General features: G+C 33.8%; 5 protein-coding genes across 12 annotated transcripts in view; 2 read left to right on the top strand and 3 right to left on the bottom strand.

The window, feature by feature from the left end:
* The window catches only part of LOC109014282, a 3,982-nt gene extending 3,903 nt beyond the window's left edge, over positions 1–79 (bottom strand). Inside the window, exon 1 of the mRNA XM_018996690.2 lies at positions 1–79. This exon is cut by the window's left edge and continues 74 nt beyond it. Within this exon, the coding sequence (XP_018852235.1) occupies position 1 (1 nt within the window). The 5' untranslated portion in view covers positions 2–79.
* A 6,183-nt stretch (positions 80–6,262) lies between these two features.
* LOC109014283 (inactive poly [ADP-ribose] polymerase RCD1-like) lies at positions 6,263–16,234 on the top strand. Of its 3 annotated transcripts, XR_004802420.1 has the most exons (9): positions 6,263–6,394; positions 7,041–7,156; positions 7,693–8,931; positions 9,411–9,655; positions 9,878–9,981; positions 12,142–12,327; positions 12,413–12,508; positions 13,685–14,729; positions 15,755–16,234. XR_004802420.1 is itself a non-coding variant. In XM_035694091.1 (8 exons), the coding sequence occupies exons 3-8, from the start codon at positions 7,817–7,819 to the stop codon at positions 15,803–15,805; spliced, it is 1,797 nt and encodes a 598-aa protein (XP_035549984.1). In that variant the 5' UTR covers positions 6,263–6,394; positions 7,041–7,156; positions 7,693–7,816; the 3' UTR covers positions 15,806–16,234. The 3 variants fall into 3 exon arrangements, 2 of the variants coding, with proteins under 2 accessions (XP_035549984.1, XP_035549985.1); XM_035694091.1 differs by lacking the exon at positions 13,685–14,729; XM_035694092.1 differs by lacking the exons at positions 7,041–7,156; positions 13,685–14,729.
* Positions 16,235–27,322: 11,088 nt separating this feature from the next.
* LOC109014284 (inactive poly [ADP-ribose] polymerase RCD1-like) lies at positions 27,323–37,147 on the top strand. 3 transcript variants are annotated; one of them, XM_018996693.2, is made up of 8 exons: positions 27,323–27,580; positions 28,715–28,826; positions 30,403–31,680; positions 33,175–33,416; positions 34,090–34,190; positions 34,351–34,536; positions 34,681–34,776; positions 36,647–37,147. In XM_018996693.2, the coding sequence occupies exons 3-8, from the start codon at positions 30,518–30,520 to the stop codon at positions 36,719–36,721; spliced, it is 1,863 nt and encodes a 620-aa protein (XP_018852238.1). In that variant the 5' UTR covers positions 27,323–27,580; positions 28,715–28,826; positions 30,403–30,517; the 3' UTR covers positions 36,722–37,147. The 3 variants fall into 3 exon arrangements, with proteins under 3 accessions (XP_018852238.1, XP_018852239.1, XP_018852237.1); XM_018996694.2 differs by lacking the exon at positions 36,647–37,147 and adding an exon at positions 35,018–36,640 and having other exon boundaries at positions 27,356–27,580; positions 34,129–34,190; XM_018996692.2 differs by lacking the exon at positions 36,647–37,147 and adding an exon at positions 35,018–36,640 and having other exon boundaries at positions 27,357–27,580.
* A 12,011-nt stretch (positions 37,148–49,158) lies between these two features.
* Positions 49,159–54,180, bottom strand: LOC109014286 (probable transcription factor KAN2). Of its 4 annotated transcripts, none has more exons than XM_018996697.2 (6): positions 53,249–54,180; positions 52,933–53,009; positions 51,653–51,698; positions 51,372–51,534; positions 50,606–50,675; positions 49,159–49,769 (listed from the first exon to the last, which is right to left on the bottom strand). In XM_018996697.2, the coding sequence occupies exons 1-6, from the start codon at positions 53,868–53,870 to the stop codon at positions 49,635–49,637; spliced, it is 1,113 nt and encodes a 370-aa protein (XP_018852242.1). In that variant the 5' UTR covers positions 53,871–54,180; the 3' UTR covers positions 49,159–49,634. The 4 variants fall into 4 exon arrangements, with proteins under 4 accessions (XP_018852242.1, XP_018852240.1, XP_018852241.1 ...); XM_018996695.2 differs by having other exon boundaries at positions 49,159–49,772; positions 53,249–54,179; XM_018996696.2 differs by having other exon boundaries at positions 49,159–49,772; positions 50,606–50,672; positions 53,249–54,179.
* Positions 54,181–61,465: 7,285 nt separating this feature from the next.
* On the bottom strand, positions 61,466–69,603 carry LOC109014287 (lysine-specific demethylase JMJ706-like). The gene is made up of 11 exons (XM_018996700.2): positions 69,166–69,603; positions 67,970–68,315; positions 66,216–66,372; positions 65,919–66,138; positions 65,482–65,535; positions 65,318–65,397; positions 64,928–65,205; positions 64,397–64,792; positions 63,501–63,916; positions 63,125–63,406; positions 61,466–62,321 (listed from the first exon to the last, which is right to left on the bottom strand). Exons 1-11 carry the CDS (start codon positions 69,166–69,168, stop codon positions 61,947–61,949), a joined length of 2,607 nt encoding a protein of 868 aa, XP_018852245.1. The 5' UTR covers positions 69,169–69,603; the 3' UTR covers positions 61,466–61,946.
* Positions 69,604–72,089: the final 2,486 nt, after the last annotated feature.

Here is a 72,089-nt window from a genome sequence, read left to right as displayed (position 1 = left end):
TGTTTGTTAATCGTTCTTCTCCGAGTGACTTGCAGAGGCGCGCTCTCTCCAGCCAAAACCCTTCCCCTCTTCCTTTACATCCCTGAAACAGGGCCCGGGCCCAGGCCCAGCAAAAGAAACAACACGAAATTGCATTTTAGTCCCGTGGTTTGTGAAAATTCCCTTCAGAACCTTGTTAAAGGACAAATAATATTTCTCTCTCGTAGCCATTAAAGTTTTGAGTAATTCTACTCTCAAGCCCTTTATTTTTCCAACACCACACACCTGGCTGAGGTGGAATTTTTTTTTTTTTTTTTTTTTCAAGACTTACGTTTTACTTGTTGAAATTTCTCCTACACTTTACTCGGGCCCCAACTCCCAAATTCCGAATCATCCTAGGTGAAGAATTGCATTAAAAAATGTGAAGACGTGCGTTTTACCCATTCAAAATTGTAAAAGTTCATCGCCAAAACAAGGGCAAGATTCGCATCAAAAGAAAGAATCACATCTTAACATTATACTTGGAGATTTTTTTTTAATGAAAAATGAACTCTTTTTTTTCGGAGAAGAACCTATTGGTGGCCGTTTATCTCCATTTTTCTTGTTCTGAAGGGAGCAAAACTAATTGTAAATTTTTTTTTATATCATTGAGAATCTGTAGACGAAAGAACGAGAGAGAGATATAGAGAGAGAAAGCTAGAGAAAGAGAGCTGGTGTGTTTGTAAAACTAGAGAGGAAACACGAGAAAAGAGAACTCAAAAGGAGAAGGATAAAAGAGGGAAGTGGGTTGGACAAGACTAGACTGTTTTCATTTAAATCCAGTTTGCTACGTCAGCTGGTGTGTGGAGTAGGAGAAGAAACCGGCTTTGGAGTAGACTTTTTCTAAAGTTTTAAGTTGAGACTTGAGAAGTAAGTTTATAATTTGATCACAACTTACAAGAATGCGATTGAGGAGCACTGGGCCCCCGAGGCTCTCTGCATCATATTCGGTCCAAAGCGACAAATCCAGTACTGGTCAATGGAATCATTGAATGATTTAAGCAGCGTTTAGCCTTAATTAAGGCGGTGCTTGGTTGTTAAGAGTGAGCCTTTATCTTAAGTTAATTATTAATATAATTAATTATTTTTAAAATTTTTTATAAAAAAATTAAACTCATTTCCTAATACATTTCATATATTCAATTAATATCTCAATTTATTTATATTTAAATATATTTTAATAAAATTTATAAAATATTATTATTTATATATCAATTCAAATGATTTATCACTTCAGATTTTGATACCTAAACGCAACTTAAAATTTTCCTTAAATTCTATGAAATTGTTGAGAAAAAAAAAAAGCTGATGTGATTGTTTGTCTTTTATGAAAGAGATGGGCCCATAAGAAATATTTTTGCGGAGAAATTGGGATTTGTAAAAGAGAACTTCTACACTCACAGAAGATTTCCACCGAAATCTTCTACCGAAAGGCAAATGTTTTTTTTTTTTTTTTTTTGCTTTTTTTTCAATCATTTTTTTAAACACTTTAAATATTTTTAAAAAATATAAAAAAATTATAAATTCATTTAAAAATATTCTTTAATCACTAAATAAAAATAAAAAAATAAAAATAAAATAAAATATATTTTCGGTAGAAATTTTCGATGGAAATCTTCTCGAGGAATAGCATTTTCCTTTGCAAAATTAGTGAAGCTTACCAAAGAATATGCTTTAGAATGATATTTCCTTTAAATAAGTTTTCTTTTTTTTTTTTTTTTTTAGAATTTATAAAAGTTATTGTCTGGGTTGTTGGGTCATAATTGGAATTTAAGTATGGGAGAAAGGCTCAAATTTTCAACCCCTTAAACAGTAATAATTAATAGTATAATAACTATCACAAGCTCTGTGTGGGCAATTAGTTTAGATATTATATCTGAATATTTATAAATAATAATAAAATAATTAAAATTAAAATTTTTTATTGAGTTTTAAAAAATAAGAGATATAAATTAAATAAAAATATTATAAAATTAACAAATTGTTTGAATATAATTTTTGTTTTAAAAATAAAAATGTAAATTTTTTTTATACTTTATTTGAGAGTTTGAAAAATATGTAATAATTAGGTCGTGATTAAATAAAAAAATTTAAAATTTAAAATTAAAAGTATTTTATGTTTAAGTGATATTTGAAAGAAAAAACCTGAAGACCAGATGGTTTGGTCTCCGGCCATAACCAGCTCTCCAATCTCATTTCACCACGTCAACATGTTATGTGACTAACTATATACTTTGCCTATACCAAATCTCATCCCTTACCCAAAATTTCCATTTATCCGCATCTGTGCATTAGGCTTTATAGACTTTAATTTTAAATTTTAAAATATTTATGTGTCAAAAATGAGCTCCACCCACTTTTTAAAATTTTTAAATAAAACTTTATCTTTTTTTGCAATTGTCTAAGATAATCTTTTAAAATTTTCAAAACTTTATCATTCACTTGTCAAAATTTTCAAACCTAATATTTTACTTTTTGTATATGACAAAAGTAACAATATTTACTTTTCAAAATTTTCAAATAAATCATTTAACTTTTGCATGTGTCAAAAATATCATCAATTACTTTTCAAGATTTTCAAACAAAACATATACATGTGAAAGATGATTTTTTCAAAAAATTAAAATTTAAACTTTTACTCATATCATGTGTATGTGAAAAATAATAATTAATCATTTTTCAAAAATTCAAGTTTAAAATTTTTAAATTTCAAATATTTAATGCACATGTAGAAAATGCAATTTAATATTTTATGAAAAAAGATTAAGAGTGATTTGAATTCAAAACTCATTTCAACTTATCTCATCTCATATCATCATTCTCACACAAAATATAATAAACAATATAACTTTTTCAAATTTTAAAATAATAATAATATTAAAAAATAATATTCTCACAATATTTTATTCTACTATTAGATGAATTAATTAGTTACTTTCCATACTATTGTGTTACAAAATCTTTATCTTACGTGTAGCCAGCCTAGCCAGCTCATAGGTAGGCTGTTATTAAAGCGTTTCTGTATTCGAAAAGAAAATATATGAGAATATATATGAATATTTGGAAACAGTTGTATTGTCAAATAGACTCTTAGTAGTTTTTTTTATAAAGAAAATGATAGACATGCTTATTTTTTACAACTTTTTATATAATCATATTTTAAATAAGGGGTATTTTGATAAAATAATTTATAAAAATAATATCATTTTATTAAAACAAACTCATTTTAAAATATGGTTATATAAAAAGTTGTACGTGTACAATTTTTATTTTTAATTAGAACAATGAATTATATATATATATATATATATTTCCTTTTAACTCAATTGCGATGGTTTGGATCGGTTGGTGAGGTTCTACCTAATGTATCGAATTAAACTAAATGTTCCATTATTTGTGTAAGCTTCTGCCAAGGCCTCGTTTGTTTTCGTCTTTTTTATTCTCAATGAATAAAAGTGGGTTAATAAGATTCTGTCAAACAGTGTTGCATAGTGTTTTAGGCATTACTTGGGATCCTAATCCGTGCGATTCAATTACTTCTCTCAATCTTTGCTAAATTCTTATTCACCAATTATCACTCAACTTTTTGAACGAAAAGTTTGATTTTCAATTCGATACAAAGAACACACTTTTCAAATCAATATTTACTTAATTGTTTATTTGAAACTTATACTTAACATTACTCTTTTATAAATTTTCAAGATCTTACTTTTTCTCTTTTTACATGGATGAAAATGGGAGATGGAGGAGGGGTGGTCTCTTAGTGACTAAGGATGAAGAGATCTATCTCCCACAAGTAAAGAAAATCCATCTTTTTTTCTCTGTTTGCTTGCTTAAGCCAAGCGTCTTGTCCGATGTTTTAAATATCATGCTGTATCAATTGGTGCGATCGGTATTTATTGTATTAGATTAGTAACCGATATAGAAAGTATATATGTTTCGTATCAGATTAAATATTGGTCACTTCGATGTGTTTTGATCAATACTAGCCGATTTTTAATATTCCAGTTAATTTTCAATATATCGGTCGAAATTTTATATTTTTAGCATATTTTCATAATTTTAACTCAAATTCTTACATCTGAATACTATTTTATTAATTTTTTTTAATTTCTATTTTTTGAGAATTGAAAATCAAATTTTTACTCTCGTTTTCTTGATGAAGATGAATAATTATTTTTTTAATAGTTAGATTAAGAACTTATAAGTATTATTGAATTTTATAAATATGTGTTTTAATTTTTTAAGCCTTATATTAATATTATTTTAAAATATAATTTATATATATATATAATTAATTAATTTATATATATAGATTATTTCAAATCAGTACCTGAATGATAGCAATACTAAAATATTTGCTTTTAGTGCCTTAATCGAAACCACATTCAAAACTTTGGTCTCGACCCTTCCTTTATGTCCACAGTCCTTCCCACCTTTTTCTTTCCAGCTGCATCCGGTCACTTTTATCGAGACTTATCGGTCGGCTCTCTTTTGTCTATTTTATTATCTTTATTCACTTTTGGCTTTTGATACACGAATGGGGTTTGAAACTTTGAACTTTGAGAAATTTTATTTGTAATTTCAAATTCTATTTGAAGATTATATGTATAAATTTTTCATTAAATAAAAAAAAGTATTATTTTAATAAGAATATTATCGTAATTTTGAAAAATTTTAAAGATAAAATTAACTAAATTTACAATACAATCCCTATTTAAAAACTATACGTAACATTACTCTTTAAACTTTTGGGTCACTTTTGCATTCTAATATTGCAAATATTCAATATGACAATTTTTTATTTAAAATAACATAAATTTAAATTTAAATATTACAAATCAAATTATACCATTTAAAATAAAAATTTATATTAAAAAGTCTTATTCCATGTCTTACGTAATTAATATGCAATTTTTCATTTTTATCACTCATTAATACTTAAATATGCGTATTTAAATAAAATAATAAAAATATGAGTTTATTGTTGTCGGTATTTCAACCATTGGAAAATGATTAATTTTGACCGCTTATATATTTATTTATTTTTATTTAATAATTAAAGAAGTGATTTTTAATATATTAATATATTTTTTTATTTTTTAAAAATATTTAAAAAATATAAAAAATGAAAAATAAAATAAAATATACAATTTATACTAGGGGCACGCCCAACGTTTAAAGCTGGATGACACACTAGTAGATTAGTAGCAGCACCCTTTAACGTGCTTCGTTTGATACGAATTTAGATGAGATGAGACGAGATGCTTTATTAAAAGTTGAATAAAATATTATTATAATATTATTTTTATTTTAAAATTTTAAAAAATTAAATTATTTATTATATTTTATATAAAAATTTTAAAAAATTATAATAATTATATGAGACGAAAAGAGGAGAGATAGTTTACTCTTTTATTTTTTTTTCTCTCTTTCAATTCTTTATGGGTTCCTTTTCATATTTTTACAAACTTATTTAGTTACACAAGTTATTTCATTTCATCTCATATAATTATTATAAAATTTTAAAATTTTTGTATAAAGTATAATAAATAATCTAATTTTTTAAAATTTAAAATTTAAAAATAAAAATAAAAAATAATATTTTATTTAATCTCATCTTATGTTCTGTATAATTTAAACCAAGCCTTGGATAAGTTTTAAAGAGTAAGACCATGGGAGACTGACCAATACATCCCCTGTACTCATCATCTTCGCGACCAACTCCTCGATCGGAGGTTTTCCTTTGTCACTTTCCCTCACGTGTGTGGGTTGTTGTCGTCATTCGACATTTTTTTCCAATAACTCCATTAATAAGAGTATTTTTTTATAGAAAATAATTATAATATTTTCTAGAGTTATTACTGATTTTTTATTAGAAATTAAAATTTTATACGGACAATACTGGAGACATCAGGTGAAAATGAAAAAAAAAAACTTATAATTGAAGGACCTCATCCTCAATTAACTTTTAACATAAGAATTATTCTTAAAATAATACTAAAAAAAAAATCTATTTAAAAATATAATTTAAGTAAATATTGATTTTTTTTTAATAAATCCGAAGTGCAAGAAAATGTTGAATAAAAAAAATGATCTTAAAAAGAATAAATAAATAGTTTGGTAGATGCTAGATTTTCAATTTCGCGCAAGCCTCCAAGAAGATAAGGCCGGTCCGGTCGGCCACGTTCTGCCTTCCTGCCCAAGCAATAAAAATGTGGACCCCACCCACGAGTATCATTTCTCATCAATTATTTATGTACATCTCCCTGCGCTCCTCTTTCTAGTTTCTACTTTCTAGGTCTCATCGAGTCAAAACAACTTCGATTGTCCGGGCTGGCATCAACTATCAAGATCCGCGTTTACGCGTTTTGAGGTAATCTCTTGGATCATCGATGGCAGATTTTCATATTTGGTGGTCTACTTTCCTGACCGACCTGTTTATTTACTTTTTATTTTAGTTGTTTGAAAGGGATTTGTAATTAATTTCACGAATATATATAATTTTTTAATTCAACCTGATTGATATTCTTTCTAATTTCCATGGCATCTTCGGTGCGTCTGGGATTAGGTGGTTATTTCTCTATGGTTGCTTAGAAACTTGAAGAAAGTGCTGATAAAACCTAAAGAAAGTTTAAGAAAACTTCATCTCGAGTACCGTTTATTTTTATTTTTTCTAGATTAAGAAAAAAAAAAAAACGAAAGCAACGACATCAGCAATAACAAGAATATTCTCTAATCGAAATTTCTTATATTCAAAAGTATACGGGTTTTTCATTTCCCTCATGTTCACTTCATATTTTGCGCAGAGGTCGTTGATTGAACTGAGGTTGTTATTGATTTTTTAAAATTGAGATTGATCTTGAAACTGGAGATATTTTATGATTGAAAAGGTTTTTGGTATTTTAATTTCATTATTAAAGGGGTTGTCTCCTTATTAAAACTCACAGTGGCCTGTATCACGTACAAGGAGGTCTTTATAAGGCTTTATTTATTGATTTTGTTTGTTTGCATTGTATTAGTATCCCAGCCGATTGGGAGCTTTTAGAGTGAAGAAAATTGTTCTTTAGTTAGTGACTTGCAATGATGTTGGGGAGAAGAGGGGCTTGCACAAAATGGCCATTAATCACAGGATATGGTACGTTTCATGCTTGCAATTTCGTGTTCTAGAATTAGTCTTTAATCATCTCTTCGAGTTTTTATTGCAATGATCGGTCAAGTTATGGGCCTTTTTCTCTTCCCCATTTTTTTTTGTGGATAACAGGATTTAGACTTCCCAATTTTGTCAATATAAGTTTCCTAATAAACTCTTTGATTACCTTTGAATATAAATTATCAAGTTATTAGGTTTTTCATCGGATTAGTTGTGAGGAACTGTATTGGCTTTACTCTTTTTGAGTGCTTATAATGAAACGATGAGACCAATTGTGTTGGTTATCATCTTTTTTTTATTAATTTTTTGAAAATGTAAGCATGTAACTGGTAATATTATATTATTGAACTCGAGGTTTTATAATGGATGACATATGATTTTTGCTGATCAATTCTTGATTGTAAGCCATATCTGAATGGTTTTCTTTTATACAATTACTGTGTGATAAGTTTGCAAATTTTTGCAAGAAATTAATGACAGATATTAACATGTTTGAAATGTTGAACAATTTTTTTTTTCAGGTTTTGCAAAATTTATTTTCTGTGCATTGGGTTCTCCTTCCGGGTATTCAAGAGAAGACTTGGACATCAATCTCATAGCTAGTCTGTAGAATCTACTTTGTCAATACTATAGTTTTTGTAGACAATGGAAGGAAAGTGGGCTAGAGTACCGAATGATGGGAAGAAAACTATTGTTGATTTGAAAAGGAAAAGGAAAGTTCGGTGCGCATCAAATATAGTTGGAGCTAGCCAACCACTGTTCTTGCAAGAGTCCAGCTTGAACTCATCTTTAAGCAAGATTGTTAAGCGTAAGAGATCTGATACATGTAGAACCAACTATGAATCATGGTTGAATAGATATACTCTTATTAACTATAGGAATTTCAGTAGAAGTGGGCTTCCTCAACGACTTATGTATCATCAAAATGGGGATTGGATCGATCATCCTCGACAAATTGTGGAGTTGGTTAGGAGAGATTTTCAGTTGAAAAATGCAGCTGTGCAAGTGGAGTTCAATGGCTGCCATTTATTGCTAGATGTTATGTATATGATTCAATGGGAGTTGAAAACAGGTTTACAGAAGCACTTTGCTTGGATTGACGAAGCAGGTCACTGCTTCTTTCCACAGCTTCTCTCTTCTACTAGTGAAATGCGTGAATGCTGCCAATCTAGGTCCACAGATGATCCACACACCAATGGGACCTGTGAGGTCGAATTGCAGCTTGAGATTGGAATAATTGGATCGACTAGCTATGATTCAGAAGAATGTGTAGAAGAGTCAAATATTCGTGCTAAGAGGACTAAACTTAAATTAAAATCTATTAGTGACTGTGCGGGTCTCAATATCAAAGACAATGACAATCAAACATCAGATGCTAAAATGCATGAGGCTAGTGGGGAAAATCTACCTATTGCTGTAAATACAACATCTAAGTCCCATATTGTGCATGGATTTCTGGAGTGTGATACAGTGAAAAACATGTTTATGAAGAGCATGGGATCATCTACAAGTGCAAATGTACTAGAGGTTAAGCGTTGCTCTAGTTATTTGACACAAACTCGGATGGAGCTATTTCAAAAGCAGATTGAAATAATTGAGAGGGGTCGTGGCGATCCAAATGTACAATATGGTTGGCTAGCGGTCAATAAAGATGCTCTAATGGGCATGATGACATATGGGCTTGGGCACGGTGGACCCAAAATTATGTCCTCGTATGGCAATGGAGTTCACCTTACACCATTAAACTATGCCCATATAAGGTTTGCATATCTTTTTTAGTTTTTCATTTCCTATATGTGTCTCGTTTTTGGGGATTCTCGTTTACTGGCTTATGCCTACTGTATGAGGGACTACATGGGGAATTATAGTTTTCATTAGAGGATCCCCCCATTTAATTATGCGTTGAATAATCCCTTGGCCGATTGCATTTTTTTGAATTTGGCTTTTCAAAGAAAAAAATAAAGTCTTGTGGTTGGCTCAAGCGGTAAAGGCCTTGGTCTTGGTAGTGTGCTCCCTCCAAGTCTAAGGTTCGAATCCTCTTGAGCGCAAACAATTCCTAGGGGACATCGGGCTGGGAAAATTTCCCGTTGAATTACCCGGGAAAACTCCTTGTTGAGGGCCTATACACTCTCGGGATTAGTTGGGACGTTGTTCTCGGACACCTAGTGCCAATAAAAAAATTCTTTGAATTTGGCTTATTTTTCCTTTTGCAAAGACTGAACTTTTGTTTTCTCTACAGTGCAAATTATTGTGATGATGACGAAAATGGGATGAGATACATAGCGTTCTGTTGTGTCATATTGGGAAATATGGAGGTTGTCAGTCCTGGATCTGTACAATGCCATCCCAGTAGTGAAGACTTCGATAGTGGAGTCGATGACCTTCAAAGTCCGCATCATTATATAGTTTGGAATATGAATATGAATACCCATATTTTTCCAGAATATGTTTTCTGTTTCAAGATGGTTTCCAGTGCTGATTGTGGTATGTATCTTCCATTTTCCTTCCTTTTAATGAAAAACACATTATTGTAGCAGCCCATCAATATTTTTCAAACAGTTCTGATGGAACACGGTCAACATGGTTAAACATACATAATTTTTGTACCGAGTCAATAGACCTTAACCTTTTCATCTTTACTTTAGTATATTTTGTTATTCTTAACTCCTTTGAGTACTGGACCACTAGATCTCTTTGATGTTACAGGAGGGGCTTTTGTTGCTAAAGAAAGTAGAATTGATGTGTCAGGAAGTATTACTAGTGAAGGGCCTCACGTCCAGAGGCAGTTGTATCACTCTCCAATTCAATCAGTAAGCCTTCTCACGCTCTTTAAGAATTTCATTTATTGTGGGTTTTTTGCTGATGTTGTAGCATTAATGGCAAAACATGCTAGGAGCATATAAATATGGATTTTGAACTGAAAGATAGTTTTACCCTGTCCCACCATTCTGAGATGATGCAAGCAGTAATTTCAGCTTTTAAGCCCAGCTGGCAGATGGGTTTATGACCTATTATTTGTTTTTGATCGGTAAACAAGTGCATCAAAGAGCATATGGGATACGTACAAGAGCATCATCTATGCATGGTAACCATGCGCCCAATCGTCTCGAGGTCACAACATAGTATTTCTTTTCTGTAATCCTTTTTTTTCTCACATAGCTTGGATTTTTTTTATAAGCCTTGGATTTTTTTATAAGCCCCAAAGCCTGGATTTAAGTGTGAAAAGAAAATGAAAATGATGGCAGGCTGCGACCCCTAGGGGTTGGCTCAAGTGGTAAAGGCCTTGGGCTTGGGGTTATGCTCCCCCTAGATCTAATGTTCAAATTCCCTTGGGTACAAACAATCTCTAAGGGCCATCGGACTGAGGGATTTCTCTCTTGAATTACCTGAGGTGCACTTGCAGAAAATTCATTTCCGAGGGCCTATGCACCCCCGGGATTAGTCAGATGTTGTTTCCAAACACCCGATGCCAATCTAAAAAAGATGGCAAGCTGTGATACCCTCATATTGAGTGAGTATGGGTGGCAAATGGAATCTCACATGGCTTGAGAATGAAAAGTTATTGCTCTTTATAATGTATATCAAGGGTTCCAATTGTACCATTAATTGTAGCCCAAATGAAAAGTTATTGCCTAGGGGTGTCAAATCGTGTTAACGGGTCGTGTTCGTGTCGTGTTAATGTATGTACATTACACTTAATGGGTCGACATGAACACGACCTGTTAAGGATTTCGTGTCAAAATTTCAAACCCGAACGCGACATGGTAAGATAACGGGTTGACACGACACGACACGACCCGTTATGACCCGTTAATGAATAAGAAATAAATTGACACAATGCGACACGACACGATCTGTTCTGTTCCAACCCGTTTACGTTAATGGGTTGAACAGACACGATACGACACGACACGATCCGTTTGACTTAATTGATTTTATATAAATATTTAAATATAAATAATATCTATAAAAAATGAAAAACTAACTACAAGTCTAAAATTACAATCCAAACAAATATGATCCACACAATTTATAATAATATTCATTATTAAAATTACATTTCAAATATAATAAACAAAACATACAATGTAAATATATTAATGTTACAATCCCAAATATAATAAAAAATTAAAAACACAGATTTAAACAAATTTAGAACTTGAAGAAGGAAGTAGAGTGTCCTCCTTATCCTTTAGGTCCAAGGGTATAAAGGTAAATTTAATTTTCTTAGTCATAACGGGTTATAACGGGTTGACCCGTTAGTGACCCGTTAAGCAATCGTGTCTTAACGGGTCAACCCGTTTTGGCCCGAACCCGTTAAGGCTAAACCCTAACCCGCTTTTATCGTGTCGTGTTCGTATTGGGTTAACAGGTCGTGTCACATATTGCCACTCCTAGCTGGGCCCTTCTTTGGAGCATTACGTACTACTTCTATTCAGTGGGAATGTGATAATCAAGCCACATCGCCTCCAATCTTGTTTTTCTTAAGAGGACCAAACATATTGAAGTTAACTGTCAAGATAAGATTCTTACTGGAAATATATCTGCACCATTTTTAAAATCTGAAGGCCAACTTGCAGATATACTTGTTCTTTGGGTATTAATCAATTGATTTTTCTTTTGGAGCTGGGTTATGTAATATTTATGTACTTTTAAAAAAAATGTAATATTTATATGCCAGCTTGAGGGAGAGTACCAAGGTAATAATCATTTGTGTACATCCCGTATACGTGTATTGCGGCTTTTGCGCTTTTAATGATAGTTCTCTTATTAAAAAAACAGGTATTAAGGTAATAATACTGTCACTGAAAGGATATTATGGTAGGAATGTTGTCTTAATAATTGCATAGAAGTCAACTGTAATTCTCTGAGTGTATTACAGTGTATATTGAGAGGGTGGATAAATTCTCTCTTATTCTTGTGTTAACCTTAATCTTGACATATGACCTTTTTAAGTCATTTTCCTGTAGGAGAATTGTTGGCAATCTCCAGAATTTGACAAGAGATGTCTGGAAAAAGCTGTTGCCCTCTGCCCAAGCTCTTCAAAGACTCCAAAATCACCATGGATGCCTTTTGCCATGTTGTTTGAAGCTATCTCAAAAGATGTTTCTCCTAAAGATATGAAGTTGGTGAACGATCATTATGACCAATTCAAGGTTTGCAATGATTATTTTGTTAATTTTTTTTTCCCTTGGAAGTTATTATTATTTTTTAAGGCTTCCTTGTTGGGTATTTCATTAGAGCAAGAAGATTAGTCGCGATGATTTTGTCAAACAGTTGAGATTGATAGTTGGGGATGCACTATTGAGGTCTACCCTAATGGGTCTTCAGTGCAAGGTATGATTCAAACTACTGTGATTTATTGAGGACAAGCCATTGTAGCTTGATTAAAGCTACCTAGCTGGAACTCTGGGATTTGGTTCAAATGGATTTGCCTATTTGTAGGTCATTTATGGCATACATAGAATACTTGCATAGTTGAATAGAAACATTTATGTGCATACACATACTGGTATTATGTACATTAGTTACTGGATTTGCATGTGGTTACGGGCTATACTCTTGTTAGGTTTAAATTACTCTTTATGTTGTGCCATGTAGAATTGAAATTAGGAATTGGAGTGTATTAAGAGGCATGCTTATTTCCTACATATTTGAGTATATAAATTGTGATATATCTATATACGCACATATCATGGGGGGTTTGGCACCTATTTATGGCTGGTCATTTGGGGGAACATAGTCATCATCTTGATTCTTGTGTACTAAATACCAACCTTTTCATGTCCTTTTTCTCCCACTTTAAACATGCAATTGGTTTTCTAAATAGTATTTTTGAAAAGAACAAATCATTGCTTTTGTAAAAGGTGACAATTGTTGGAAAAAAAAGGAAGCTTATTCTATTATATTTTTTGGGAACACCATGATAAACGAGCTTGGTTTCCAAACAGATTTGTCAATCAATGGGGTTTCATGCTTTAGCACTTGGATGTCACCTGTCATGAGCTTACGTCAAATTACTTTTGTATCAAGTCTTTGACCTTAAAGTCATAAGTGGCACATCCTGGCTCTCCTCTATATATTTTGATCAGGGCCCCTTTTAGAGCCTGTCTTACACCTTTTATTTTCCAGTAAAAACTGAAAAGGAAGTTGTGATTGACTTTAGTGACACATTTGCTGTTTTGAAATGATGGGATTGTTTTTATTCATCCTATCGAAGTGAGACTGTGAGAGGGTGGGGTTTTTTTGGGGACTTGCATTTGGACAGCGATTCCTTCTTCCAAAACAGAGCAGGTCATTTTCATTACTATTTTTGCTTTAAATTCATCATTTTTGTTTTTAAAAAGAAAAAAAGATTCTGGCTAGAAATTATTTTGTGTTTTTCATCATCAGCCCCCGCACCCACCACCCAGGGTTTGTGTGGAAGGAAAAGAAAAAAAAGAAGACAAACATTTGGTACTGTTACAGAATTTTGAGCATAAAACAATTGGTTCAACTGCTGAATGCTTGCAGCTATGATGTTCCTCATAATGTTCATATGGTGAAAGATTTAATAGAGGGGGATACCAGAACATGGTAAGCTGATTTGATCTCAATATTTTTGATGCGGAATCCAGACATGCCATCCTAAACATAATCTGCTACAGAATGAAGAGGAGGTATATAAGAATTGAAAACTTTCTTCAGTCTGCATATCCCATTGATCAGAAGGAACCTTACTTTCCAATCACTCGAAGCAGTTGTGGAATATAAAAATGCAGGACAGGCGGAGGTTATTTTTGTGGAAATCCTTACCTGTAAGAGGTCAAGTGGGTCAATTCCTATCTTCTATAAATGATGAATTGCTGCTGTGCCCTCTATGTGAAGCTGGGGTAGAAACAGTAAAACCCAACTTTCTGGCATGTCATGTCATGAGGGCTATGTGACAGGAGTCACCTTGGCCATTAGACACTTGCAGATTTGCGTGAATAACAATGGGGGAATGGATCCAAATTTTTTTACATCCCCAGGACAGGTTTGATCTTGGCCAGGATAGTGGGCACGGCCTCCAGCTATTTGCAGTAATTATTATGGTTACTGTTTAATTTGATAGAAATGAGGTGGTTCATATTGGGGAAGCCAGATGTTCTTGTTATGGACCTATGGTGGTGAAGGGAAAACGCCTATAGTTTGAACACAGAAATATGTACCAGAAAGAAATGGTGGTTGTGTAGAAAATTAATGTTGATTTAAAAAAAAAAAACAAAATCTTGATGGCTGCTTTTTGCCAAAATTCTTCTGGTATTATCACAAAGGCTATGGACATCTATCTAGATTGGAGTCTATAAATTCAACTATTGGGGAAGCCAGTGGTACTCAATTTGCTCAACATGAGTCTGCACAACATAATCTACAAGAACTGATGATGTTGATTGGCCTAGGAGATATCTGGATTCTCAGCCAGGCTGGTTGGTCCAGTGTAATGCAGTGGCTCTAGAAGACATTCTTTATCATTATTAGCTTGGAGGAAAATTCTTATAAAACCTAATTTGGTGGAGATGTGATCAATTTTCCCAGTGTAGGTTAAGCTGAACAATCTCTTCCCTAAATGATAAGGATGGCTAGGGAGTTATTGTTTTTGGGAAAATGATAAAAGATACAACCAATTTTTACAACTATTTTACAACTCTGTTGTAAATGGAGGACATTTTTGTAATTAGAGTTTAAAGAGTATCATTATTTTATAAAAATAATGATATCCTTACACCTCCTTTATTATGGTTTTATTATCCAATTGTTTTTTTTTTTTTTTTCCTTTTGCTCTTTGAATCTAGATTAAAAATTTTAGAACATGATTTTCTTGTATAATCTAGAAGAAAATAAATTTAATCAACTAATGTAATCATGAAATTTAATTAAAAATAAATTCAATTTTATAAAACTTGACCTTTTGCTCAAGTTAATTTTTATAAAATTGAATTTATTTTGAATAAATTTATTTGATTATGTTGGTTAGTTGGATTTATTTTCTTCTAGATTATGTAAATTTTTAATCCAGATTCAAATAGCAAAAAGAAAAAAAAAAAGAGTAGTAAAGTAATAGTAAATAAGGTGTAAGGGTATCCTTACCCATTTTATAAAAAGGTCATAATTTTAAAACATAATTGTAAAATAGTTATAAAAGAGTTGCATCTCTATCACTAGTTTTGTTTCTTGGATTACGGTCCTTTGTTAACAATGGTTTGTTTCCTTCGCCATTTTTTGCTTTCTTTTGCTAATACAGGTCCTCTCCAATTGGTTAACCGAATTGGATGGTCCAATTTAGGAGAGAGATAGAGATACATCTTGTGGGCCTTAACAACATTTATTGTTGTTAATATAGAATTTCTGTATAGCATAGACCTCACATGCATATTTAATATTTGTGCCTATCTCGCTCTGTATTGGACTATCTAACTCGGTCAAGCAATTGAAAAGGATCTTAGTTGTTCTTTTGCCGCATCAATGCCATCCAAAGACCACTTCTTTATTGACCACATAGTTTCATTTGTCATTTGTGGGTAAATGAAAATTAGTCACCTTGTGCCTTTATTGTGTTTGCAGCAACCATCCACATGTGCCTTGAAAGTTCCAAAGCAGGAGCAAGACCTTTGAGTCTCTCATTGAAGCTGTGGTGTTTACGAGTGTTATCGGTATTTGTTATATGCCTGATGATTACTTGTTTGCTACTTTGCCCTTTAATGTGTCGACATGATGTGGAGAACAGTCGTAACAGTCTTCAAAATTTTCTGTAAGTGGTTCTTCACCACTCCTTTTCCGCCTTGAGGTTTTGCGTATTGTGAATGCGTGCCCTAGTTTCTATATGATCAAATTGTCAACATAGAACCTAAAACTCGTAGAACTGCTCAAGTTATTGGCTGGATTAGGAAAACCAAACCTTGGGTCTGAAATTCCAAAATATCTGCGGTTCCAACATAAGTGGTGCTTAGTGCTAGTGCTAGTGCTGTCAGTTTGGTACAGTGAGAATTTTTTGTATTGTATAATTTGGCATTTGACAAATACAATGTGTTATTTTTGCATTCCCTTTTTTTGGATTTTTTTTAATGGATTGGCAACTTTTGTTGGAATTTCTCTAATCTCTATGGTTTGTTTCCTTTTGTTTTTGGGCGGGGAGGAGATAACTTTTTCTAATGTGTGGTGTTTGTATCCTTATATTTTCAAGTTTTTTATTTGTTTAATTTATTTTTGAAGGATTGATCTATTTTATTTTTATCATCTGTCGTTTTTCTTCTTTTTTTTTTTTTACAAGGTGAAATTGAAATAGATTTGTGGTGTGTTTTGATGGTTGGATTTGAATCTTTATATTTTGATCATATTTGAATAGTACTAAATTCAAACCAAATTATATATATTCTTTCAAAATCTTAGATTTCAAATAATTAAAAAGATGGGAATTTGAACTTATGCATTTCAAATCTATTTATTTAAAAATTTAAGTTCAAATCTTAATCTTAATTTCAATTTTATTTTGTATTGGGGAAGTGATTTTCTTCTGATTGGGTTTGAAATTGATTTGGGCTTATAAGTTTGAAGGGAACATTCATAGAAAAGTTTCAAAACAAAAGAAACGGGCCTTCTTTAAGAAGAAAAGTCGTAATTTAAGTTGCCTCCGGGTCAGTCCAAATACTTGGCCCAAACCACTTTATAAGGATTAACTTGTTAATCGACCGTTGCTGTTGGCTTTGGACAGAGAATTCCAGGAGATCTCAATCCATAAAGAAACAATCAAATTGGATCAATCGTGAGTGATTTGATATGTTTCATTTTTCATTTACTTTTTATTTCTTAGCTTTCTTTTAGATAGGGAGGGACACTTGACTTGAGGGGATATTCGATAACACAGAGGTGAGATACAAATTTTTTAAAATTTCTTATAATTTTATTTTCAAACATTATTATAAAACACTTTTCAATTCTAAATAATCAAATTTTCTTTCATCTAATTATTATCAAAGCACAAAAATCAATATAACTTTTTATGAACTTTGGAACAAAACAAAAAAATTAGTACGACTTTTACAAACTTATAAATAAAAATTATATTCAAATAAAAATTTAATTTTATAATATTTGCATTCAATTTATTCTCTTCTATTTCTTAAAATTCAATAAAATAATTTAATTCAAACAATTTTACTACTATTAGAAAAACAATTTTTAGATACTTCTTACTTTAGTTCTTTTCATTTAGGTTGTGTTTGGTTGTTGGACCCAGTTCAACTCATCTCAAACCAATCATTGATTGGATTTAGGGGTGTAACCTCAAACTGGACCGGACCGGACTGGTTTTACCGGTTTTGAACCGGTCCGGTCCGGAACCGGTTTTTAAAATGTAAAAACTGGCCGGTTCCGGGATTTTTTGAACTGGATCGAACCGGACCAGACCGGTTGATTAAAAAAAAAAATAATATTTTTATATATAAGTTTTATACAAAATATTATATATATATATATATTAAATATTAATATATATAAGTTTTATATATAATGTATAATTATAAATTTTTATATGAAATTTTTATATATAATATATATAATTATATATATTCATATATGAAATAATATTTTATTATAATTTATTAATTATTACATAAAATGTTAATACTAAATCACTAAAAGTTTATAACTAATACTAATATATAACTTATAACTATACCAATAGTCTAATATTAATACTATTATATAGTCTAATATATTAATAAAAGTATAAAACAATTTTTTCTAAATCAGTTTTTTTTTTTTTTTAATATATATATAAACAAATTTTTAATGACAAATTGTGAAACTTACATTTTAATAAAACCGGACCAGACCAGACCGGAAATCGGTAAAACTGGAAGTACCGATTTAGGGGGGTAATTTGTGCGTAATCGGTTTTGAAAAATACAAAATCGGTACATACTGGTTCGGTCCTAGATTTTATTCAAAACCGGACCGAACCGGACCGGTTACACCCCTAATTGGATCTACTATTTTTTCAATTTTTCGTAAAAAGTTAAATCCATCTCAATCTAAAAAAATTAAATCTTAATAGGATTTACAAAATATTACTATTCACAATTCAACTCATTTCAACATCTAAATGCAGCCTTAATACCCCATTCTCATCGCATTTGTTTTATTTAGCCAATTCCTTGCTGCTTGCTTCTTCCCGTCTTGTCTGGTCATCGGTCGTACCCTATCTTGTGGATCTGGAACTGAATTTGTGTCGGCATATGTCCCGTTGACTGTCGAAGGAGCTGGCTGATGAGGTTAGGGAGCATGGCAAAGCCTTAGGTACTTACTCCTAACTCGAGTGTGAGTTAAGATGTGCATGTGAAGTATTGAATTTGGACATCCTAGTGGAGTTTTTGTTTGAACTCTAGAAGATAAAGTAAGTGCCTATAATTTAGCTTAGAATTAATTCACGACAATTCACATGCAAATCAAATGAGTGTAATGTTAAAGCTTACTGCTCTCTAATGGTTCAAAATTAAGACAATCAAAGTATATTTGCCAATCACCCTTTGTCATAAACATGCTTTTCCCTTTAAGTGGTTGTCCTTATTAGTGTGAAGGTTTACACCACCAAATAATAATATAACACGTACTCTTATTGTTTTTGAACAAGGAAATAAGAGCACCAAATCATTACCCTAAAATTCAAGCAATTCATTCGAAATAACAAAAGGTGTATTTTGATGCTGCATAACTCTACCTCTGGCGGTCAACTATGAACACCATCTTTGATTTCAAAGTGGGATTAGTACTAACATCAATGATCTAGTGGAGTGAATTCTTGCAAAATACAAAATTTGAAATAGCCATAAAGGAATCTCTCGTTAAAGAACATTCACAAGAGCTACAAAGAATTTTAATGAAAAGATTAAAGACCCACAAATAGACTGAGTAACTAAGACTGTTCAACTGGGCCGGAACCCGAGAAACTGGGTTTTTCGGGTTTCGGCCCGGATAAAATCCAGGCCGGAACCCGGGTTGAAAAATTTGGACATTTCCGGCCCAGATACATGTTAAAAACCCGGGTACCGGATTTTAAACTCGGTATCCGAGTCTTTTTTCGCCTCATAAGGAAAACACCCCCTCCGGAATCTCTCTCTCTCTCTCTCTCTCTCTCTCTCTCATTACGCTTGCAAGAAAGTAAAACCTTAAGTCTGTGCCTCCTTGCCGCGACCCCATTGCCATCGTCGCATCTTCGTCGTCGCATTGGATTTCTATCTCTATCTATCCGTGAGTAAAACTCTAAATCCGTGAGTCTTCTCTCTCTCTCTCTCTCTCTTTCTATCTCCCTCTCTCTCTCTCTCCATTGGATTTCTTGGTTTGGCTTTCCAAGTGAGAAAAATATCGAACATATCTGGGTTTGGGTTTGGATTTATGGGTTTTTTCGTGAGTCTAATCTGGATTTGGGTTGAAAATTATTTGATCTGATCTGATCTAGGTTTAAATTGTTCAAAAGGTTCTCAAATATAATTCAAAGCTTCAGATTAGGCAATTTTGTAAGTGACAATACCTCCTCAGCATGCAGTTTCCTCAGTTGAAGAATCCATTCACAGGCTTCATTCTTTCTTTTGCGTGCAAGTGTCAATTGCTTCTGCAAGTATTTCACATTTTTTTCTATTTTCTTCAATTCTTTCTCAATAGGCTTTGCACTAGCCTTTAGTGGCAATACTATTTCTTTCCTTATTCCATCTAATTATGTAGCAATAAGCTGTAATTAGGAAAAAATGGCTTGTAATCATTTATGGATCTATTAATCCTTGTTATCATTTAACTTCTGAAATTAGTGCTCAACTTCATAACATTATTTTTTTTCCTAAAAAAAATTAGATACTTTAGGCTTTTATTAAAAAAAAGAAGAAAAATGTTGAATCCAGAACCCGGATTTTCGGGTTGCAAACCCGCCCGGGTCATAACTCGGGTGTACTCGGCCCGATTTTGAAGCTCAGGTTCCGGGCTGGGTATACCCAGAAATCCGGTCTGAAACCCGGTTGAACACTCTTACTAGTAATAAATATATGATTCTATTTGGGTGAAAGTTAAATAACAATACAAAACTTCAAAAGCTTACCACTTTCATAGTTTCAACTCACATGTTTAATACCATTTGTTTCGGTGGTGTAGAACAGAGCTTAATAGATCGAAAATGCTTAACATAGGGAGGGAGGGAGGGAACTAGTGAAGCATGAAGGTTATTGGAGTGGACAATGCTAAGGGGACGAGAAATGTGCCCCGATACAATAAGTGCAAATGCATTTTTCTTTTCTTTTTATTTTTTCAATCAATTTTAAACATCTTTAAATATTAAAAAAATTACCAACTCACTAAAAAATAATTCATTAACCATTAAGTAAAAAAAAATATCGGTTAATTTAGTGGCACAACCATTCTCGATCTCCCAAGCATTTTTCTATTAGAGTGGGGTGGTGACTGAAGCGAGCCTTGAGATGGAGCTTAGCTATTGTAGTAGCAAAATGTACTACTTAGATATTTTGTCAACACCCTTATGGCCGAATGACACCGCCCATGACCCTTAGGAACCATCGAGTCCATGGTTGGTTCAAGCCCTTAAACTAGGCTGATGTTCATACAAAAATTATGAATTCTGTTACATGTAGTCACTTTTACATATTCATTGCGCACTCCACTGATGTGATTGGCTAAAACAGTTATTTTATATCAAAGAAACGATGCAACCAATTATATCAGTGGAGTGGGCAAGTGACTGCACATAAAATTTTTAAAAATTATTTAAAACAAAATATGTGACACGGCGGCTGGAATTGAAGTGGAACATGAGGAAGATATCTGAAGCAAATGAGATCAAACACTAAGTATATTATGATGTTATGGGTTAGGTGCTGTCGTGGGCCATTGAAGGGAGACAAACTTGTCGTGGGCTTCTGTTTAGAGAAAAAGCGAAGTATACGGATTCAAGGGAAGAGGCGTTGGGCTCATGCCGTGGGCCAGACTATGTTATCTTTTTGTTGTTAGTTGAATTACTTTTGTAAAGGGCTTGTGGACCAGTTATGTAGGGACTTTACAATAAATTGCTTGTTAGGGTATATTAGTGTCCTGAACTGACTTGACCTATCATCTGGAATATTCTACTGTTCATTACTCATGTGGAGATACTTTCCCTCAAAGAAAGTGTAGCTAATGTCACTGTGAGGAACTACAGATTATTGCTACTATTTATCTCATAATATACTATATTTTACTATAATCTATTACAAGTGGTATCACATTGCCCAAGGTCCTGCAACTTTGCAAGCCATGGCAGAAGGTACTCGTTTGAAAGATCTTCACGATGGCTTCACCTCCTTCAAGGGATCCACGAAATCGCACATAAAGAACACTGAGCCACAGTTTAGCACCATTGGCGTCGAGCTCCTCGTAGTCCGTAGGCAGATGGACTCAATGATGCAACAGTTCTCTGCGTTGGCATCAGATCTGCAAAAGGGAAATGCAAATAAGTCAGGTAATAATAGCAACAATGGAGAAAATAGTGATCAACAGGTGGTACCTCATTCTAGCGACATCCAACCTAGATCTGTGAGGCTTGAGTTTCCTTTATTTGGTGGGGATGATCCACATGGCTGGCTTTACAAGGTGAACCAGTTTTTTACATTTCACAATATATTACCACAGTATCATTTGGAATTAGTTTCTTTTCACATGATTGGGAAGACTTTGGTATGGTTTCAAGATCTCGATGAATCAGGGGTGTTAAAGGGGTGAGATGAGTTTGTAAATGCCCTCCTAGTATGTTTTGGCCCTAGTAATTATGACGATTCTATGGAGCAGCTCACTAGGCTCCGACAAGTGGGCATTGTGGAAGAATACAAATATGCCTTCGAAGCTCTTTCTAATAGATTGAGGGGTTTGTCTGAGACTTACAAACTGAGTTACTGTTATAATGTTTAACCCTACCACTTTGATTACAACCTATGGACTTGCCAAAATCTAAAAGGAAAATGTAGCCCTCCATAAAAAGCCAAACACATGACCTGTTTATTCCCACTACACTGAACCAGTAACCATTAAATCCCCGCCACCATAGAACCATTCCAACTTAGAACCAAACCAACCTCATAACAAAACTATAGTACCAATCCATAAAATCAGTCAAAACCAAATGAAAATGGGTTGTTATACTTATTGATTCAAGAAGTATCCGCAACTTCCTAAATCCAGCTGTAATGTCTCAGGTTCCTCTCACTGTGATAGATGATGACAAGGTTCGAGTTAAAGTTGCAAATTGGGAGTTAGTAGACAGTGAGGGTAAAGTGAATGGAGTGCATGTTGGCATTCAAGGGGCAGTGTTTGTAATGGATATGTATGTCCTAGTGCTTGCTGGATGTGACATGGTCCTTAGAGTGCACTGGTTGCAGGGCTTGGGGCCAATTATTTAGAACTTTAAAGAGTTAACCATGCAATTTAATTACCATCAAACTGCAGTGAAGTTAAAGGGGCTCACGGGCCAAACATGGATTGAAGAGGATACATAAGTGTAACAACATGGAAAAAAAGGAGATAATGTTACAATTTATTGAAAACTCAACCAATCACCAAACCAGCCAAATTCTCGAAAACATGCAACACCTCCTCAACAACTACTTAGATATTTTTGCCACCCCAAAAGGCCTACCTCCCACCCGTTCCAATGACCACACCATTACCTTACAACTAGACACTAATCCCATTTCTGGTTGACCTTATCGTTATCCCTATTTTCAGAAAGATGAAATTGAGAAAATTGTAAATGAGTTGCTGGATTCAGGGGTGATTCGCCCTAACCAAACCTCCTATTCCTCTTCGATTTTGTTAGTAAGGAAGACAGATGGCACATGGCGGCTGTGCGTGGATTATAGGGCTTTAAATAGTGCTACGGTTAAGGATAAATATCCTATACCAGTGGTAGAGGAACTGCTGAACGAGTTACATGGAGCCAAGGTTTTCTCTAAGCTTGACTTGAGGTCGGGTTATCATCAAATAAGAGTAAAACTAGATGACATTCCCAAGACTGCCTTTTGGACTCACGAGGGACACTACGAGTTCTTGGTTATGCCATTTGGCTTAACCAATGCACCGTCAACTTTTAAGAGTCTAATGAACATGTTTTTAAGCCTTTTTTCAGAAAATTCATTCTAGTTTTTTTTTTTTTTAATGACATATTGGTTTACAGTCGCGATGCAGAAACTCATTTGAACCACTTAAAGGTTACATTTGACACTTTAAGACAACACAAGTTGTTCGCTAAGCTGAACAAGTGCAGTTTTGGATGTGAGGAGGTATCCTACTTGGGCCACTTAATTTCTGGTCATGGAGTAAGGGCTGACCCCGAGAAGCTTAAGGCTATGTTGAATTAGCCTAAACCACGGTTTGTTAAGGATCTCAGAGGTTTTCTAGACCTCACGGGATATTATAGAAGGTTTATAAAGGGGTACGGTGCCATAGCTGCCAAGTTGACTGACCTTTAAAAGAAAGAAAAGTTTAAGTCGGAAGATGACGCACAGACTGCGTTTGATAAATTGAAAATAGCAGTGACACAGCCTTTTGTTTTAGCATTACCAGATTTTCAATCCCCCTTTGTGATCGAGTGTGATGCCTCGGCTGAGGCCATTGGTGTTGTTTTAATGCAAGGTGGGGAGACCCTTAGCCTTTTTCAGCAAGGCCTTGAAGGGACGGGCAGTGGGAATGTCGACATACGAGAAAGAACTTTTTGCACTAGTTTTAGCAGTGCAAAAATTGAGACCTTACCTATTGGGCCATGCCTTTGTGGTCAAAACTGATCATCAAAGCCTCAAATTCTTACTTGATCAAAGGATTGGGACCATAATGCAACAGAAATGGATTTTAAAATTGTTGGGCTATGACTTTGTGGTAGAATTTAAAAGGGGAAGGGAGAATGTTGTAGCGGATGCCTTGTCTAGGCAGGGAGGAGATACTGAGATTACATTATCAGTTATTTCCTTACCCAGTTGGGACTGGATGAATGAGATCAAGGGGTTATATGGGGAGGACTTGAAGCTGTAAAAGTTATAGAGTAAGCACCAAGCTAATGAGTTGATGAGTCCAGATGCAGTAAAAAATGGATTAATGCTCTACAAAAACATGTTGTAGATCTTTGCTAATCAGGATTTTATTAAGAAGTTGCTAGAATTAATTCACAGTAGTCTTATGGGGGGACATATGGGGTTTGACAAAACCCTACACAGGCTAAAAAGGGGCTTTTATTGGCTTGGATAGAATGCATATGTGAAGGCATTTCTTAAGAAGTGTGATACGTGTCAAGTGATGAGAGTAGATAACACTCTTCCTAGTGGCCTTTTATAACCACTATCCATTCCCTCAAGGCCGTGGACAGACATTACAATGGATTTTATTGATGGTTGGGTGGAGAACTACCTAAGATGTTATGTGGGGAACAAACCTAAGGATTGGGCTAAGTGGATTGAGTTAGCAGAGTGGTGTTACAACTCGAGTATGCATGCATCCACAAGTGTACTCCCTTTGAGGCATTATATGGGTATATACCACCTAAGCTAACAAGCTATGTGTTGGAAACGGCTAAATTAGAGGAGGTAGAAGTTACCTTGAAGACCCGTGAGCAATTATGGAACCTGTTGAGGCAAAACCTTGTTAGGGCATAGGAAAGGATGTGAAAATATGCGGATAGGAAAATAAAGGAGCAAACTTACCAAATCGGGGACTGGGTATTCTTGAAGTTGCAGCCTTACAGACAATCCACCATCAGTCGCCGGCAAAGCTTTAAGCTTTCTCCTTGGTTCTATGGGCTGTATCAGGTTGAGCAAAGGATCGGCGAGGTTGTATATCGGTTGAAGCTAAACTCAGTCAAGGGGTGATTCCCTTAGCAACATTACCCCTGTAGACAACCACGTAATCATCAAGGCTGAACCTGAATAAGTATTGAACTGAAGACTTAAAAAGGTAAAGAACAAACTTGTGGTTGAAATCTTGGTTCGTTGGCATAGCCAAACTGTGGAAGAAGCAATGTGGGAGATGCACCGTCATCTCTATTAAGATTTTTCCCACCTTGTGGGCAAGGTTTTTTGAAGGGAATGGGAGTTGTGACATAGCGGCTGGAACTGAAATAGAACACGAGGAAGACATCTGAAGCAAATGAGATCAAACCCTAAGTGTATTATGATGTCATGGGCTAGGTATTGTCGTGGGCCATTGAAGGGAGACTGACTTGTTGTAGGCTTCCGTTTAGAGGAAAGGCGAAGTATACGGATTCAAGGGAAGAGGCATTGGGCTCATGACGTGGGTCAGACTATGTTATCTTTTATGTTGTTAGTTGAATTACTTTTGTAAGGCTTGTGGCCCAGTTATGTAGGGACTTTACAGTAAATTGCTTGTTAGGGTATATTAGTGTCTTGAACGGACTTGTCCTATAATCTGGAATATTCTATTGTTCATTGCTTCTGTGAAGGTATTTTCCCTCGATGAAAGTGTAGCTAATGTCACTATGAATAAATACAGATTATTCATCTCATAATCTACTATATTTTACTATAATCTATTACAAAATACCACCGGGATCTTTTTTATTTCTCGAATAAATCACGTGCTTTTAAGAATATGATTCGGTGTTATGTATTCTTTTAACAAAACAATAAGAACTGACGTGTCAACTTCATATTAGGTGGTGTAAAGCTCATCCTTACTGAAAATAACATCTTTTCCTTTTATTAAGTTGCGTGAAAATTTCTTTGATTTATCTCAGTTTTATTCATGATTTTTTTCGATGCTTGCTGATCAGAAAATTCACAGAACTGAGCCTAAAGCTGACAATTTGTGCGCTGTGATTTAAAGTTATATATGAATAAATAATAAGCTCAAGCATTTGATTAAAATTTAAACCATTTAAGAGTCCGTAAAAGTCAATCCTAGTATGTTAATTATTTTGTTAGTTCATATTGATAAACCATCATGGTTTGTAACAAAAATCGTCAATTATACATGTCGCTGTCGGGGGGGTTGTTAAGTCAATTTTCGGGTTTCATGCCACTTGACTAATGCTAGCGTAGGAGGGATTTGAACGGTAAATTGAGATAAAATGAATTAAGATAAAAGTTAAAAGTTAAATAAAATATTATTTTTTAATATTATTATTATTTTAAAATTTAAAAAAGTTAAATTTTTTATTATATTTTATGTGAGAATTTAAAAAATTTATAATGATTATATGATATGAGAAGAAATGAGTTGAGATCAACTCTAAATTCAAATGAGACCGTACTTTTTTTAAGGAAGTTTTGAGATTCATAATTTGAAGGGGAAAGTAAATTAATTAATTTCTTCCCTTCAATATCAAATTTATTGTCATATATAACTCAGAATTTATATTTTACTAAATGAGATAAAATAATTTTTTTTTTAAAAAAAATAATTTGTACAAGTGCAAATATCAAATCTTTTAAAAAAAGTGTAATTCATTTAAAAGAATTCATATTATTTTTTTTAAATCAAGTGTCACATTTTGTAGGTACTAAATTTGTATCTAATATTATTCAAATTTATATTTTTGCTCTTTTACTCAATAATTAATCAAACATATTTATAAAAAGTAATTAATCAAATTTGTAAATTAATAAAATATATATGTGATTATGTTAAAAAAATATATCTTGAACATTGATTTTTTTTAGACCTAGTTTGTTTTCACAATTCATCTTATTTAATAATTATAACTTTATCAAATTCACATATAAAATAAAATAAATAATTCAACTTTTTTAAATTTTAAAATAAAAATAATATTAAAAAAATATTTTATAATAATATTTTATTTAATTTTAATCTTAATTCATCTAATTTTTTATTTGAATAGTAAGAAGTTATGTAAATAGTAAGAGGTTGAGCAGATTTTTTATTTGGGAGAAGGATGTTTCCCACAAGTTAAAACAAAGAAAGTAGTTCAAAAAAAAAAAAAAAAAAGAAAGAAGTAGACAAAGTGGACCGCACGCGCATCGTAAGTTCCTAACACAACCTAACGATTACCGAAGAGTCAATCAAGGCCTGCGGCCAATCGTATTCAGTCACGACAACAAATCAAAACCTGCGGGTAATTGTATCTTTGCCCACTTTCCTTTGCTTCTCCTCCAAGCAAAATATTAAAGAGTAGACAGAGATAGGGATACAGACTATGGAGGACAAACAAGCTTATGAGGCGAAGACCGCCGACTTGAGGGATCCAGAGTCAGCTCCATATTTATTAACGGCGTCGCATCCATACTGTTGCCTTCTGTTATCTGGACGGGTTTAGGTTTTAAATTCTCGTCGTCGGAAGCTTTTTATCCTGGATGTCAAATCCCTGATCCCCCTAAATCTTTTTATTTATCGCAGGTAACTCTCTCTCTCTCTCTGTTCTGACGTTGTCTGGAAGTGAATTTAACTTTGCGGAATCGACATTTTTTCGGTTATTTTGCTAGAAGGGATTTGGTTCTGTTTTCTTTGGTTTTGGGCTCAAATCGGACAGATCGGGGCCGGTTCCGACTGATTCTTGTTTTTGACTCGTTTTTGTTATGTTTCTCTACTTAAGAGCTGCTTTCGTGAAATTTTCTCGTTTCATTGCACAAATTTTCTGTTTGTGTTTTTGGGATAATTTTTTTAAAAATATTTGTACAGAAACTAGTGGGTTTCATGTTATGATTTGAAGACCAGAAAATGTAGATTTAATTATTTGTATTATATTTTTAACAGATCTGATTTTTATTTTTCGGGGTTACATGAATTTTGTGTTATTAGAGATGCGAATTTTAACTAAGTAAAGGGATACAAATCCCGAAATTGTGATGTATAATTTTTTTATTGTTTGGTTGCCGCCAAGCTCGAAGAGAATAAGGGGACGTATGGACACAGTCTGGAGACATGAAATTCTTAAAATTTCTAATAATTTCATTCCTAGAATCCTAGGCACCAAACGCTTTCAATTTCAAATTTTTTCATCAACCATTATTTAATTATTATCCAAACACACAAACCAATATAATTTTTACAAACTTCAAAATAAAATACAAAAATTAATATAACTTTTATCAACTTCAAAATAAAATTATATTTAAACAAAATTTTAATTTTATAATATTTTTATTTAACTTTTTTTCTCTTTTCCCAAAACTCAATAAATATCTTAAGTGAAACCATTCTAAACGGAGTCGAATTTTCCATCTTTCAAACTACCGCTCTTTTAGGTAGTAAAAAAGGGAAAAAAATGAATAGTTAAAAGGGCGAACTCGAGTGTCTACTGGAGTCCTGCTATCTTTTTCGGGAAATTAATCCATATTTTTGTTGCGAATAAATTGAATGATAGAATTGGAATATAGCGTGTGCTTGTTTTGTATAACGTTTTAGTTTCGTCTTTTTGTTCAATATTGAGAGTACAAGCTATTGTTTTATATCATTATCTTTATTCCATGAATCCATTTGTATAGGAATTTAATTTTTTGACACTTGTTATTGGATGGATGCTATTCTTAGGTGCAGAGCTTTTTTGGGCTGTAGATTAAAAAAGTGGATTTTCTTTCTTGAGTTTTATTGAGGTAATGGAAAAGAGGAACATGTACATCATGAATGCTAACTGCCGTGCTAGGTATGTGTTGTTCCTGAGGTTACTATGTAAATTTGTGTACGATTTTTTTGAAATATCTTCTATGCCTGCTTACTTGATTGTGTTTTTTCACTTTCTAGTGAAGATTTCTTACTTGTAAATAAGTAAAATAATTATCTTCAATGCATTAGAAGTATTGTATATGTGGTCTTGTTTAAAGCTGTATCACCTTACATAAGCATGATAGTCATGTTTGACTTGCATAGTCCATCCTTATGCCGGATGTAATCATGAGTCAGTATAAAATGGAATTATTAACCAAAGTGATTATCTATTTATAACGAACAATGGTGGAACCATGCAAGCGAATGAGCATATCACTAAATTAGCATGCCTAGGCTATGCTCTTGTATATGTCGTTTCTACTTGGGCCTTTGTCTATTTTATGATCAATAAAACATTGTTTACCGATAAAAAAAACCATGCAAGCGTATGGGTAATCTGTTAGTGATGTGTTTAATATTTTTTGTAATGATGTCTGTTATGTAAGTGGTATTAGCTCATTGCTTGTTTTCAAAAGTTAGTGTTTGCAAGAGAAATATATGTTTTTCAAACTCAAGGGAAAATAATCCATTCTAATTAATATATAAACTAATATAATATATTAAGGCAGAAACCAAGACTTAGATGGTTAAAATTGTGACAAGCATATACCTATTCCAAAAAATTATGACAAGCATATACCTATTCCAAAAAAAAAAAAAAAATCGTGACAAGTTTCACTTGAAGAAAGAGATTCCATGTGTAAAGGGACTTGTAGGTTTCTGCAACTTCCAGTGACCCTTCCCAATGTCTCTCAACTTGCTGTTCCAGAAAATAAAAGTAAGAAATCATCTGTGTTTCAACGTATGCCTCCTTCACTTTCATTGCCTGTTTTATTTCTTCTCTCTTAACGTTTTAAAAACAATAAACAGTGGGTTCAAAGGGACGAAGATACAAAAATAAACAGGAAAATCCAAAAATAAAGGGAAAAATATTGCCTCTTTGAAACTGATTTGTTAGTGAGAGAGCTCATTGAACTTATTTGGAACTTGTTTTTGATTAGTGCATTACTTGTAATCCTGTTCAGCGAACCATATGTTGATATGATTCTTGGTAATGTTCACTTCACTTCTATCTTGGTGATAGATTTTTTAGTGTTACCAATTTTAATGAATATAACTTGGAGATGATTTTAAGCATTAATTGTGATAAAGCTAAATCCAGAAATCTGCTTGTCAATGAAGAAATGAGCTTAACGCTAACCATCATTGCTGCTACAAACTCCTGAGCACTTCTCTTGACATAACGACATACTCTCCCATACTTCTGTTATCACAATTGTACCATGTCAATTGCCTCTTTACCAAGGCCACTCTTTTAGCACACACAATTGTGTCTATTGCTTGTGCATCTGTCTGAATATGACATCAATCTGTCGACATCCTCTAATTTGTTTTGCTGGTTCAACTTTTCTTGTTGACTTATGTATGGCTTTCATTTTTATACAAGTTAAAAAAAAATTCGAAGGATGGTTTTATACATATCACAGATATTCTAACTAGTTTCTACCTTTCAGGGTTTGCTATAATGGTTCAGTTTTTGCAAGACTGGTTTAGAGCTAGACTTTTATATTACTTGTATAGTTGAGCTTTTAGATTTAGACTTGTGGATAGATATTGGTCAAGATAGAAATGGAAGCAAAAATCGTGAAGGCATCGGATAGAAGACAGAAAGTTATGCTTGATCCAAAAAGAAAGCGGTCGACCATGTTTCCTGCATATTTAAATGGAATTCACCGAGCAATGATACCACAGTGCACCACTTTGGATTTATTGCAAAATAAGCTTGGAAAGCGAAGGAAATTGGATGGATGCAAAAGCAAGCTTATGCGTAATGGGTCTAAAAACAAGCTCATGAATCATTGGTCTAGTGTTGGGAGATCTTCACATGGACGTTATTCAAATTATATGAAAACTGGTACACCTAAGCGTATAATGTTTTATCAGAATAGTGAATGGATTGATTTTCCTCAGGAAATTGTTGATATGGTTAGGGAGGATTTTCATGTAAAGAAGGCTACTATGGAGATTGAGTTAAATGAGCATTGTTTCGTGCTTGATTTTTTGCATATGTTTCAAATGGACTTAAAAACTGGTTTACAGCAACCAATTGCTTGGATTGATGAAGCAGGCAGCTGCTTCTTTCCAGAAATTTATGCAGAAGATGAACTCTGTGACTTCCATCCACCCAACGGTGGAAAATATCAATTCCCAGGGATTGAGGAGTCTTTTGGGTCTCCTGAGATCAAACTGCAGCTGGAAATTGAAATAAATGGAGCGGAACAATCTATTAAGGAATGTAGTGGGGAGTCTAATGCTCTGGTTAAGCAGATTCAAATCAATCGTAAACCTGCTAGCAACCACTACGATCTAGATGTTGAGGGGAGTTGCAATTTAGAAGCTGGTGCAAAAAATGACGAGGCTGTTCAGGAAAATAAACTGATGAAGGTAGATTTAGTCACCGTTCCTGAATCTGAAAATGAAGAATTTGATTGTGTTGCTGTGCAAAAGACGTTCCTTACTGGTATGGGTGCTTTTTGTAGTGCTGACATTGTTGAGATATACCCTTGCTCAAGTACTTTGATGCAAGCTCGGTTTGAGCTTTTCCGGAAGCAGGTAGAACTAACCAAAAAGTGTCGTGGGGATGCGAATGTTCGATATGCATGGCTTGCTTCTTCTGAAGTGGAGCTGCCTACAGTAATGACATATGGGCTTGGTCATTGTGGACCTTCCACAATCAAGTCTATGCATGGCATTGGTGTTCATCTTGCAGCTGCTAACAGCTCTTACACAAGGTTTGGAGTTTTTCTTTTGTGGCCCATTAAAAGTATAACATGGAAACTTTAAATATTGTATTTTCAGCAGCAATGATGAGAAATTTCTTCGATAAAAAGGAAACCTTTATTGCGACCGATAAAAAATGAAACCTTTATTGCGTACTAGCGACTTCCACTGGAGAAGTTGAGAATTTTCTGTTCCCGCTGGGATTGTTGTCCCTTTCTTCAATACAACTGGCCACCTCTTGTTTTGGCAGTACTCCATAGATCATGTTTGGGAACCAAAAGTTTCTCAAAATTTCCTACTCTTAATCCAAACATTTTTTACTCCAAAACAATCTCAATCATTAAAACATCGCACCTTGATATCCATAACAAAAAAAACTAAAACAACGTTCACCTTTTTTTTTTTTTTTTAAATCCTCACGAAAATTTTATTCCCTTCATATTTTCAATGGTGTCCACGACTTTGATCAAACTCATATAACACCTCTCAAAAACTCTCTCAATCCAAACAAGTATTGAGGAGTGTGTTGGGGAATGTACATTGGCTTATTTTTCTTTTTTTAAAAAAAAGGTGGTAGATGATTTTGAGTGGGCCTTTGTTGATGTTTATGGGCAAAACTTGGATTGGTGGGACAGGCCTTGGTGCATTGGTAGTGGCTTTGGGCTTGGTCTAGATTGGATAGGTTTCTAATTTCTCCCTCTTGGGCTTTGTTCATGATTTCCTTGTATCTATTTCTGCTCCCTAGCTAGGTGTTTTCTATTGTATACATCTAGTGTACTTGGCTACGCCTATTGATATTAATAAATTTTTACTTACCAAAAAAAAATTGTCCCACTACTTCTGCAAAATCCCATAAGATTTTCTCAAAAAAGTCTTACATCCCCTTACTCTTATCCTTGAAAAAGAAGAAATAAAGAAATTAATCTGGTATGGGATGGAATACATTATTATTCTTTTATGATTTGTGTAGTTTACCTTTGATACATGTTCCCTTGTGTTACTGCTGTTTTTTCACTCAAGTTATACATCATTTTATTATAACAACATGCATGTTATCACTATTCTCCCCATCACATAGTAGATGAAAGGTGAACTGAGTCACCAACACATTTTAATAAAGCAAATAATATTCTAAAATAACCTCAGCAAAGCCAAAAAAGTAGGCTCAAAATTGAAAAAAATGTGCAAATGTGAAAAAAGGTTGGTTCAAATTTAGGAGTCACATGGGAAATTAGAAATAAATGCAGTAAATTTTTGAAACTTCCATCTATTTTGCGACCCCTAAAAAAATCATCTACCGTCGGGATGGAGGGAATGGACTAACAATATTTTCCTTAAGAAAGGCATGGGATGCACCATTATGATTGTTATTACCACGTCTTATTAGTTCAAATGACAGAGTTCTTTTGATGTAATCATTTGTCATTGTCCAAATTATCATTTTCTTTTTACTTTTGAGTTTATTAGTATTTAGACAAAGATTGAACATTTTCATTTGATTACAGTGCAAGTCAATGTGATGTTGATGAAAATGGGGTACGGAATATGGTATTTTGTCGAGTGATATTGGGAAATATGGAGGCCGTTTGTCCTGGCACTAAACAATACCGTCCCAGTTGCAATGACTTTGACAGTGGAGTGGATGACCTTCAAAATCCAAGATTTTATATAATCTGGACCATGAATATGAACACACACATCTATCCAGAATTCGTTGTCAAATTCAAGATCTCTTCCAAAGCTGAAGGTGAATATCACTCCTTGAGTGCCGTTTTGTTTCATGATTTCACTTCTCCTTAACATTGTGAAAGAACTTGTGTTCTCACATTATATAACATAATATTCATAACCCCAAGGGGTTGGCCCAAGTGGTGAAGGTCTTGGTCTTGGGATATCACTCCCTTCAAGGTCAAGGTTCAACACCTCATAGGTGCAAATAATCCTTTGGGGCCACACCTCCTGGTAAAAAGCCAGCGATTTAACCAGTTCTGTGTAGGAAAACTTCTGAGGGTGCGGTGCACAGGACCATGGTTTACTTTGTAGGGGTGCATCCGCAGGGTCTGCCTTGGAGAGGTTTCCTGACATAAAAAATATATATATATATATATATAACATGATATCCGTGATACTTATTTGATTTATCACAAATAAACTAGTTGATCCCATTGCCCAATTTCTGTTTCAAACCTGTACGGAAAAGGTTTAGAAGTTGTTAGCTTTAGGAAACAGGATTCATCCGTGGATCGTAGATATCTCCTTTTGGTTGGGCTTTGTTACATTCAAGAGATGATTCATCACTGCAACTACTGTCTATTGAGGTAGCCAGCCGGGCCTCCTGCAGATGCTGTATGGATATCGTGGATTTTTTTATTCAAGTTTTTTTGGTACTTGAGCACTAGTGCTGTATGTTGTTCCTACAGGGCTTTTGGTTGGAAGTGAGACTAATCATGCTGTTTCAGGGATTACTAAGTCTTGTCATGTGACTCAGTGCCAACGTTTAGAGTCTCCCACAGTTGATGTGGTAAGTTAATCTATCAAATGGTGCTTGAATTCATATATCCTTTATTTTGGTTTCCCCAATCCATTTTGTTGGGTGCTTACTGTTGTGTACTTGGACTGTGCCTGTTGTGCTTTTATTGAATTTGCTTTTACTTAAAAAAAAAAAACTTGTTCTCTATTAGGAGAGCATAAGTCAACCAATTTCAAATTCTGGGAAGTCCGAGGGGAAAGCTGCTAGTCTAGGTTCAAGCAGTACAAGAACTTGTAAATCCACTTGGATGCCCTTTCCCATGTTGTTTGATGCTATCTCAGATAAAGTTCCTCCAAAGGCCATGGAAGAAATTAAATTGCATTATGGCTTGTTCAAGGTATGTTAGGAGAATTGGTATATGCTTTTCCACGCTAAAAGAAAAAAAAAAAGAAAAAGAAAAAATAACATTTTCCTCTCAATATTCTGTTTTGATTGAATTATCTTTACTTTTGCTACATAATTGTTTTTTTTGGATAACCAGGCAAAGAATATGGTGCGCGATGAATTTATCAAAAGATTGAGATTTATAGTTGGAGATACTTTGTTAAGGTCTACAATCACAAATCTTCAATGCAAGGTATGATTCATACTTCTAGGTTGATTTGATTTGAAAAGTTCTTTATGGGCTCTTGGTTAGCAGTGCTTGCTTGTTGCAAGGAGTTATTACTTATGTGCATAAAAAGTGTGGCCTACTAAGGGAAGTGGGGAAATGTTACATTTACAAAAACAAAGGGATTTAAACATCTCCTTTTCCACGTTGGAAATGTTTAGTAGTTTGTTCAGTGACAAATTTATTTGTTTGGATTTTTATGTTCCAGCTAGGTCAACTAGGAGCAGTTAGTTTTGGTGGTTTACTTGTTGGTAGGCTCATTTTGGTTTTGGAATGGTTGGTTCTGCCAGAATTAAAATCTATTTGGTAGCTTGATGAAGGTAATCTCCATTTGGTAAGGAGTTAGTGGCATACATGAAGTCTGGTCATTTTAATCATGAATTTATGTAATTAGATTTTGATATGTTAAAGATACACGAGGCAATATGACTTTTTGCATTTGATTGCAAATGGCAGTCCAAATGTGGCAATGCATTTTAAGTATGAGCGGAATATGTAATTCAAGGATGGGATTGTGAAACAATTATTAAAGTTATTTGGTGTTGCGACATTAATAAAGGGTCACATCAGATGTAAAATTGTAGCTAATGTAACTTATTAAAAAAAAAAAAATTGTAGCTAGTGTATGGTTATATGGCCTAAGGCCCTCATATCCGGTTCCCAGCGGGTAGGGTGCTACCACCTCAAGTTGCCCCCTCTCCTATCTTTTCTTACCTAGCAAAAGAAAAAAGAGTATGATAATATGCTCAACTTTTTGAAAATTTTACACCACAAAGTAACTTCTCATTGGACTGGTATTTCGTCAGGTCTAGCTTTAGATTACAGTAAATCCCAAGTGGTGAAGGCTTTGGTCTTGGGGTATCACCCCTTTAAGGTTCAAGATTTAACACCTCATGGGTGCAAACAATCATTTGGGGCCACACCTTCTGGTGAGAAGTCAGCGATTTAACCAGTTTCATGTAGGGAGACTTTTGAGGGTGCGGTGCACGGGACCGGAGTTTACTCTTCATGGGTGGGTCCGAAGGACTGTGTTTTGGAGAAGTTCCCCGACATAATAATTAAAAAAATAAAAAGGAAGAAGATTACATGAAATTTTGTGCGTCTATCATGCTCTCCAAATGACTTTCTATATTTTGAAAAACTATTAGAAGTATGAGAACTTCAGATTCATGTTAAATGGCATTCAATTTATGCGAAATTCGTTATGCATAACATGTACTAAATCAAACTCTAGGTGTTGGTTAAATCAAACCCCGTATATCATTTTATTCAACTTATAGGTTTTGAATTACCAAAAGATGGATTTAGGAGAACGCATGGCAAATGGAAATACAATACCCATACCCGGAATGTTCTTTTCTTTTCCCTTTCTTTGATTGAATGGTAGTAGTGGATCACACAATGGTGTTACCCCTTATTTGCCCTGGACCAGTGATCCTGTTGAGGATCACATTTCTTGATGTACCCCTAGTTAGTTCTACATGATGCAATTGGTCCTGCATGAAAAGTAAGTCATGGAATGGAGTCTTTGTTAGGATTTTGCAAAGGAAAACTATATATATGGCTGAGACTGGATTGAGTTGACAGATCACAGATAGCATACAAATTTTTGTATTAAAGGTGTCGAAAGTGCTTGGGGCACCGTTCATAAGAGAGTTCGTTTACACGGACCCGTGGCCCCAGCAATTCTGGGTATTGGTCATTTTGGCACTCTTTTCCAAGTTTCGGATGCAGCCTTCAAGTCACTGTTTATGGTACAATAATTTAAATTCATGTATTGCTTGAGGGACAGTCCAATCTAATAATGGTAAAATACATATCTTACTGGCTGATGCAGGTACCAACACAATCCAATTATGAACCGGAAGCGCCAAAGCCTAATGTAGAAAAGGTACAAGATGCCTTTAATTGACAGTGGTGCACTTGAACGTTTGAAGACGTTGGACATTTCAGTCCGTAAATGCGTCGACAGGAAGTTTTGAGTACCATGTTGGATGATTCTAGGTTTTTACATACATTGCGGAAAATATAAACAACCTGTTTTATGACTCTTTTTGCAACCATGTTTTAAATGAAGGGTACTTTTGTGAGATAATTTATAAAATAGTTATAATAAGTATTATTATCACTGTATAAAAATACCCTCATTTGAACATGATTGTGAAATTAGTTGTGACAAACGTTGTGTCTATTATTCCTAGGAGTTTAGGTAATAGTGGAACAAGAGGACTTAGAATCTGTAAGTGGCTTATCTTTGTCTATGAGCAATGCTAGACGTGAAAACTCGTGTTTGAAAGTCGATTATTTCTTATTAATTTATTTCTTCTTAATTTACTGATAGATAATCTATGGACGATTTACTCACGTATCTTATACTCCTATTGAGAAATAGGACTAAAATCTTAAGTTGAGAAACTTTAAAGCCACAATTTTTTGAAAAATTTGAGACTCTGTTTATATCTCTTATGTGCGTTTCTGTTAAGAGTAATGTTAGATACAGTTTTAGAGGTTGAATAAAAATAGGGTCGGTCATTAAAAAAATAATTTTTTGAACAGGAGGTAACGGGAAAAATAAGAGAGATTTGTTTCCTTTTACCTTATAGGTAGGTGGGGGTATTTATACTAGTGTTTTAAATACACAATGTTTTTTTTTTTTTTATAAAGTAAATTTAACGTATTGAGCATGATTTATCTTGATCATGTTCCTCTTGTGTTGCCCACCCTATGCTACTCTCTCCTCCATCTTGTAATCCTTATCCTAACAACTAGCAAGCCTTGCCCCTCGCCCATCTTAGTGGGCCTTTGGTCTTAGTGGGCTTACCTCAATTCTCAACATAAACAATCTGCTTTTTAATATTGTTATTATTATTATTATTATTTTGTGCAACTCAATTCTGAACAATATGCATTATATATCAAATCGCTTTCGGAAAATAGTCATTTGTGAATGGTCAAATGGCCAGGTTGGTTGTCCACATCTACTTGTATTTTACTAAGAGCAACTGTTGTCTCGTTCCACAGTTGCATATAAAACTCTCAGCACGCGTCACACATCAAGCCATTTAAAAATAAAAAAATAAAGCTACTCATCATCATCATCATCAATCAATGATTCAATTCAGACTTTCTGATAAATTACTTTTCTTTTTTTTCTTCAAAAAATAAAACAAAACAAAACAAACTCTTGCCTAGCTTGTGCTGTCAAACTTTTTCACCACTTAAATTAATTTCCTGTAAAATCCATGAATGATTTATGTTTATTGAAGAAAATGAATTGATTTACTTATAAAAAGAAAATGAATTGATTTGAATTAGAATATTATTGTTTACAGACAAGACGATATTTTGTGTCCATTTTTCTTTTTTAAATGATAAGATATTGGCAAAATATCGGGAGTTACGATTTTTTTTAACTCAAACATCATCATGCATGTTAAATTATTATTATATTAAAAATGAAGTTAATAAAAATAAATATATTTAATTTATATTGACGACAAAAGAGTTGACATTACAAATATTATTGGACCACTTGGCAAGAAGAGTATGTGGCTCCGATTGCTCAAAGGAGCAAGAAAAGTACATAACGACTATGTAATGTCACCACCATGCATGCATGCATGTATGTATACAGTAGTAGTTTAGTAGTACTCATGATGCATCATAATTTTTTAAAGAAAATTCAAATACTCATGGTATTGCCTATGATTAATTAAGTCATGTTTGCTAGTGCATTTTTATTTTTATTTCTTTAATTTTCATTTGCTAGCTGTGTTCTCGAACTTACCTTCATAGATCGGGCCCATGCTGCTTGTTGCCGGAAATGTCAGGTAGATAGGATCCAATGAACAAGCTAGCTAGCTAGCTTGTACGGGAATATATATATATATATATAAAGAGGGGAAAGAAGTACTAAAAAAGCTGCATGTTGATTAATTTCCAAAAATCGGTGCAGCATAAATTCTACCATATCATATTATATGCATACATATATATATATATATATATATATATATATATAAAAAGAGGGGAAAGAAGTACTAAAAAAGATGCATGTTGATTAATTTCCAAAAATCGGTGCAGCATAAATTCTACCATATCATATTATATGCATACATATATATATATATATTGATATCAAATCATATGTTAGATGTATGTACGGTTATTGTATTATTGTTGCATTGTACACCCTGCATATATATTAAATTCAAATGAATAAAAGAAACTTGAGAAGGTTTTCACATGAGCATATATATGATTTTCTTAATTTCTAGTTGATATATTAATGTACAATTGTGTTTTTTTTTTCTCTGTCTAAAAGTATATATATGTACTACATTTTCAATGTTTTAGTTTTTGAATTTTTGTACATAATTGGTACTAAAGACGTCTTTTACTTTGTATACGGTATTAGTGTAATTGATAAAATTTGGAGTGCCGTCTCTCTTTATAAAAAGAGAGAAGAAAAAAGGTCTACTCGAACACTATGTATGATCCAAATTAAAATGATCGACCATCGTAATGAAATTTGAAGTGCCACAAATATTTATTTTAACAAATTATCAAGAAAAGTAAGATATATTGAGACACCTCTCCTCCAAGAGAAGGAAATTAGTGCAAAAGTCTTTTGAGTACCCCCATTATATACATGAGGAGTTGATCTTATAATTAACATTATGGCATGTGTATGCATGCATGGATAAAGTTAGACCTAAACTTCTTAATTGCATGGCATGAACTCTAAACAAATCATCTTACCATTTTGGCAAGCTTCCAAGCAATTGAATTAAATTGATAAACTCTTCTCCAAAAATAGTCATACAACACACAAAGAACAACCCAAAAGTTCTTGCCTCTTTTTATTTACATTCATTTTTACTGTGTTTTTTTTTGAGGGGAATATATAATAAAAGTTATAAATAGTAGCCCGCCTTGAATGCCGGGCAGACAAAGACAGGACTGCTCTCAAAGGGGCAGGAAGTGCAGGAGGTATGGTCTCCATCATCCCCACTCTCTTCACTCATCCCAATACCCAATTCGAGGCCCCTCCTGCGGCCCTGCCTCATTAGACGTCAAACGACAAAGCAACAGCCAACAAGAGCTCGAGCTCGAGCTCGAGCTCTCCTCTTTCTGAAATCTGCAGCAATACAATGCAATTGCATGCTACTACGACAGTCCGTTCAGCGTGACGTCAATCATAAAGCAATAGATTGCAAAATGATTTTTGGCCTCCATCGGTCCTCTCTCTCTCTCTCTCTCATGCATGTTTCCTTCCCGTTGTCTCTGACATCGACCCTATGTGTTTGACCGTATTCCCTAACGCACCGTCGACATGTCACCCTCCGTTGACATGCGCGACAGTGGCTCTGAAAGCACGATTTTATCGCTTTATATGCTCTTTGTTCATCACGACGAAATGCTCGATCTCTTCTCTCTCTTTCTTGAGAAAGGAATGGCATCGTTAATGGCTCCGGCCCGCGAGAATCTCGGCTTATATTGCGTTGTGTTGTAGGAACGGTTTCATCTATATATACTGTGGACACGAGCTTTCGTCTTTTGTTCTCGACGTTCCTTCTTGTTCTTGTTAGTTTCTCCTGTGCCCTCTGTTCTTTGTCTGCCTTTCACATGTGCGGATGTATATATATTTATGTCAGAAAATAATTTAGCTTAATTTTCTGTGGCTAGCTTCCTTCAACAAACTTGTGATCCGTACGTACTAATTGCTAGCTAGATTTTGCATTTTTCGGTGCTTTTGATCTTTTCTTCTGCATGGTTTAATTAAATACTTTACCAATAAATTTAATCCACTTTGGATTTTTAAATATTTAATTTGCAAGTTAACTCTTGTTCATTTTATAGGTGTTATAACATATGTAAGTTTCCACACTATCAGGTCGCAAGAAAATACTTAGGGCTTGTTCGGAAACATATATCATCTCAAAATTCTCATCTCATCTCATTTTCTTTCTAAATATAATTTAAATATAAATATTTTCAAATTAATCATTACAATTTTATCAAACTTTCAAGTAAAAAATAAAAAATAATTTGATTTTTTCAAATCCACAAATAAAAATAATATTATAAAATTATATTATAACAATATTTTAACTTTATAATATTTTTTATTCAACTTTTTATCTATCATTTTCTAAAATTTAAAAAATATTTAACTCAAACTATCTCGCTACTATTCACAAATTATTTTACTACTATTTCAATAAATTCTCATTTCAAACGAGCTCTTAATAAACTCGACGATCAGAGAGAGAAGGGGTGGGGGGGGAATTTTTGCCAAATTTGGGTCGAGGACCATATGATCTTTCAACATCATTTTTTAAGATCGTACCCAAAAGGACCCAATGCGTCTGATTGAATTGAAAATCCTTGATCTAAATTTCTAAAATAATTGTACGCGGCCTATTTAAACCTGCTAGAAATTTAGTTAAGAGTAAAGAGAAATGTTTTAGCTATAAAAGAAATTTATAAAAGTAAACTAACAAATGATATGCTTTGATATGGTACTAGAGATTGTAAAATTAATTTTATTACAAATATATCATATGAATCCACGTCAGTGTGTGAGTTTACATTTATAAAATCTATTTTTGTTTGTAACACTACTCAGAATTAAACTAACAAGACCAAAGGGGTCCTAGACTACATTCATATCTCTATAGGCTAAAGTTCAATGATATTAGACTAAATGCATTAATTAATTCTACCCCATGCAAGAGTTTATTTGTTTACTCAGTCCATTGCCATAACCTTGTTATGATAATATATACTGACCAGAAAAGATATTTAACGTTTGCATAAAACTCTCCATGCACTTTGTAGAATGCATGGGGTTCTTTTCAAGTACATGCAGCATGCAGATCAAACGGAACGAAATGAATAATAATTAGCTAGCATTTGATGACGATTTCACTCATCACAGCTTTAAACCTTTTTAAAAGCATAATAATTAACAATCAAAATAGTACTTAATATTTTTAACAAACTAAAATTGAGAGGATACTTCCCGTATGCATGATCCCAGTACTGTCGGTTGATGAATTAACAGGCCATGCATGCAGATGGTAAGAAGATTAGAGTGGGGGCTATTTGATCTTAATTACTTTTTGTTGGTATTTGGGCTCAATAGTTATCTGGGTCACTCTCTTATACCAAGAACAGTAGCCATATGGAAAAGCCAGCTGCCTAAAGTATATATATATATATATATATATCATGCCAACCTTGGAAAAAAACAACATTAATCTGAAACTCTACTGATCATCGAGCAGAATATGTCCACAAAGGTGCTAGTTTCACTCTTTTTTCGCAACATTTTACCTTTATTATTGACCGTTCATGAAGGAGTCTTTTTGGACAAAGATTACATTATTGCATCATGTCCTTCACATGGCCGCTAAGGCTTTTGATCGTTCTGTCAATACCAAACACATCAATTAATTTGGTTTCCCAACCGCTATCGACTGCCATGCATGCATGCATGACCTTGCTTTGGAGGAGAGATATCTTCGGTTATCGAGCCTCAGAAGCGAGCTGGCTAAAACTAGTTTCATTACGCGGATGTATGCTATAAATGAGACTGCACGAATGCCACAAAGCAAAGCTACGTGACACGAGAATGCCAGAAAGCATGAAGCTCTCAGGAGGGGCAGGGGAAAAAAAGAAAAGAAAAAGAAAAAGGTTTCTCGGCGCAAGTCTGCAGCATTAATCATCTAGATTTATTGCATAAAAATTCCATGAATCCTGCTGTCACTTAATGACTTTACGTGGACCCTCACCACAACTTTTTCGTGCAAATTTTCTCGAGCTACTCAAAGCTCTGCAAATTCATGCATGAAACCAACTAGGCCGGTTGTAAAATAGCGTTACTCTCACAAGTCATTTTCCCATACAACAGTAGTCCGGGTCAGAGACGGACAGATCTGACGGCTGCAGGGTCGGTGAGGCATGAAATTCAATGAAAGGAAATCTTGACACGTGTAAAAGACGTTGAAGGAGAATGAATGATAAGGTAATGATGAATAAATAATTTGACATTCTACGTCTGTGACTCTCTCGCTCTCTATGTTTGTGTGACAGTACTGCGCGCATGCAGCTATATATATATATATATATATATATATTTTTTTTTTTTTTATATTTATTAATTTTAGTCTACCACTGTGTGAATTAAGCTGCACTACAGTACGGCCTCTATTCCAGAAAGAAAAACTACTTCAGTTTGCATCTCTCATTTGACCGCAAGTGTCAAATTTTTTATTTATTTAGTGATTAAGGAATTAATTTTAAATGTATTGATGTATTTTTTTTAAAAATATTTAAATGAAAAATGAATGCTGTCCAAATGCCAAATTTTGTGCAAGTTTTTTTTGTTTTTTTAAAAAGTAAATCTCACTTAAAACTGATTTAGTTACACAAAATTAAACTATTTTATATCATATAATTCTTATATTTTTTTTTAAATTCTCACATAAAATATAATAAACAATTTAAATTTTTGGAATCATAAAATAAAAATAATAGTAAAAAATTATATTATAATAATATTTTATTCAACTTTCAATAAAGCATATCATCTCATCTGATTATCTGAACTAGATAATCAAACGAGGCCTAGAAAAAGTGAATTTTTCACACTTTTTCGTAATATGATCTACTTCTTTATAAAAGGGACGAGTCTAACATCACTTGTACATTTGAGATTTAAAAAGCTTGAGTTGATGTACTTTTGATTTTGGTACCTGTACATACGTAGTCCAATATTTTTTACTACATTGATCATATGGTAATTAACATTAATAATCCCTCGTTGATTAATAATTAGGAATTAGTGTAGCAAATTGACCAATGCAGTCTTTTAGAAGAGCTAGCTTGGTTTGTCATAATCAGAATGACTACTATATGTCTCGTCTTGGCTATTCCTTCATTTTTTTTTTAATAATTAAGCCTTTGTTTTTCAGTCACACAAACCAATGCACCGCTCTTCTCCTGTTATACATTGATGACTGCATGCAGCATGATTCTCAATATCTCACTATAGAGGATCATATCTTACTGGTATCAGCAATTTGAGATGAAGGAACTCTGCACTCTCAAAATGAACCGTTTTTGGCCTTAAAATCCCCTACCCTCTTCCTCTAATCGTTATTATTTGGCACAGGCAAGTACGTACACCTCGGATATGCTTAATTTCACGTGCTTAGCTGACAAATAGTACTAAGATTATCATTGATCGACACACCAATATATTGATCAGTTTAAGGCTCCATGATCATGAGCAGTAGTACTCCTGATCTCAATGGCGAATTCCCATGTCATGAATGGTCCAACTTTGTGAAGTCTTATTATATATCTTTGATGCAGACATTTAACCAAAGCCTAGTTAAAAAGAAAACAGGCCGGAGAGAATTTACCAGGAACCTTAATTTAGAATGCGCGACACGCATCCTGAAAATTAGTCTTTCTGTGATTTAGCTAGATAGAGTAGTACTAGTGAATAGCCATTCAAAGATTCTAAATACTTTAGCTTCTTGGGTATATCCACTTAGGAAAAGAGCATTAAACTAACAAAGTTGGTGGAAGAAAAGCATAGACCTTTATCAACACTATTTGGCTAGTGTCAGAGTAGATGATTTTTCTTCAATTTACATAATTTAACTAGAAAGTTGATTTCTGCAAACTTACTTTTGTTTCAGCAAGTCTTGATGTATATATATTAACCCTTTTGAAGATTGATACTAAATAGACGAGAAGGTAACCATCAGTACTACTCATGATAAGTACGTACTCAACGAAACGTACTACGGTTCATTTCGCAGTTCATATTGAAGACGATTTTGCACCTTAATCTTGAGTGTTTCTGTTCAAACTGATTTTCACTTTACCAAATTATAAATCTTGTAGCATATATATAGTACCATGCATCCACAAAAATCCCTAGCTAGCTGGACCACAATATATAGCGGTATTCCATTCTTGGTACTGCATGCATGCGCGTTAGGTCAATTCATAAAGACACATTAATTTATAAGTACTATGCTTGTTCTTCCTTTCGTTCACATTTGTTTTTTTCAAAAAAAAGAAAAACTATCTAAATTGATGATCAGTAACGTCAAGAGTACTAAACGTACGTAACCCCTTTTAAACTCTACAATTTTACGAAGTTTTCCGTTTGAAATTCTACTTTTAAAGGGTTCTGCAACTTCTTTTATGGTCAGGATATTATAATCATCCTACTTACACAAAAAAAACACAATATCAGGTGGGCTTTATAAATTGTAAAGCCACATATATATATATATATAGCATCACGTACTGAACCATATATAAGTCATGTGTCAAGCAGAGCACGCGTATGGCTCTTTAAAAAAAAGATTTAATCAAAGTAGCACTGGAGGTGGGTCATATATATATATATATAATATATATATATAAGTACTCACTCTTTGAAATTTCACTATTCATTTATCTATTTGTTTTATGATTCCAAGAAAGAAAATTACAAGAAAATTAAGATCGAGGAGCGAGCTAGCTAGCTAGAGACAGTAATCATGCAGCAATAATTGCTTAAAAAGCTACCATGCATGAGGAAGCAAGATCATCGGCCTGTAATTAATTTTAAAGAGCCAAATGATCCCTACCAATTATAATTTCTTACATTATCTCTTATCATGATGATTTGTGTCCTTTATATATATGTTCACAGTTCACGCGCATTTATAGGTACATGAAATAATCCTACACGCATGACCTAGATGCGAGTGGGAGAGCTAGCTAGCATGGATTTCAGCATTATTAATTGTCCCATATGTCTTTGAAAAAGGTGAACCGACAACTTCTTTAAAAAGCTTTCCACGAAAAATGTCAAGTGGTCACAGCCATGACCAGGCAATGATATATCTCCCACTCCCATACTCTTTACCACATGACTCCTTGCAATTTGCAAGCAGCTAATTTCTTTCTTTCTAGGGTTTGTTCGTTCTTTGGATGTAATGATTCTTGGAACGTCTCCGGTTGCCCTAAAAAAGGTTTGGAATACTAGGCATGCATGCAGCTTGTAAACGATAAATAAATTAAATCATGAGGAATTCTAAAGAAAATTAAGTGCACCAAATAATAAATGCATTGATCACCTATTCCTCCACTTGGGAGGGTAATAATTAATTAAAATCTCATCTTATTATTCTTACCCTTGATATATAATATTCTTCATCATTCCTATATATATATATATATATATATATATTTATATATATCCTCCGGCCTATCCGAGAGGAGTCTTTGGCCTTAAGGGGCAAGAAGTTTCTTTTATGGAGAAATCGTACGTAGGGATAATATTGATCAATAGCCACAATTAACCCTATTAGGATCCTCAGACGTTTCATTACTCAAAGTATACTTACACAGTCGTATACCCTGATGTGCTATATATAGCCGGAATAGTATTATAAGATCATGCATGATTGAGATCATGAGTGAATATGCGCGCAGGATGAGGTTATCCCAGAATCATGCATTATTATCACCACCAACAATCTAATTTCCTTTTTCCTTTTTCTCCCCACCTCTCTATATGTCTATAACCACCCTAGATCCACAAAAAAATTTATTCTAGTTTATAAGACTAGTATATATATTTATATATATATATATAATATATATAAGCTCTTCTTCAATACATAAACCTAGTATTGGATGGCAAAACTCAGCCTCCAAATTTGACTGCATTTATTAACGTCATATCCCTTTCCTTTCGTCACTTTTATATATTGTCTTGACTAGAAAATTTACACAATTCAAAATAAAGCCATTAAAACCCACATCATGCTGAAGTACTACTTGATAATTACATGCACCTGTTCTCATACATGCTCTTGGGGTTTCTTTCCTGCAATATTTTTATATATATATATATATATATATGTGTGTGTGTGTGTGTGTGTGTGTGTGTTTGAAGAAGTACTGAATGTGATTGCTGTACGTACAAGATCAAACTCATTAATCTGGCTTATGTTTTGTGGCGAAGAACGTGTGGACACAAAACGCAAGTGTTTTTCACGGCCATGGCTTTAAGCTGGGACGGTCGACGTCACTTAATTTGTCTAAATTTATAATGTATGTATACGTACGTGAAGCTCATGTCTATCTGGAGTAATCCCGATCGTCGACATGAATTCCGGCCTGATGAGGTCATTTATATATATATAGGATATAGGATGGAATTAGTCTAAGATTATATATATATATATATGTTAATCTTATACAAAGGTACATCGATCGATTTGACTAGAGATCATATGTACATGATATAGACACGATAGGAACCTTATCGTAACAATTATATATAATAACATTAATATTCTCGACCCCTTTTTCTCCTATATATATATATATATATATATATATATATATATATATCTAGTACCATAGTAGAGAAGCACGACCTCAACCTAAAGTTAACAAATGATCCTGACCCTTCATATAAACTTCATGACAGATCATAATTATATTGCCAACATGCATCACTCGATCCCTTATCTATCCCCGCTAAGAAAAAAAAATCATAAAAAATAGTAATTAACAACATATTTCGAGGGTATTATATAAAGAGCATTTTCTGCTTTCAGTACTAATTATATTGTCAGCCAAACATATATACGTACTTAAGCAAAATTCTAGTAGAGCAATATTATTAAACGTGCCGCATTAAATACATATATAGGTAATTAATTAATAATTCCAGTCCTAATCTACGATCGATGCGGTTCTGTTTCTATGGTACGCAATCTAGCTATAAATTTAGAGAGCTTCCCTTGCTTGCTTGCTTGCCATTATTATAAATTGGTACTAAACCCTAACCCTTAGGTCGATTAATTAAGCCCTAGCTAGTTTTTCGGTGCAAAATTAGCTTCGTTAATTTTCATGGCCGGTGGCATCAACGTACGTACGTCCATATATATAATTACAAACTGTCATTTAGCTTCACCATTTTTTTCATTGCTTATAAAAGGCTTTTATTTTCCTCATGAGTTCCTATAAAATTTCATCGACATTTACATGAATTAATATTATTACTATTTGCTTTTTTTTTTTTTTTTTTTTTTGCAAATGGGTGTAAATTAAGTATATAATTAAAAAGTTTGATACGCAGCAAGAATTAATATTCCAGCTCCTAATTAACAAGCTCGATGACATTTATTACATGATGTGTTTAATTTGTGATCTTGACATGCAAAGAAATGAAAATTAAATAAAAAACACCACTGATTTCTTAAGAAGATTATCTATATATAACCTTCAATTAATATATAATTAATCTCATCGAAATTAGAAATATGACGTCGTCAGCTTATAATTAAATATTTTGATAAGACTGACTAAATTAATTAAGCGGCTGATGTTCAATCGTCCAGCTAACGCTATATATTCAAATTAAGGGGATGAAATAATGCACCCTAGCCTTCTGTTGATCAAGCACATGTATTAATTGATCAGTTAATTACGATCTTTAATTAATTCATGACAGGTTATGTTTCCAATAATTAATGCATGCAGGACACTACGTACAAAATGGAAATCTTAATTATATATTTATAGCTAACAAAACACAAGAAATTTCTCGCTTAAATTAATATTAATGTATGCTACTTTTTTCTTCTTCTTCTTCTGTTTTTTTTTTTTTTTTTTTTTTTAAGAGAAGCTCGTCCTTTGGTGGTCAGATGGCTCTTAAAACAATATTTTTTGACATTTTTTTTTGGAAAGCTAACTATGCTGTGCAATATGGTCTCTATCCATACAAAATCTAAAGTCAAATTAAATGACAAGGCTTTAATTAGGCATGCATGTCTGATAAGAATACCATCTATATTTGAACCAGCTTTGTTCAAGCTCAAATAGTAAGATGAGATGATGATTTTAGATGAGTTGAATAAAATATTGTTAGAATTTTATTTTTTAATTTTATTATTGTTTTAGAATTTGAAAATTTTGAATTGCTTATTATATTTTTTGTGAAAATTTAAAAAAATTGTAATGATGAGATGAGATGAGATCATGAAACCATCTCTAAATCCAAACAGGACCGGCCTAGTTGAATGATTTGGAGACCACGCAAGATACGTTGATTTTTTTATAACAAATTAAAAGAATTTGATTAAAATTAGAAACCCTTAATGAACATATATATGGAAGTGAAAATAAATATGCATCGAAATTCTTTGTTTTCCCCCCATTCTTTGCGTCTTTATTTCCAATATTCTTTTCTTTGATATTCTCGAACTTTTGATCTTTCCATTTGGATGAAGTGTAAAGTATAAAAGTATGCCAAAATGCCTAGCTGGGAATAAATAGATCAGATATATCAGTACCAACCCCTTTGGGTAAGAATACTTCCAGTATTTTACAAAATATAAAGTGCTACATTACAATTACCAAGGATCACTTTCACACTTTAAGATAGAAGTTAAAGGTGTCCCACTGATATGATGATCTTTCTGATCTCTACCTGAGTGCAAAAACATACAAAATCAATTAGATCTCATATTTTAAGTTGCAATATAATATATGTGTTGATTTTTAGATCTGATCAGAGTCTCATAGCTAGGAAGGCCTTGCTTTTTTTTTTTTTTTTTTTTTCCTTTTTTTCTCCTTTTGGTGCTTTCTTTCTTGTCTCCTTGTCTTCTTTAGCTCTCCTTTTACTTTCTTTTTTCTTTTGTTTTCTTTTTCATTTCTTTTCCTCTCAGTTTCTCGGCCCGTACCCGATCGACCCTTCACTGTTTTAGTGATTTCAAAATGAAGAATACTGATCAGAAGAGATTTCTCAGTGGCCTTCCCAAAGTGAACTCCAAATTAGGCTTCTTGGGGCTTGTCCCTGTATGGTTTGCTGATGAGTTCACATCTGATGACATCCTTTCATAGCTTAAGCATTTTGGATCCATGTCCTTCTGAAGCCCCCCGCCATTAAAAAAGACAAAAAGAATAAGGGAATGAAAAAAAGAAAAAGGAATACGATGAAATACAAAGAGAAGCAGCATCTATCTAGTAATTAAGAAGTCGAGTGTGAAATGAAGAGGCCAGGCCGGAATAATCAAAGGACATGTGACTTCGGCCGTTGGGAATAATAAAAGAATACATATCAAGATCAAACAAGAAAGGTTAGAGAAAATTAATTAGAAAGTTTGTCGCAGTATGCATTTGCATGTAATATTTATGCATCTTCCAAATTATTATTCCCTAATCTCTCCATTCATATACGCTGCTGCATGCTATTATATTATAAGGATCAACGCCATGCATATTATATGAGGTTCTACACTCGATCCACTTGAGCTAGGCCGAGTGAAATCAGAAATGGTTTTGCTTTTGATCAGCGCCATATATATATATATAGGCTGAAGATGATAAAAGCTGGTGGGGATTTATATCTCTTTTCTTCTATGGAAATTTTTTCTTTTTAAGGAACGCGAGGGATCGGAGTGGGGGGGTTTTAAAATAAAATAAAAAGGCCTTTTATTCTTAGATTGATGACAACATTAATGCCCCTTGAATTTATGAAAGGACTGATGATATATAATTAAAGTAGCTTTGGAAACGCCTTTTTCTTTTCCCCCAGCTTTCTTCGCTCTTTCTAATATGCATGAGTCGGATGAAGAAAGATGAAAACATTCTTTCCTTTTACCTTTCTTTTATTCTATCATTCCCATAGCCGGGCATGTGCATAGGTTGTAAAATTTTCAAAGTAAAGGAGATTTTAGGAATAAATTTTTGAAAATGGTACCTGATCATGAAGAGATGCTATGTTTCCACCAGAATACTTTGGTTTGCCATGCAACCGAGCTTCCCTACTGCTACAAACCAACATATTAAGAGAATATTTCCTATCAGTGGAAGCCATGCAGAATAAAAAAGCAAACTGAGAAAAGAAAGCTAGATCTTTTACTGTCTCGTTTACAGCCTCTCATGCACTCAACATGATGTTGTGTTGATTGAAATAAAGGTGCATCCAACCCATTTGCTTGCTCAAATACCCTTTAACAGATCACTATATATACAAGGAAGTAAAGAGCATATATATTAAAGTTTGGCACCAAGTTTTCCAATTGTAGGCCCCCATTTAATAGCCCTAAATCTGAGCCCCACAAAATCCAAGGGAAAGAGATATCTTCATTCTTGTGTGAATTTTGTCAAATGGATCGAAGTTCATGGTCTCAAAATATAAATATATATGGTAGCTAGCTAGAACATTGGGTTTCTTTTTTCTTCCTAATTTTTAACAACTAGCTAGGAGGGATTATGATGAGCCCATCATGGAGTACTTTCAGTCTCCGGCCATCGTTAACGTACGTTCATATTTCTACAGGCATATATATATGGGCTACCAAATTTTCTTTCGTTCTGATCTTGCAGCAACCATGTACCAATGACGCACCGAGATAATTCCACAATATCCAATAATTAATGGAGCATTTGATACAAGGATTAAGAACTTCGATAAAATGAAAGGTAGAGTACTTGCAGAATAATATGCAATTATAAGCAGGTACCTTGAAGAATTGCTCCAGAGACCACGATAATCTTTGTGATCTTGAGTAGTCAATGGTCTTCCCTGCTGAACGGATGGTTGAAGCCTTTTGGGGTTGTGAATGTCAAACATCAAGTCTTCAGAAGTATCTCCAGATGACCCGTTTTCAAATACATCCGATTGCCCTTTCAGTAAACAGCAAAAACAACCAGAATTTGAGAAAAATAAAATAAAAAAAGGATCCAGACATAAACTGGAATATTAAAATATAATAAATATAAGATCAAGAACATAGGTATTCACCTGAAGAAGCTGCTGCTCTATCGGTGGTCTTCACGGTTCGATACATCTGTTGTAAAAATCATACGAATTAATCAACAATTGTGCTCCGGAGACTAAGAAAACGTAGATTCGAGATAAAGAGAATATACTTATAAGAAAGAACATAGTTGTTCCATAAAAATAACTCTAGGGAAAACATATACTTGCACTAAAACATGGAATCAGAAAGTAGAAAAGCATATATATATATATATATACAGAGTCAGGTTCATAAATAAGATAGTACATTGCATGACTTGGTTAATATTATACATATGGTTATAATATAGTACATTATAACTACGTGAAAATATAGAAAGCCGGGTTCAAATATAATGTACATTACAGGAGGGAAACATCTATTTCTATTAAAACATGAAAGCAGAGATTAGAGCTGGAAATATGGTGCAGTACACTCTGAGGAGACAGAAGCATTTATGGCTATGTAATGTAAAATATGGATATTGATCTGCATGTATGGCTGTACGTGTTTACCATGGTTAAAAAAAAAGGTGTGGCTAGAAAACACATCTGAGGAAGACATCATTGAGAAATGATGGTGTTCTGTACTTGTTTCTTCATTCTCTTTCTTTATTTCTCTCTCCTTGTAAGGTAAAATGTTATTTCTTTAATAAAATAATGGTATTGAGTGTGAGCTTGTCTCGGTTTGGGTATGACTCATTTGAATTCCTTTGGCTTTGTCTCACTTGGTTACTGAAATCTATAATATTCTCTCTCTCTCTCTCTCTCTCTTTCTCTCTTCCCTTTTCTTCTTCTTCTATTTTGTTTTACCTTTTTACCCTGGGACTCTCGGCCTTCTCTCTCCTCTCCTCTACTAGTATTTTTTTTTCTATTTTAATTTAGGTGGTTCATTCTTCCAAGCATAAAGCTGTTAATTAGCCTGCAGAAGCATCAGATCTAGTAGAAAAGGAAGTGCTAAGGATATGAGAGACCCTGATCTGCATGGAAATCGTTGGAATTTGAAATATATATATATATATGCAATTAACAACTTGCTGTAATGTACGCTGTACAAATGCAAAGTTCATCTCTCAAATATTCAAATACTAAAAACCTTAAAGAGCTCGAGAAAAAAGTAAAAGAAAGAAAGAAAGTGTGTAATCCTAAAAAAATTTAAGAGGGGAAGATATAAAACAAAAAGTTTCAGCATATAATTCAAAATTTCCCTAATTTGCACGCAGGAGACTAGCACAAAAAGGGGAATCCATTGATATTGTTAGGGAATGAGAGGTCTTTCTCACCTGCAAATGTGATTTAACATGTGCCAAAGTGAGATCTTTCACATCCATAAGCTCAAGAACTGACTTCGGTGTCGCCCCTAAACCCCAACGAGAAAATATAAATTAAGAAAATAACAAAATAAAAGTTAAATAAGTCAACAAAATATATAAAAGTTAATCAGTCAAGTTTCTTTCTCATTTTAATTTTCTGGTTGATGAATAATGCAAATTAGAAAGAAGTAATGGTGTAAGAAAAAAAAGAAGTGCCAAAAAGAAAGCAAAAGCAAGAAGAAGGAGACAATGAAAGAAAAGATAGAAAGAGCAAAATGAAGCATACTTTCATGGCCACCCAATAACTCAACAGCATGAACAAAGCGAGCATGAAGCGTAGTAGTCCATCGCATCCGAGGTGCTCTCATGCTTCGTTTAGCTGGAAACCGTGACAGAAATCTTGATCGCATTAACCCTTGAGATTGAAAAGGACTTGAGCTTGTGCAAGTATTAGCTATGGAAGAAGGTTGAGAAGCATCTAGGGGCTGTTGAGCATATTGGAAATTAGGAAGGTTTTGGTATACCGGAAGTCCTCTTATGGGTCTCAGAAAACCAAGCTCTTGGCTTAGTCCTTGCGGTGGTTGCTGAAACATTGGCTGGTGTTGGAGTACTTGAGGGTAGTGGTTAATTCTCTGGAGGGTCTGGAAAGGATTGCCATTTCCAAGTTGGTGATTATGATTATGGTTGGTGAGGGATTCGGAAGCCCTTGGATTCGACAACGAGAGGTCGAAACAGGTGTCGGGTTTGGCCATTGAGGACATGGAGGTTCTGGAGTCCAAAGCTCTCTTCCAGAAACCCAAATCCACCTCTTCTTCTGTAGTAGTACTTCTCCAAGTACTTCTTATGGGTTTGCTATTTGGAGGGCTGATTTGAAGGGACAAATCTGGTTGTGCTGGGAATAGCTCCATCTTCTACAACGACCAAACAAGCCCCGGCCTGAAGTACTCCTCCTCCTTTTCTTTCTTGTACTCGTCTTCTAATGATTCTTGTAAGCTTCTTTTCTTTGTGTTGTTGATGATATAGCAGAATGGATATCAGGGATCAGAAAAGATCATGAGCTTTATGGGTTACTTTTGGTGATATGGGAGATGAGTTTTAGATTTTCAGGTGAGGCCTCTGGGTTTTCTTTCCAGATGGGGGGTTTGATCGATTTGAGGGAGTAGTTGCAGGAACAGAGAGAGAGAGAGAGAGAGAGAGAGAGAGAGATGAGAAGGTATGAAGTGAATGGCTGTTTCCTTTGTGTGAAGTATATGTGAGAAAAGGACACTTGAGGGACCAGAGGGTGGGAGAGAGAGTGAGTGTGTGTGTGTGTTTTTCTTTTTGTGGACGTGGGGGTGAGGTACTAGGGTGAAAAAGGGTGGAAAAGATGAGAAACACAAAAGTAAATAAGTAATTGGGACTTTATTCCTTTTATGAGTTTTACTACTCTTTTTCCCTTTGTTTTTTTTTTTTAAATAGCCCTCAATTTTACTAACGTGTGCACTTGTCTCCTTTTAAATATGCTTCTTTTTAAGAATTATGATACATTATAATTTTCAATCTAAATAACTTATTTAATTAAGAAAAATTGGATAAACCATAATAATTCAGAATACTAAATATATATGGAGTTTCGGTACCATTTGGATAGTAAGTTAAGATGAAAGTTAAAAGTTGAATAAAATATTATTAGAATATTATTTGTTAATATTATTTTTATTTTTTAAACTGAAAAAGTTGAATTGTTTATAATATTTTATATAAAAATTTAAAAATATTATAATGTTGCGAGAAATGAGAAGAAACACTTTCACTATCTAAATAAGACACGCTTGTCCTACTCTTATCTTACTATAATGAAGTGGTCGGCATTACTTATCAACTTTTATCTTTAAAAAATAATAATTAAAAGGTGATTGAACATATCATATTTATAAAATAGGATGAAAATAAGATAATCGTGTGGTTTGTAACATTATCATTCAGAAAATAGTAATACATATCAACAATATTATAAAAATATTGTAAAATAGTCTCCCTGATCTTTCAATTATAGAAATATTTAAAATAAATGCCTATAAAACTATTTAAATTAAATAATTATAAAGAATCTTACTACACTTTTTCTAACCTTCCCATGCACGCAACACATGATCATGAGCTAGCGTAATATTTCTTTGAGTTGAAAATTAACTTATAAGGTAATTAATTAATTTTGTGCTCCTTCTCCTTTCCACATGATATTTCTAGATGAGTATTTACACGAATAATTATTATTGCACCCTAATAATTCCCACACCCTAGCTAGCTAGCAAGCTAGGGCGTTGTTTGGTTACAGCTGTTCATTAATGCGATGATCATGATAAAACCCTAATTTCCAAAACGCAGCATTCGATCGTCGTCGATCGAACGTGTCCTTTGATAGTAATCAATTAATTACTTCAAGGCCCATCATTTATTTTCTTGCACTTTCTTATTTACTTTTTTCCGCGAGAAAATTAAGGTATATTTTGGTTGTCGTAAGATCAGGGCATGCAGTGGAAAAGTCATAAGGCATATTAATTCACTTGAAAAGGGTAGATTGGTCTCTTCATGTATTTATGGTTCTTCAGAGTCCACAGTCCACACATGAAAAGGACACTCCAATTAATGCACGGGTTACTGCAAATACTGTTTTAATAATTAAATAAGGAAAAAGAAAAAATAAAATAAAATTACCACTATATGTATATAGTACTTCACAGTATCGTACATGGCTTACTTCGTATGGTTAATTTTTTGAAAAATAATTCATACAGTTATGCAGTGTTAGTTTAGTTCAGCCATTCCATTTAAAAAAAATGACAAATAATTTAATATCTACTAAAAAAAATTAATTTTTTTTTTAATGATACTCTCCATTTTTTTAATGGAAATACGTGAGATTTATGTACCATAAAATTATAGAAAAATATTTTAGTCATGAAAGGATTAAACAAAAGTAAACTACAAATTGATCATGTGGTTTGATGTGATATGTCATATTATAAAATTATTTTTTTTGTAAAGTAGATCTAACGAATCTCATAAAGTAACGTCATCAATTTATAAGTTTATTTTTTTATGATTTTTTTTGTATCGATAATAGTTCTCTATTTAAGGGATAATACAGATCGAAACTATATATCTAAAGCTAACTATACTAGGGAGGTCATTAGTATGATGAATATCCTCTTTTCTCTTTCCTTGAGACAACCAGCTCCTGAGCTAGATATCTTATTGAAGGTAGTACTAGAACATGCATTATTGGACAAAATATATATTCAGCAACAAATGTAAGTGTCTTAATTCATAGCTAGATCAGTGAATTTATTAGGTGGGTAAATAATTAATTTATTGAAATGGTCCCAAATTAATGCCATGTGATCGATCAATTATATATATATATATATATAGCTCATAATTAGTTAGAGCAACATTCCACAAAGGTCTATCTCATGTCTAGATATTTGGGAAGAAAATTAAAGCATCAAGCATATATTGGAATAATAAGATAGTCCATCATGTAAAACTAGAGGCAGGATCAAATTAATAATCGAAAGGCAAGAATATCATCAAAAAATGCCAAGCTAGTGTTCTATGATTATATAAAATAGCGTAATATTAGTAGTACTACAAGATAGAACTAATTATACATATGGAGATGATCATGATCAGAACGTCGCTTCAAATAAAAAATTAAAGAGACATGCGAACTATATGAGAAAATATATTTACAACTGTGAATTGTGCAACCACCGCGTAATCGCTTTGAAAAAAGTGAATAAAATATGTAACTCACGTGAAAAAAATTAATTTTTTAATAGTAGACCTCACTATTTTTCAAAACGATTACGCGACATTTACGCACTTCACGGTTGTATATAGAATTACTCAAATTTAACTATATATATATATTATATGATCGATCTCAATTCTTATGCATATATGCACGTTTTCCATCAGCTAGCTCCTTGCAAGAATGTCCTTAGTTCGGTAAAGACATGACAAAATACTTACTGATCAAAATATATATCGGTATGAATATGATATATGTAAAATGGATGCAAGAAACTAATTATGAATAGCGAGTAATTATTTTCAGGAAGCTGGCCTAGTCATGATCGACATGATGTGCTGTTTTTGTCATTATTATAAGGTGGTTTCTTAATCGTATTGTAATTTCTTTTGACATTGGTACGATTATGTGAACCTAATCATCAATTCATGATCAACATGTTTGATTGATGTGAAACGTTGGAGTGGTAGTAGTAGTAGTAGTACTACTACTAGGTCTTGCAGCATGCAGGCCGTCTCATTTCTTTTTCTTGTAAAACCACTGCTTTTGTGGAATATGTATCATGTCGATCTAATATCTTGCGTGATTCTATGTGCTAATCACATCAACATATTATAAGAAAATTATTTATTTATGATCAATTATTTTTTACGAAAATAATTATTTTTTAATAAAATGAGTCTGTATTCTTCATAAATAATCATTTTCATCGTAAATAATCCGTCACAAATGCTTATTTTTCTTGTAGTACTTACATATATATGTTTATATCAAGGCACATCAATTTTTAAGTTTACTTTTATATAATCATACTGTAGATCTAATACTTCTCAAATTAGTAGAGAAAAGGATATTGATGCATGCATGATTGATATATATATACCGACATCTTTGATCGATCGTGATCTGGTCAATTGTGATTCGGAGCTAGCATGCATGGCTGTGAGGTTAGCTGGCCTCTAAACAGCTTTCGATCAAGTAATTGGATGAATATGTTGACTAATTATCAATGAGATATAGCTAAAATCATGTGACTTAGGATGTACAGAATGTGAATGGGTTGTGATATTAGTGACTTGAAAATAAATAACTGATGATTCAATTATAGGGGAAATTAATCACTTATGCCGACATTAAATGTGCCACTATTTTATGGACATTTTTTGTCTTCTTTAGTTGCATATGGGTCAACATGTTTTCTATTTTCTTAGCAATCTTTCTCGACCACTCAATCATGCTTAGACATTCAATCAAATTATAAATTAATGTAATTGAACATGGATCGGTGACCTATATTGTCAAAATAATTGCCGTGGGATGTTCCTCATGAAGTTCTTTATTGTCTTTTGTGTGAGTCGAAAGATCATATCATGAATGAGTAGTAAAAAATTCGTAATAGCATTTGCTGCCCTTGAAAGATGCATATATATACAAATTAAGGTAATAAATAGTCGATACAACGTATAAGAACACGACATGAAATATTGAATTTGGGTACATACGTGTGTCGATAAACAGGTTTATAAATAGATTTTTCGAGACGAGAGAGATCGACGTACACCACAAGGCTGGGTACTGTTGATATCTAATATTGCATGCATGAAGTACTACTTAATTACTTCATGATGATATATAACATCCAAAAAATTAGACAGTACTAAACTATTTTGTAAGATCATATTTAATTTAGCCGACATGATCATTCTAACAGTTTCGATTCTTATGTTTGTGAGAAAGGAATCTGGCAAAGAATGATATTAATGGATATAATGGTCTTCATTGATTGAACATTTGTGTGACCAAAAGTAGTACTTGATCTTGCTGGATTATTACGTTTTGTTTTTCCCCTTTGATCACTCTAGATCGACGCTGGTTAATTTTGCTGTCAACTTACTAAATTAGCATTCTCGATATTATATATATATATATTTAACTTATTAATTCCGTAATATTTTCAATTTTTTGTATTTTATCAGTTTTAGTAGTTTTTGGCATGCAGAGACACATCTTAATTAGAATAGGACTACTATATACTTTTATTCGCAAAATGGTTTGGCTATATATTTAAAATGACACTTAAATATTTCAAAGAATAGCACAAAGATCAGATTACACAAAAGTATTAAATCTACAAACTGACGTGCTTTAATGCGGTATGTTAGATTGTAAATTTATTTTTATTGTAAAGTAGATCTAACGTTTCATATGAAACCATGTATGTTTGTTTGTGAATTTACTTTTCATGTGGGAATGATCGGATCCTAATTATAATAGCCATAGAATTTTTTATGATCATCATCTCTTATAATTAGCTAGTTTCAATTGGTTATCGCTTTTTGGACCATGCACCAGGTTATAATTGGATAAAATCTAAAGTATATATATAAATTAGTGGAGAAAAATCAATAATAATATTCCATATATAAAAGTTCTGTACCTTAAATTAGGAGAAATTCTAGCTAGCTAGCTGCTTAATTTCCTTATATGAAAGAAAATATACCCTAGCTGGAAGAAACTTGACCAGAAAAAGTAAAGTAGAGATGATTTTCTCTCCAATCAAAGCCAGGTAACATGACTTTTATATGCTATATGAGTCCAAGCATTAAGACTATATATAGGATCCTGTTGTTAGTCGTAATACACAAAAATAACAAAAAGATGAAACATTTTGAATCTTTTCCAACGACTAATAGAGAGCAAAGAGAGATGTGCCCTACAAATCTGGAGAAACTAGTGACTGAAAGATATCTGCTAGATTATGACAAGAACCCATTAACATATATAAATTTTGCTTTTGTTCCTTTTCTCTAATTCTATATTTTTCTTCGCTTCACTTTCCACCATTCCATGATACATTTATTCTCTTCAAATAAAGGTGGAAATGATTGTAGGAACAACTGGCCCCACTATCCTTTTTACAAAATCAATCAAACTATTTCAAGTTTGGTCATGCCCTAATCGCCTGCCTGGCCTGATCTCTAGCTCGTCAAGTTGGTCAAGGTCGTATAAAAGAATGATCGCGATCGATGAAGGTTCCTCCTCCAAATTGATCACACGCTCATGCCCCACGATTTATAATTTATTATATCATCTTTGAGCCAATTTTAACATCTAAACACAGAGACTGACTCATGACTGACGTGCAACGTCTTGGAATATTGGCTCATGGCCTGCAGCTCTCTCTCTCTCTCTCTATATCTATATATATATATATATATATATATATATATATATAGATCAACATGCATGAGTCTGATGCAAATTAATACAAGGCGAAAATCCATATATGGAAACGAGTACTTAAATATATTCAAGTAGATCAAAGAGTTTTTTTTGTTAATTGAATTTATTTTAATTTCTTTGTTGGGTCATGTACGTGTCTTCTAATGAAAGAGCGGATCAGATAAGTCCGTCGAAGAACACATCAATTACGGGCTATTTATGGCTAGGTATTATTAGACGAATGTAGTACTAGACATCAATGGATGACAAGAGTAGTCATGAAGACCGAAAATAGCGAGTAATTAACCGTTGGCATTTTAACATCTAAACACATGAATGTTTAATGGGAAAGGAAGGATCGATGCAGTAATAATAGCGAGTAAAAGCCAACTCTCACAGCTAGCTAGGTAACAAGATTAATATTGTTGGATTCTTGATTTCGGTGGTGGTAGTTGCATGCGCTGCTTTGCCATTATATATATATAGGAGGACTTGAGTTTTCTACTCTCCTTGATGGCCATGATCATATATTAATACGCCTAGCTATCTGGTGGGATTAATTTTGTGTGCGCGTGAGAGTTGGGAAGAATTGACCCAACATGATGCATATATGCCTTAAAACTTCAACCGACACAAGTACAGAACCACGCAACCTCAGAAATTCAATAACATTACACCAGAAAAATGACTAGGATTTTATTTATGGTTTCTAATGATCAGGTGAAAGAAATTATTTGAATGTGCAAGTTTATTATTGGGGGAAAGAACAAGGTACAGCAATAGGCAAAGTGTAATTTGTATATTATTTACAATTATGAAAACAGTCACTTTTGTATATTATTTGCGCACTCCACTAATGTAGTTAGTTGCGTCATTTATTTTTAATATAAAATAACTGTTTTAATCAATTATATCAGTGAAGTACGCAAAGAGTACATAATAACGACAGTATATAACGAAATTCTTTATGAAAAAAAGGCAGCAGTCGTATGAACCCACGAATTTAAGGCAATTTTGTCTGCACAAACCGCACTATCTATATCTCTGATGTTGATTGATTCCTGCGTTTCTTGTGTTCCCATTCTCTTCCTTCTCACTCACTCAATTTCCTTTTCTTTTCTTTTTTTTTTTTTTTTTTGTTTAAATGGGAACAAATTTTGTATTTCTGTACCATTTTGAATTTATTTAATGCTATCTTGCAAATTTGAGGTTGTAAAAACCATCAAAGTCGGCATCAGTCCAGTCCTAATGATGCAGATCCTGAAACATTTGTGCATAAATTATATAAGGGCAAATGGGACTGATTGTCCGTCCAGATAACTTGGTCAACCTATCTTTATTCTTAGTAATAAAAAATGACGAAATAATGTCAATAGCCATGCATTTATGTACCTCCCTCCATCTTTAGAGAAAGAGGCAAATAAATGAAATAAACAAATCCAGAATTTAGAGGCTACAAACAGAAGGAAAGAAAATATTGAGAAAAAAAGGGAATTTCTCTGCGTTTTATTAAAGTAGTCCAAGGTGTGTACAATGACCAATAGCTACGAAATGAATAAAGAACCAAGATGAAACGGAAGCAGCAGGTACATGAGAAAGCAATGGGTGGGTAATACCCAAACTTCCCTCACAAAAATTAATTTGACTGATACAAAGAAAATTTACATCATTTACTGTCAGATCTCCAAGTTTTTAGCAAGCAGGGAAGGTTCTCCTGCCAAAGACTGGAAAAACACCCCGGCTCGAGAACCCCAAGAATCACCACCCGTGCAAATCGCCCCAATTAGGGCCCCCTGCACAAAGAATATATAAATCTTAATCCTAATCTTGGTTAATCTTTTCGCCACTGCTCCCGTTATCAATCCTTTAGATTATCCGTGTGTAGTTAGAACCCCATTAGAGTAAAGTTAGCAAAGTCAGGTTCAAGATCTGCTCCAGCGGCGGGCAGGCCAACCACGATTCTTTGTCACTCTAGTGATCTAAACTTCACTCCAACCTGCTCTGTCCCTAAATATGACGGACCTCTGACTTTAAGGCGCTTTGGCCCAATCTCCATAGGGGGTGGTTCCCTCAAGGTCTTTCCCAACTCAAGCTGGAACCTATCCATTCTTTGGTGTTCCCGCTGTCTACTTGTTGCTTCCTCATTGGCCAACTTTTTATACTTGATGGAAATGGGAATGCTACTTCCTCTGGCGAACCCGTCCCTCCAAGCACAATCTCGAGTTTCTTTATAATGAGTAGGAGAAAATTTACAATGTGATTCATCAGTTCTGCAGCAATCAGACGGCATTAGTTGCCCACATCTCCCTTCAGGTTGGACTTTCTTCAGCCGTTTAAGCCCCTGTTTTTATTGAGATACCGCAGTAGTGAGCAATCACTAACTACCATATATGATTAGAAGGAAATACAAAGAGAACTTAAAAGTATCATACAAGAGTTTAAACTTCCAAAAAAGTGATGGTATCCAAAGGAGTAATAACACTCCAACGAGGGGGCAAAAGTGATTCACAAACTTGCAACCTGCCCTGCGGTTTTTTTTTGGTGAGTAAAACTTTTATTAATAGAAATCTAGGTAATGCCCAAGTAGGCAGGACGTAAGCCCCTAGGTTTTAAAGGGAAAAAAAACTTTTTTTTTATAAGTAGTTTTTAAAGGAAAAAAAATAACTAGCTGATGAAGAGGCCATTTGATGAGAATAATTACTGCTGAGCAATATTTCATTAAATGGCAAAACAAAGCTGAGAAAGTACAATGAAAAGACAGCAAGTCGCCTAACCAGAAAGTAAAGGTACATAAGCAACAAAGAACGTTTTATTGACAAGAAAGTTACAGCAGAGAACAATGCATCAAAAATGGAAAGACCCCAAAACAAAAGATATAATGAATAAGTCTCAACTTCAATAGACCCTGGGGAGTAGGTTCGATAAAAATAATAGTTGCAACCATAATCCCAAAGAATTTTAGTTACAAATTCAGTCCCAAGCTACATGATGATGCTGGAGGAAAACTACGGATCGTAAAATAAATCACAGCTAAAATAGACAGCAAAGATATAGTTGGTAGAAGTCTGGTGTTGGGTACCTAATAACACAACATATTAACACAGCCCGATGCATGCATCAGAAATTAAGACATTCAAAATGTACCTGGCGATCAGAACGCTTTAGATGCAACGCATCATTCACATCTCTTTTATCGACCTTCAGTGAAGTACGACGCTTAACTCTAAAGATTTCTGAGTCAGAATCATCACTGTCTTGATCTACAATAGGCTTAAATCCTGATTGATGAAGATTGTTGGAAGGTGTACCGAAGGATTCGTCACAAGAGTGGGAGGATAGAGAAGATTCATGTGCACAGCGCAACGCTTCTTCAAAATACTTTTTGGAGTTAGGATTCCCAGAATATAAGTTAGCATTCCCCTTTAACTGCTTAACAAAACAAAAACAGCATGAATAACCACACAAACAGCACGTATCACGAAGGGCAGCCACAGATGGTGACCAGAGAGTTAGATCTTACATTGCTTTGTACTGAGCTCTCAAGAGGCTCTACTGAAGAGGACACAGTTGATGCAGCACAAGAAAGGGAAGCTTCAGACACTTCGGATCTCATATTCTCTTCACCAGAACTCCACATGGGCTGGCTATCAGCAAGACACTCTACTTCTTGTGACTGATGTCGAGTTGTAACACAATGTTCAGGTTTCAACTCCAATTTTATCTCACAATAAGGAGAATATCCATCTTCAGCTCTACCACACATATACGAAAAGGGGTGTAAATACAAGTTACCACCACTTCTAGCTTGTCGATTAATCTCCTCTAATATTCCCTCTTCCTGCTCAAACTTCTTGGCTGCAGCTTCCATTTCTGTAATATCCTCCCTCACAAATAGCGTATGATTGCTCCCACAAGAAAAGTCAAGAGACGCAATATCTGGGTCGGCAATGAGGATCAGCATTAAGTAATAAAGAAGATGCAAGCAAGAATAAGGGTCTATCTTTATGCATGATAGGTTTTTTACTATTATTTTTTAATAAATAGAGGCTTGATAGAAACTGAATTCATTTATTGTGTTTTGCACAAGATATTGAGGGGGAAAAAAATAGAATCCATCATCATGAATAGGAAATTCAAGAGCAACATGAATAACTATAGAATCCTAAACAAGGGCACTTGAATTCCAACATCTAATCCTCTACAAATAGTGGTGATGCTTTCCATTTCAGTCAACCCGTTTTTTTTTTTTCAAAGAGAACGATACCCCACTGTCAACTCCATTCAAGATGATGGATTCGTGCTGTGAACACCATAAAAACAATGAATGGACCATTTAAATTCCGTAACAACCAAACAGTCTCTAAACAAATTACATCACTTAATTTAACATGAAACAGCATATCAAGCAAAGCATACCATGGCGAAGGCACACGGGGTGCATGTAACAGCTGCAGTTGATATAAGCTACATAACAGTCACGTTTGCATATGCTGCATACAATAGTTTCGTGAGAAATTAAAGAAACGCCATTGCAAGCCTTTGATTTCATTAATACCCAACGGGCACAATGCTGGAATCGCATCAGATTTACAAAAGAAATCTTAATGCAACGATGTGAGACCAAGTCTGCCGCTGAATAATCCAAATCTTCAAGTTCAAGACTCAGAGAGAGAAGCATTGCCTCTTTACACACAAGTTCTTCATGAGGAAGCAGAGGCACCCTGTTAAGATGTGCATAGCGTAGGCTGGCTACTGCCCCCAAAGGAAACCAATCACCAATTGCAAAGTTCACTGCCTCACCACAATTGAAACCTAGAGTCCCATAAGAACATAAATACATTTCAGAAATTCTGACATAATTAAGCAAAAGGGGGATCAATGGAACATCTATTTACTAGTATTGTCACCTATTTTTCATCAGTGGAATAACCAAATTATAAATCCTACCATGACTAAAGCCAGCATGATATGCTCTTGGGAAGGTAATTATGAACTCCCCAGGCTTTTGCACGGCCTTGTAGACAGGAACACCATGTTCCAAAAGAATATTCGGTGGAAACAAAGTAGTTTTTCCCAGAAGAACATCAAAAGCTCCATCTTCGTCACCAGTTGATACAATGTCGTGAGTATAGACATGTTCCCTGACCACCTTTTCAAATTCCAGAGCTGCACGACCCGGAATGCCATACCAAGTTTTTGCAGCCCCGCAGTGATGATAATTCATACTGCCATAATCATAAACGGATAAATAAATAAAAAATACATATAATGACGTTTCTCAATATACAAAGCATATTATACTGGATCACTGAAACTCTAAGAAGAAAAAAAAAGTACCTGTACAAATAATGATCTTCCACATGCCAAGCAAACATACTGAAAAGCATTCCAATGTAAAGCATAGGTTCAGTTACTCCCTGAAATGGATGTAAGTGAATGAACACAAACTCTCGGACTAAAATAAAAAGTTTCAAAATAGTAGAAAATGTTCTTCTTGGTACCGGAATAGCTCTATCCAGAAGTCTCAAAATGGACTTGGGCAAGCGTGAAAGTTTCTGAAATCAAAGGGAAAAAAAAAGAAGTTATACATAAGACTTAGTGGAAGGATAATCCAGAACAAATATCAAAACTGAATAGAAAAAGGTAAAATGATGTTTAAATAATGTAAAGCTTTGATGTAGGAAAAAAACAGAAAATTCATCTTATGTTTGCTTATGTTGGGCTTTGGGACAGAAATAAAGTTATGATATTGGGGTTTCGAAAATCAAGGAGAACTTAACATGGGGTTTGTAAATTCATTTACATAAAGGAAGAGATAATATCTTCTGGACACTTGGCCAGTGATAATTAGTCTAAAATTATTAATCTGGTGCTAAAATTGAGCAAAAGAACCTCCATTAAAAGTTATAGAAGAATAAAGGGTTAAAGAAGCTAAAACCTTCAAATTCCATTTGCTATTTCCAAGCAGGTCACTGGGAGAAGATGAAAAGGCACTACCATCAACATCGCAGGCATATTCAACAGTTTCAGTTTTTCCACAAGCAATTTCTTGCCAAAATTCTTTTTCCATGTATGTAGCAGGAAGACATCCAGCACTATAATATCTACGAGCAAAAACCTTGTTCGCCATTTTCTCGAAATCACGAAATGTATAATTTCTGAAAAGTTTACACGCTCAAAACCAAAGAATAAATCAACTCAAAGTATCATAGCTCTCTAAGGTAAAGGAATTTACCTTCCACTCATGAAAAAGGTGACCTTATCGTCAGAGTCCCACTCTGCAAGCCGAAGAGGCTGCACTCTAGTTGTGAACTTGAATCCAGATTTCTCCTTCATCAATACAGCCCCAGCTGGAACAGACGCACTCAATGGGGAAATAATCTTGCATATTCCTGTGACCAGTAAAAATACAAAAGGGGAAGAGGTCAAATTCAATTCATGAGGAAAATAAAAAAGTGAAAGCTCCAAAGCTTAATTTTCAGAAGCATCAAATAAAGCAATGAAGTCATTGCAACCATAATAAATGGTAAAAATAATAGAATTTCCTTCAGGAAACTCAAAAAAAAAAAAAAAAGCTAAAACAAACTAATATGATGAGCTAGGAGCAAAATTCCTTATAATGTATCGGTTCATTACATCCCGGGGCCTGAAGCCATTGTGTCAACATAAGGCTATCCCATTTGTTCGATGAAATCCATTTTATAATTTAATATATCAGAACACTGACTGGGTTACATTGCTTCAACCAATCTTCGATAAAAAATTCTTCAGAACAATATATCATCAGTAAAATAATAATTTCCTGATAAAAAAAATTACTGGCATCCAAAATCTCAACCTAGAATTTGATAAACCATGATGAAATAAAACCCATCTATAGACCCCAACCTAGAATTTGATAATATAATCAGAAAGTGATGAAAAAAGAAAAAAAGAAAAAACCCATATAGCTACAAAATCCACCCCTTTTTCAATGTATGCCTATATCCCATTTGTTCAATGAAATCCATTTTATAATTCAATATATCAGATCACTGACTGGGTTTCATTGCTTCAACCAATCTTCGATAAAAAATTCTTCAGAACAATATATCATCAATAACATAATAATTTACTGATAAAAAAAATTACTGGCATCCAAAATCTCAACCTAGAATTTGATAAACCATGATGAAATAAAACCCATCTATAGACCTCAACCTAGAATTTGATAATATAATCAAAAAGTGATGAAAAAAAGAAAATTTCCATATAGCTAAAAAATCCACCCCTTTTCAATGTAAGCCTATATCCTACAAGCTGAGACCTGCCACCTGCACTTGAATATATGAGGGTAATGAATGAGGACAAAATATGCATGCCAGCATAGAGTTATCATGAGTATTTACCCCTTCAATTGGCATGCCCAGTAGCCATTCACATTGATTAATTTAAACTTTCTTTTATACGTACATTGATTAATTTAAACTTATAATTCAGAATTTAGCCTGGCAAGCCTAAAAACACAGAGGTCCACCCCTTGAGAACTCCTCATATGTCACTGAAAAAGCCAATAATAACTAACTCTACTTGCCTTCCGTCCCCCTCTTTTTCTCCCACCCCTTGCATGCTGAGGATCTAGTCAATTTGGAATGACAAACAGGAGACCAAAACTTATTCTAAACATTAGGGTATGATCCTTGTCACAAAAAATTGTTGCTACAATAATAAAAAAAAAATAAGTAAATGATGCAAAAAAAAACCTTAACTCTCAACCACTACAAAAAAAAGAGCCTACTGAAATTTATGGACAAAAATGTGAAAGATCTTACAAAGACACACCACCACTGTGAAAGGAACATTTGTGTATCTGTGCATGTGGCAAGACACAAATATGGTGCATCAAACCCACAAAATAACATGGCAAATAGTAATTTCAAGAAACTAAACTAAAGACCACAACAAGCGTGACTTGATTCAAAACCTATACACAAATGCATGGGATTTTACCATATTTTGAGGCTTCTGGGGCTATCTTCTGCAAAAATACCAAAGGGTCCTCAAAGTCCTCCTTAGTTGGACAGTACACAGGGCACTCTGGAATTTTCTCGGTCCATTCTAGATCACTTGTGTCAAACTTGTCAACCTTGCGCTTTGAAACGATATCTGCACTACCATGAAGCCTCACGCCACATGATGCTGAAGCTCTCAAAGAATCTCCTCCACTCCTGGTCATCATGTTAGTGATACTTGCTATCTCATTAATGGTTTCTGATTTCATTCGCTGAAGCCTTTTATGCTTCAGAAGTTCTAACCCATTTTTAACCTCTTTAGATAAACAAACCCTTCCTTCTACCTGGCAAAAGATATTACTTAAGGCACTCAGAACCAGCAAAATGGTAGCAGAGGTATAGGTGATTTTAAGACACAGAAGATTACAACTTTTAACCGTTTCTCCATATGACAGAAATGATACCTATAAATCAGCCCAGCGTACAGACATTCGACAATTGCACCCAGCTTACCCAATAAAGTAGTAACCAACATTTATACAAATTTATCAACCATGTATTGCTCAATATTTATCAAGGCAACTGTCAATCTAATCCATTTTCCCGAAATAGTTAAAAAAATATAGTCAAACCAGATTTATTGAACAGTATCGATGAAATCTTCATCACGATTCACGACCAACTTCGTTATTACAAGCCTCCCTAATAAAACATAATTAGAAAAAGAAAAACTGAAAACAGAGAAAGAAAAATTACAAATGGAACAACTTTCTTGTAATTAATTTTTTGAAAAAATAAAAAACTCTTAAATCGGGGATAAGAAGAAAGAAATAACTCCTCTTTTAAATATATATATATGTATTTCTATGTATGTACGTATGTATGTACGTATATGTATATAAACTCGTCAGAAATGCTGCATCGTATAAGTTTGATTCAAAGCCTTAACAAGTACGTAAAACTCTGAATGTTTACAAACCAGACCCCAATAAAAAACATCTGGCAAAAATCACAAAAACTATCATTATTAGGGGGAAAATTAGGAGCCCGCTACAAAAGAAAACAATGTCCGAGATCTAAACAATGAAACATGGGAAAATAAATTTACACAAGTTTTAACAGAAATTTCTGAAAATGCAAATTAAATGTAAAAGAGAGAGAGAAAACCAAAAGCCAAAAGGATGAACGACATACCATTTCATTCCGAGGTCCTTCGCTATAAGCCTCCGGTTTAGTAAGCTTCGCCGTGAGCAGAATAAAAAACAACGACAAAAACAAGTCCGAATCCCAAAAACCAAACCCTAGATCACGACCCCAGCCACAAAAGACTCGACGCTAAGCCTTTAAAGCGAACCAGGCCCGCCACATTCTCTCAAAATGCGACGAGCGAGACCGAGCCAAGTCAGAGTCGGAGATCCGAAGCCTTCTACGACCGGGAGGCACGAAAAATGAAAAGGAAACCAACGGAACTCGGAGAGAGAGGTATGCGCGGATTTCCGGCGAGACCTGGAGGCTTTTCGCCGGCAAAAGTAGTGGTTTACCGGCGAGGGACGATGTTTACCGGTAAGGGATGAAGAGAGAAGAACACAGATGAGAGAGAGAGAGAGAGGAGAGGCTTAGGAAACCGAAAAAGGCCTTGGGCTGGATAGCTTACAGTTTTATACTCAAAATAATTTAGCGCTTTAAAAGATTACACCGAATATTTTATTAAATTTTTATTATCAATTTAATTTTGCTTTCTTTTATTATCAATCAATTAAATTAAATTTAAAGCGAGGAGATAGTGCGAAACAAAGTGGAGGGTGGTGGTTCAACCAAACGCTAGCCGGAAAAACGCGTTTTTTCTTCCCTTCAATCGCGTTTCGTTGGTTTCGGAAAATTTTCCTTTAGAGACTTTACCATATTACCCTTACAATCCGGAATTTCTCTGACGTGGCAGGGAAAACGGAACCGTATCATGTGTGCTTAACAAGAGCGTAAAAACGTACAGGATAAGGCGATCTGACCGTCCTTCTCCTCATCTGTAACTTTGAACGGTAAAAAAATAACGAATGTAGCGGATCTGAAATCCCATCCGCACGTACTTTTTTACGCGAAACTAACTGCCCATACATGGGTCACTTTCGCCCACCTTCCAGGTAGTTGGTCTTGCGAACGAAAAGACAACCGTCTCCTCGTCGGTTTATCCCTTTAGGAAGAAAGCCGAGAGGTGTTTTGGACTTTAAAGCTCGTTTAGAAGTGAAATAAGATAAAAAAAAATTTATGAATAGTAATAAGATAGTTTATAAATAATAGTGAGATAATTTGTATTAAGTATTTTTTAAGTTTTAAAAAATAAGAAATAAAAAATTAACTAAAAAATATTATAAAATTAAAATATTATTAGAATATAGTTTTATAATATTATTTTTGTTTAGTATTTGAAAACTTGAATTATTTTTTATTTTTTATTTGAAAGTTTATAAAATTTTTAATGATTAATTTGAAAATATTTATATTTGAATTATATTTAAAAATAAAATGTAATAAAATGAGATGAGATAAAAAATTTTAAATGAAATCTATTTCCAAACAAAGAACTTAGAACACTATTATTAGATTAATTAAAAGTTAAATTCATTGAATATTTAGCTATTAGAAAGTAAAATATGCTCATAATGAATTAGCTAAATTCTATTTAGTTACAATGACTTTCAAAATTTTTTTAAAATTTAGAGATTAATGTTCATATATCAAATACATATTTTATTAATTATTTTTTTTATCACATATTTTATCATAATTGATATATTAATTTGAGTTAGTAATATATTAATTTAATAAGAATATGATTATTAATTAATATATAATAGATATAATAATAAAATATAATATAATAAATTAAATTAAATTAATAATTAAAAAAATTAAATATTTTTAAAATTATATTTTTCTTATATTTATTAAAAATATCGTTTAACTTTAACAAATCAAATACGAATACTCTTAGGCAAGAAGAGAAATATCAACACGCTGTGAGAACGGACTCCCAAACACGGCGTGGCAATATTCTGAAAAAAAAAAAAAAAAGAGTACAGGTGGCAGGCAGATGAACAGCGGTTTCGAATGTGAGTGAGCCGTCAGGGGCTGTGGTGCCAGAACCGACAGTGCTGGCGGTTAAAGCGGGTTTCACGCTCCTATATGACTGGTAGTACCCGGTTTCCGGTTTTCCGGTGCCTTGTCTTTCTCTCTCCTAATCCTATTGGCGGTTTGTCCCTTTTAACTTTTGCTAGGCGGAGCTTGGTCTAATGATTAGCTTTCCACAGTCAGCGAAAACGAAGCCTTTCAACTCCGAAGAAAAAGTATGCGTAATTCTATTATTATTTCAGTCGATTTGGCGGCTCGGCTCTAACGCTAAGTCAACCTTATCCGGCTTCAAGGCTAGGCTACACTTTATCCGGCTTCGTGTTCTTTCAGCCTTAATCATTATTATTTTATGTTTTAATCTTAATTTTAATTTGGAAGTAACTGCCACTTGAACCCATCGCATCACGAAATTTACTCGACAGCAGAAATCAGCTTCCTTACTTTGCGGGTACTTTAAGGATGAGATACTCGCCTTGGATTGGGAACACCTGTCCTGGAAAGTACTTTGGAAGGGAATACCTGTAGCGAAGGGCGAGTTTCAATGGAGAGATTAGGGAGGGAGAAGAGCAGAGCAGACATTCTGTGTCAGGAAAGTAGTTGAATTGACGAAATTGCCTGATGAACAGTACAAAATAACTTTAATACCTTCCCCCTTTGATGCAATGTTTGGGACTTTCGGACTGCAAGATGTCCTTCTCTTCGGTTCTTGGGAAACCAGCTCTCTTTGTTGGAACCTAAATTACATTATCTTCTATGAAAATTAAATTAAATTAAAACAAAAAAATACTGGAAAAATAATAGTCCTGCATTCATTTTTACATATTTTATTAGCGTGATTTATTAAAATAATTATTTTATATTAAAATAAAATAATACAATCAGTCACAATTAAAAAATAATATTTGTCCCAACAAATAATTAGAATGGGAAGTAGATGCCTCTAAGGAGACATTAGATCAAGCTCCTAAATATTCAAATTAAAGGCACATTAA

This window comes from Juglans regia, chromosome 9 (genome assembly GCF_001411555.2).
Source record: "Juglans regia cultivar Chandler chromosome 9, Walnut 2.0, whole genome shotgun sequence".
Lineage (NCBI taxonomy): Eukaryota > Viridiplantae > Streptophyta > Magnoliopsida > Fagales > Juglandaceae > Juglans > Juglans regia.
Note: the sequence above shows the minus strand (reverse complement) of the source record. Positions and strands in the feature narration are given on the sequence as shown.

Excerpts from the sequence above, each read along its gene's own strand:
- LOC109014287 (XM_018996700.2), bottom strand. Across the intron at positions 65,536-65,918 it reads ATAGCAAATGGAATTTGAAG|AAACTTTCACGCTTGCCCAA; the intron begins GTTTTAGCTTCT and ends CTTTGATTTCAG. Across the intron at positions 63,407-63,500 it reads AGAGCTCAGTACAAAGCAAT|TTAAAGGGGAATGCTAACTT; the intron begins GTAAGATCTAAC and ends TTTGTTAAGCAG.
- LOC109014284 (XM_018996692.2), top strand. The coding sequence starts at position 30,518 with ATGGAAGCAAAAATCGTGAAGGCATCGGATAGAAGACAGAAAGTTATG. Across the intron at positions 34,191-34,350 it reads AGTCTCCCACAGTTGATGTG|GAGAGCATAAGTCAACCAAT; the intron begins GTAAGTTAATCT and ends GTTCTCTATTAG. Across the intron at positions 34,537-34,680 it reads TGCATTATGGCTTGTTCAAG|GCAAAGAATATGGTGCGCGA; the intron begins GTATGTTAGGAG and ends TTGGATAACCAG.
- LOC109014283 (XM_035694092.1), top strand. The coding sequence starts at position 7,817 with ATGGAAGGAAAGTGGGCTAGAGTACCGAATGATGGGAAGAAAACTATT. Across the intron at positions 9,982-12,141 it reads ATCACTCTCCAATTCAATCA|GAGAATTGTTGGCAATCTCC; the intron begins GTAAGCCTTCTC and ends ATTTTCCTGTAG. Across the intron at positions 12,328-12,412 it reads ATCATTATGACCAATTCAAG|AGCAAGAAGATTAGTCGCGA; the intron begins GTTTGCAATGAT and ends GTATTTCATTAG.
- LOC109014286 (XM_018996695.2), bottom strand. The coding sequence starts at position 53,870 with ATGGAGCTATTCCCAGCACAACCAGATTTGTCCCTTCAAATCAGCCCT. Across the intron at positions 51,699-52,932 it reads ATGTTAAATCACATTTGCAG|ATGTATCGAACCGTGAAGAC; the intron begins GTGAGAAAGACC and ends TTTTTACAACAG. Across the intron at positions 51,535-51,652 it reads TAGAGCAGCAGCTTCTTCAG|GGCAATCGGATGTATTTGAA; the intron begins GTGAATACCTAT and ends GTTTACTGAAAG.